The 72,089-nt window shown below is 40.7% G+C and overlaps 1 protein-coding gene across 1 annotated transcript; it reads left to right on the top strand.

The window, feature by feature from the left end:
* The first annotated feature begins 27,575 nt into the window (after nucleotides 1-27,575).
* On the top strand, nucleotides 27,576-63,810 carry LOC138901507 (uncharacterized). The gene is made up of 13 exons (XM_070189279.1): nucleotides 27,576-27,908; nucleotides 29,655-29,744; nucleotides 30,208-30,333; nucleotides 30,394-30,522; nucleotides 30,674-30,764; nucleotides 55,501-55,583; nucleotides 56,733-56,849; nucleotides 57,008-57,268; nucleotides 57,339-57,468; nucleotides 57,997-58,508; nucleotides 59,725-59,925; nucleotides 63,143-63,212; nucleotides 63,311-63,810. Exons 1-13 carry the CDS (start codon nucleotides 27,576-27,578, stop codon nucleotides 63,808-63,810), a joined length of 2,643 nt encoding a protein of 880 aa, XP_070045380.1.
* The last annotated feature ends 8,279 nt before the right edge of the window (nucleotides 63,811-72,089 follow it).

Below are 72,089 nucleotides of genomic sequence, written 5' to 3'. Positions count from 1 at the left end.
CAGGTAAATACCCATTTGAAATAATAAAAAGTGTGCACACATTCTTTATCCTTTTCACCACTCTACCCTACAAGAAATTACCATGAAAAAATAAAAAACCTGCACAAGTCTTTCACCTTTTTGCCACTTTGACCCACAAAAAGTTACCATAAAATTCCAAAAATATATCAATAAAGTTGTCTACCCATGTCTTGCCATAAAATTCCCAAAGTTCTATGCCATGCAAGAACTATTCAAGAGTCCCTCGTGTCATAAAAAAAAAAGCCACCCATGTCCAGCCATAAATTTACCCAAACCTAATACCATGCAAATACTATTCATGGGTCCCTTTTCCATAATCCATGTCTTATCCAAACCAATACCAAAACCCAAGGCCATGCAATTTGTTTTCTAGTTCATAATTATTATTTTATGCTTTGTCTATTAGCCAAATAAATGTCTTACACTATAAGACTTTATGTTTGTTGTACTTACTTTTTGCCACTTGTACTATGTGATTAAATAAGGATAGTACATGTACTAGCTTTCCATCGCCTACAAATAGGAGTCTTTTTAGTAGTTGGATATCATCCTATTCCCAACCTAGTTCTATTATAGAAACTCTTGTGTAATAAAATGTCTTCTTCTAGCTAAGTATCTTATAGTTTCTTCCTCCAAAATATGGGGATATGGCTGATTCATATTTGAGTGTAGTGTCTCAAAATACTTTAGTAGTTGAAGAATATTCCTTTAGTAGTTGAGAAAGATTATTTTAGCAATTGTTGCATTAAGAGTGCAAACGTTTTTCGAGTTCGCTGTTGACGGCTTAGTTGTGGCGAGGGATGCCTTTTGTGAGCCTCCAACACACCCCCCCTTGTAGGAAGACTTTCATGCGATTAATTCAACTACTGCTAAGGTGATCCAATCTCTGCTGAGGTAATCTAATCTCTACAAAAGTAATCCAATCTCTAGTCTAGTAATCCAATTTCTACACTAGTATTTTACTAATCACTACGATTCCCGGTACTACATTCACCCATATGGTATTAGAGCCAGACCCATCATTTTGGAGGAGGGAGCAACCTTCTCAAATTATGTCTAACGCATCTTCATATTCTAGCCTTGTACATTCCAGTGCAGCTGTCAGTATATCTCCTACCCTTTCAAAAACCGTCGCAAAATAAATATGATTACTTATATGAAGTAGAAGTCTTAGACGAAAATCAAAAAATCCATCTACCTATTTGCCACTCATAAATCCTTATTCCGCTTTTGCTAAAAAATAATTGTCTCCACGGTCTCAAATTCGCTCTTGGTCCAACAAAGGCCCAAAGGTGTTAGAGAATATGTTGCTGCTTCTAAACTTGACCAACATCCCATTTATGCAACACAAGGAGAACAATTCATTACTTTGCAGATCCTTGAAGAGTTTCCAATGCAATAGAAGAATCACGGTTTCACTCACATATACTTTGGAGTTGTCCGGATAGCATTGACTTATCATGGAAGAAAAGGGCAACCAGCTGTTGCAAAGATTTCCCTCCTTGATACCACGTATCTTGAATACTAACATGCTAATCTTTGCACAAATGAAGTTACTCTGAATGCAGGAACAATCTTTGTGGCTATGTTCCCGAATTTAAATATGTCTCTACATGATCCATATCTCATAGAGGCATTGAAGATTCAAGTCCAGATCTTAGGAACCCCGCTTGCCAAGGATTCTATTCAAGCAACTCTTCACTACCAGATTGCATGGAGAGTTCAGAATCATGCCATGGATCTCTCTCTTCCCGGTGACGCTGATGCTTTGCTCATTAATGTTGATGCCACAAAAGGTACTACCCAATGTACCCATATCCTTAGACATATCACAAAAGAAGAACTTGTAAAATTTCTTCCATATTCATGGGCAACAAATTATGAAAAATTGAGAGAGCCCCCAGAACCCCTCACATTCACTAAGTCAACCATTATGAGAAAAAAATGATAAAAGTGTCTTAATAAGGTTTGACCACTCTCACCTTAAGAAGCCAAAAAAGGCTACTTTTTCTTTCCATATGATACAGCCCATGCACCCCTCTCCCTATGGATATGATCCAGACTTTTTCTCGGAACGAATGGATGGAATCATGTCCGACCATGATTGGACTGTGCACTTTAACATCGAAGGTAAAAATTTATGGTGGTTCAACAATCCTTACATAGGTCACTACCCACCGGATATTGAATGTTCTTGCCAAGAATGCCTTGAGGATCCAGCAAAATACTACAGGGGTGCCCGGAAAGAAAAACAAGAAGGACAGAAAGAAAAAATATAGATCATCTGCAGAATGCCTTCGAGAAAAGTATGAAAGAGGTGACGCATCAGTTGGCTCGCTCAGATGTCCAGGTAAGTATGAATACCTTGTCAGCTATAACCCTGAAGAATGGCCAAATATCCTGAAATACTAATGTATAGCCCTGTTAGCACCGACTATACCCATAATTTTCCACCTCTTGAACATTTCGGTAAAGATGGTGTGGATCATGCCCCCAAGATCCCCAAAAGGAATGTTATTTTTCCCTCAGGAGAAAAACCACCATCGAGTGACATAGAATCAACAATCAACTGGCAGTCCAGATATTCTATTTCCCAAAATAGAATCTTGAACAATATTGATAACACTGTTAAACTTTTTGCACACACTCAGAATAAAATGCTTAGCAGGGTAGAACAGGTTGTAGAGAAGTCTTCTCAGCAAGCAGGACTCATCAAAGCCTTGGAGCACAGGTTAGCAAGCTTGCAGTACGATATTTGTCCGCAGGGTACATCTCTTTTCCATTTCTTCCAGCAGCAACAGAAAGAGATGGTGTCTCTAAGAGAACAAATACTCCTCTTGAAAAGTCATCACTTTGTGCCCCAGAAACCCAGAAGTCCCCAGGTCACTTCTCTTCCTCCCACAAGTACATTCTCATCCCAAAGATATTCCCCTCCTCGGCTAGATTATCCTTTTTCTAGCTTTTTCTCTCCCCCAAAGAAAAAGCCATATAGCTGCTCATAACCCATTTGCTCAAACTATTGAAGAACCTAAAATTGACATTGCAAAGTTAGTTTGGGAAAGAAAGGATGCACTTGCTACCCACAGACACTCGAAAAAGAAGAGAGAGGCAGGAGAAAGCTCAAAAAAATGCCAACCATGAGAACCTCAAGATCTCTACCCTCCAAACCCATATTGCCCAACCACAGAGTGATTCAGAGGAGGTAACATCTCAAGGGTCAGATACCCAACAAACTGAGGAGCTTACTAATGATTCTACCCAAGAAGTTCCGATAGAGAATAGTTCTGAGGTAAGTACTAATTACTCTCAAGATTCCTTTGAAGAAGAACTTTCCTCCCATTTTCATGAATCAGCCCTTGGACCCAGAGGTCTCTGAAGTTGACGACGATCAAGATAGGATGACTGATGAGCCCATTCCAGAAAGGAGATTTGATTCTTCCATGATCCACTAGTTATGACTGTGTTGATACTGCTTATTTATATATATATATATATATATATATATATATATATATATATAAAGTGTTTGAGTTTCTTCCGCTGATAGTTGTGAACATTTTAAATTTTGGTATTATACTTGGAGGCCTTGTTGGCCCAAATTTCATGTCGAAGGATCTAAGTATGGATGTTGGTTCGCATGGGCCTTCGGGCATCGTGTTTCGGTCGTACCTCCCGATGTTGGGGTGTGACAAACTTGGTATCAGAATAGGTTTGTTCTAGGGAGTCTGCAAGCGGTATCTAGTAGAATAATATTTATGGGTGTGTCGTGCACCATATTTATAAACATGAGGCTACATGATATTTAGGATGGATACTTTTCATTCTGATCTAGATCGTGCAATAGAGCTGAGTCGTAAGTATTCTCTTCTAATCTATACCTTATTTATGTTCGTACCGATGCTTACTACGAGACGTTAGACGATTGTTCATTGATTAGATGATGTGTCAGGGGAGGGTACCAGTTGGGTGCCACCTGCCAATATGGATCAACATGAGCCTTACGATAAGGCTGATACTCGGACTTTGGAGGAGGCACCACTACCCCTTAAAGGGCATAGAGGAACTAACATACCCCCAATTCCTCCCCTGGTTGCTCTTGATCAAGATATAGATATGCAGAGTGCTGTGCAGTTATTAACTCAATTAGTAGCTTCCTAGGCCTAGCGTCAACCAATGGCACCTTATATAGAATGGTCAGCGCAAGGGTTCGGGATTTTATTAACCTAGACTTTCTGGTATTCACAGGAACAGATCCAAATGTAGATTCTTAGAAATTTTAAGATCAGATGCAGCGGACTTTATGAGTTATGCATGCCACTGATACTGAGTTAGACGAGCTTGCTTCTTAAAGATTTGCGGGATATTGTTGTGGCTTGGTATGAGACTTGGGAACAGTCTAGGGGACCTCTTGCTCCACTAGCAGGATGGAGGGAGTTTTCTAAGTCATTTCTGTAGGAGTATTTTCCTGTTGAGCTTCGCTGATCCATGCAAGATATATATTATGGTTGGAGCAGGGTAATATGAGTGTCTGATAGTATACAATTTAACTCTTTGGCTAGGTACGCCCCTTTAGCTGTGGCTGAGATGAGTGATAGAGAACATCGATTTGTGGGTGGTCTGGGACCTTATTTGATCAATGAATGTACCACTGCTTCTTTGAATCTGAATATGGGCATTTCTCATATTCAAGACTATGCACAACTTGGAGGATCGAAAGAGGCAGTAGCAAGCCGCTCGAGAGCATGATCGGGGCTAGTATAATAGAGCCTGGTCCACAGGTGATATAGGAGAATCTCGAGGTGGATTTAGACCTCCGTTTCCTTATTATCCATCTTATTCGGCGATTAGTGCACCATTGCAGTTCCAGGGCCAGCATTATGATCGAACCATTTATTCTTGTCAGGGTCAACATTCCCGGGGACCAGGCCTACAATATGGTGGATATCCTAGTAAGATGAGATCCCTAGTGTCGTATTGTGGTCGATGTGGTAAGACCCATTTTGGGCAGTGTCGCCAAGGTTCAGACTTATATTATTCGTATGGGCAACTCAGCCACATTATGCACTTTGGCCCGGTGAGAGGTGGGAGCTGTATGATGCAGTCGATAGGATCGGTAACAGCTTCATCTTCATCAGTACGTTCTCATGAGCAAGGTCCGCAAGCATCAGTTGGAAGAGGTAGAGGTAGAGGTGGAGCTTCTAGCTTAGGTGGACAACAGAATCCCAGCTATGCATTGTCAGGTCGACAGGACCTAGAGTCATCACTGAATGTGATTATAGGTATACTATCTATATTCTCCACAAATGTGTATGCTTTGATAAACCTAGGTTCTACCTTGTCATATATTGCTCCATTTTTTGCTTGTAAATGTGGTAAGGAACCTGAATTGTTACGTCGGTCATTTGAAGTATCTACACCCGTAGGTGAGTCCGTGATAGTTCGACAAATATATCTAGGGTGTTATGTAATGATTTATGATCGCCACACCATAGATGATTTGAATGAATTAGGTATTGTGAAGTTTGATGTCATTATGGGAATGGATTTTTTGGCTTTGTGTTATGCTAATATGGATTGTTGAATGAAAGTTGTTCACTTTAATTTTCTAGAAGAACCCATCACTGAATAGAAGGGTGATATTGCAGCACCTAAGGGAAAGTTTATTTCTTACCTTAAAGCTTGGAAGATGATTTCAAAAGGATGTATCTATCATTTAGTGCGAGTGCAGAATGTCGAGGCAAAACCTCCAGCCCTTCGATCGGTCCTGGTTGTTAATGAATTTCTTGATATTTCTCCTGATGAGCTCTCGGCTATCCCTACCGAGAGGGAATCGAGTTTGCCATCGTCGTGCTTCCCGATACGCAACTTATATCTATTCTTCCGTATAGGATGGCCCCTACTAAGTTTAAGGAATTTAAATTTCAAATGAAAGATCTTCTAGATAAGGGATTCATCCGACCTAGCACTTCCTCGTGGGGTGCCTCGGTATTATTTGTTCATAAAAAAGATAATTCATTGAGGATGTGTGTTGATTACCGACAGATGAACAAGGTAACAATTAAGAACAAGTATCCGCTTCCTAGGATTGATGATTTGCTTGATCAATTAAACTCGGTGGCTTTTATTGGGAATATAGTATCCGATAAGGGAATACAAGTTGATAATCAAAAGATCGAGGCAGTTAAGAACTGACCAAGACCCACAACTCCTACGGAGGTGCGTAGTTTCCTAAGCTTAGCTAGTTACTACCGGAGGTTTGTAGAGAATTTCTCTTCTATCGTCGCTCTGTTAACAAAGTTGACACATAAGGCAACTAAATTCCAGTGGACCGATACTTGTGAAAGGAGTTTCCAAGAGTTAAAGAATAGATAAACTCACCCATTCTAGCTTTACCCGAAGGATCAGAAGATTACGTTATATATTGTGATGCTTCTAGAGTGGGGCTGGGCAATGTTCTAATGCAGCATGGAAGAGTTGTTGCTTATCCTTCAAGACAACTAAGGAACACGAGCAGAATTACCTAACTCGTGACTTGGAGTTAGAGGTGGTTATATTTTCTTTGAAAATATAGTGTCACTATTTGTATAGAGTTCATGTTGACATATTTACAGATCATACGAGTTTGCAATACATATTCAATAAAAAGAAGTGAACCTAAGACAATGAAGGTGGCTTGAGTTGTTAAGGGACTATGATGTCGATATTCTATACCACCCTAATAAGGCAAATATTGTGGCTGATGCATTAAGTCGAAAACCTATGGATAGCGTGAGACATGTGGAAGTCGATAAATTAGAATTACTAAAGACTTGTACTCGTTGGCCAATTTGAGTGTACGATTGCTTGACACAGGTAATGGAGAACTCATAGTTCGGAATACCGTTGAATCCTCGTTAATAGCAGAAGTAAAAGCACAGCAATTTGACGATTCAGCCTTGGTGAATATAAGGAAAATTATCTCCTTTTGAAAGAAACCAATATTCGAGTTATTCAAGGATGGAATCTCCATATATAATGACCGGTTATGTGTACCCGTGTCGGGGGACTCCGGGGGCAGATTATGGCGGAGATTCACCAGTACCGATATTCCATTCATCTGGGGACTACTAATATGTATCATGACCTTCGACAACTAAACTGGTGGAATGACATGAAGAGGAACATTGTTGAATACACCACTTAGTGTCCAAATTTCCAACAAGTTAAGGTTGAACACCAAAAGATAGGAGGATTACTTCAGAATTTAGAAATGGGAGGTAATCAACATGGATTTTGTTACCGAATTACCACATACTCGCCAAAAGTTTGATTCCATATGGGTTATTGTGGATAGACTCACAAAGTCAGCTTATTTCCTACCTGTCAAGACTACCTTCTCGGCTGAAGATTATGCTAAATCATATATTAAGGAAATAGTTTGACTTTATGGAGTTCCGATTTCTACTATATCGGACAGAGGTGCTTAGTTTGCAGCTAACTTCTAGAGATCCTTTCAAAAGGTTTTGGGTAAAAAGATCAATCTTAGCATGGCTTTCCACCCGCAGATAGATGGCCAGGCTGAATGTATCATTCAGACACTCGAGGACATGCTATGAGCCTGTGTACTAGACTTCAAAGGAAGTTGGGAAGACCATCTACCACTCATCGAGTTTTCCTAAAACAACAGCAACCATTCAAGCATTTGGATGGCACATATGAAGCTCTATACAGAAGGAAGTGCAGATCCCCTAACGGGTGGTTCGACATTGGTGAGACAAAGTTATTAGGTCTTGGTTTGGTGCAACAGGCTGTAGAGAAGGTTAAAATGATTTAAGATCGATTATTGACCTCTCAAAGCAGACAAAAATCCTACTCAGATAATCGGCATTGAGATTTAGAGTTCGCTATAGGAGACTGGGTATTCCTTAAAGTGTCGTCCTTGAAAGTCGTAATGAGGTTTGGAAAGAAAGGAAAATTTAGCCCCCGATACATCGGACCATATCATATTACCTAGAAAATCGGTCAAGTGGCCTACTAGCTTGAGTTGTCACTAGAAATATGAGCAGTGAACCCGGTGTTCCATGTGTCCATGCTTCATAAGTACTTGGGGTGATCCATATCGTATTACCCCCATTAAATATGTCCAAGTTATAGAGGACCTATCTTATGAGGAAATCCCGGTGTCTATCCTAGATCGTCAAGTTCGCAAGTCGCGAACCAAAGAGATAGCTTCAGTTAAAGTATGTTGGAGAAACAACAATAAAGAAGAAATGACATGGAAAGCAGAAGAGGATATGAAATCCAGATACACTCATTTATTTCATACTATAAGAGCCAATGTTGAAACTACTATAGCAAGCACAACTCAAAATACCACGGAGGATGATTGATGAATTCTGAAAGATTGACTGAAATTCAACATTCAAGGACGAATATTACGAAGGGGGGATGATGTTACACCCCCACACTCTTTATCCACCCATGAAGTTGGAGATTGATAAGTTTGGATTATAGCATAATCAATCGGCCGACAACACATTATGGGACCAAGGGTGTGATTATGCTTCATCAGATTTGCGCCAGCTGCCCTACTGGGTGCAATGGCTGGTGCGGGGCTGCCCATTTGACGTTTGACGTTTGAGGTGGTGGAGTTTCTAGCTGATATATAAACTAGTACAACTTTATTATTTTGATTCTACAAAATATTACCAGTGGTAGCTCATCTAAAAATGCTCTCAAACTATCTCTAAGAACTTTTAACGATTCAAGACTAAATCAAAGGCGAACCTCAAAAGATTTAACGTAAAGAATCTAGTGATCATCACGGTATCGTCTCTCTTCTTGTTATACTGATTTTTGATATTCCTTGGAAGTGAAGATAATAACCATAGAAGTGTAAAAACTCATAAAGCGTAGTTAGTCCTTCAAAAAGGTATGTAAGGTAGTTTTCTTTCTTGGCATGACTTGATGTGAATGTTGCTTTCTACATGATCCTTATGTTGTAAGACAGAACTGTTCTCAACCTTTCTTGGTAATTTTGTTCATGTTCTTGTACCTTCTGTACCAGTGGCATTTTCTTTCAAGTTTTAGATTTTCCCGGATAGTATCTTAAGGTCGGGGAATGTAATTCATTCTGAGTTTAATCTTGATATATCTTGAAATTGATCTAGCATTGAACTTACTTATATATATCTATTTTAATTTACCGAGTCACGCTATAGTCGGCCATGTAGGGAACCTATTGTGCAACCATTGACCAGTCGTGGATTTACCGAGTCTTCTTGTGATCGGTTACGCCGAGTTCTGTTGAGGTCGGGTACAACCGAGACCCCTTGAGGCCAGGTACGATATGATGAAGAGATGAGACTTTACCGAGTCCTCTCCGAGGCTGGGTACGATAGGATATGTTATGTTCCAAAGAGTGTTTGAACACGATATGATACGATACACCCCAAAGAATGGTTGAACATTATATGAGATGATATGCCCCAAAGAGCGGTTGAATAATATTATATAATATTTAATGCATAGCCCCAATGAGTGGCCTGACTTTTACAAAACTTGCATACACTTATAATTTATGGTTACAACAGTGTACGCCACCAGTGGCTTGTCTTCGGTATTTAGGTTAAAATTTTGTATTGGTATCTCTTATGTTATGCCTTTAGTTTACATACATTATCAGCCTTACATATTCAGTATTGAAGCCTCTTTTTTCTGGGCGTTGTGTTCATGCCCACATATACATATAGACCTGATGATGTTCCTCCCTAGTAGGATGCACGTTTCAGCTATTGGTTGTCGTACTCCACTTTTCCAAAGTAGCTATACATAAGTCAATAGGTACTAAAGTATATGTTTCGGTTATTTTGGGTATGGTGGGGCCCTGTCCCGACCAAGTTATGTGTTATGGCACTCTTAGAGGCTTACAGACCAGTGTTCGAGTGCATATAAATATTGGTTATGACTCCGTTGATAACAGTTGAGTGTGTGTGTGTATATATATATATATATATATGTATGTATGTATTATGGCACTCTTAGAGGCCTGCAGACTAGTGTTCAATGCCTATAAATGTTGGTTATGACTCTGTTGATAACAGTATATACATACATATATATATATATATATATATATATATATATATATATATATAAAGTGTTGAAGTTTCCTCCATTAATAGTTGTGGACATTTCTAATTTTGGTATTATACTTGGAGGCCTTGTTGACCCAAATTTCATGTCAAAGGATCTAACTATGGATGTTGGTTCGCACGGGCCTTTGGGCGTCGTGTGCCGGTTGCACCTCCCGAGGTTGGGGTGTGACATCATAAATGATCAAATAGAGCTATTTACGGTCTCAAATCACAAAATAGAAAGCTAGAACTCGAAAACATCTATCGGGGCGTTACACTGGTGTAGCATCTGGAAAAAGTAATTTGAATGAGTTTCAGGTTTGGAACTTGCGACTTGATCATATGAGTGACAAGGGATTATCTTTGTTGAGCCAGCAAAATTTGCTGGATTGACATAGAAATTAAGCTTTAAATTTTTGTGAGCATTGTATATCTGGTAAACAGACAAGGATAAAATTCAGCAAGACAGCAGAGCACAAGACCAGAGACAAGTTAGATTACATACATTCAGACTTGTGGGGCAAACAGGGTTCCATCCAAGAGTGTTGTCAGGTATTCTATTATCACAACCCAAAATCTCACCTTAAGGATCGTGATAGCACATAGTGTCTAAGACTAAGTAAGCCTATCGCACAACAACATCGGACAGAATATAACAACTTAATATTAAATAAAGTTGAGAAAATGGCCCAAATCATAGCCAAAGATGGTAATACAATAATCACAATCCCAAAACCCGATAATACGGAGTCATAAGCTCTACGAGAAGTACATAATGAGTCTCAAAATACAGCACTATTTGGGATACAATAAACAGTAGTAATGAAATAATAGAAGGTGACTCCGAGACCTGCGAGCGGAACATCAGGTATACCTTGAAGTCTCCACAACAACTCGGAATCAGCTCACTAACAACTGGCACGCTCAGAGGTACCTGTATCTGCACAAAACTGTGCAGAAGCGTAGTATGAGTACACCACAATCGGTACCCAGTAATTATCAAGACTAACCTCGGTGGAGTAGTAATGAGATTCAAGTCAAGACACTCACTAGACAATAGCCTGTGCAGAATATCAATACAAAACTAACAACGGAAAGCATAACCAACTAAATAGACAAAAGGTAAACATGTGATAGCACGACAAATCAATCAAAACTCATAAAATAGAACATGAAATCATTTAAGGAAAACAATGACATGTTCAAATCATCAACCCATTCCAACACAAGAATAACAATAAGAATCACCCTGACGTACCACATGGCATAATCACAAATCACCCTTATGATGCCGCGTGAGCTTCACATTGAAACATTTCCCCTATATAGCATCATGCGCATAAGCCCCCTTATCACGTTGTGTGTGCATCACAATGAAGTATTTTCCCTTACTTGCAACACGTGCATAAACCCTCTTTTGTCGCCGCATGTGCATCAATAACACAACCCTTATGTCGCCGTATGCGCATCTCATCCACAACAAAATAATCAATCCGCACCACACATGCACATATGCCACAATATCGCCAAACAACAATACCAAAGCCACAAAAATTTATAGTCCAAGACTCAACAACAATATGTAAAAGAATAATAATAATAGAACAAGGGTGTGTGGAGTGAACTACAATAAAACATGCTTTATATAACAAACAACTCCAAGTCTAGGCATATTAATAGCTTAAGGTCTAATCCGGTCAATTACCACATATATGGCCATGTACACACTCTTCACCTTATGTACACGTCATTTTACATGGTACAAATAATCAAAATTAGACCAAATCCTAAGGGATAATTCTCCCACACAAAGTTAGGCAAGATACTTACCTCAATTAGGCCAATTCAATACTCAAAAACTCGTTTTCCTTAAAAATTCACCTCCGCTCAACTCAAATCTAACCAAAACTGACGTAATAATATCAAACAATGCAAGAGAAACCAATTTCGATTAATAAAGTTCAGATCTTTACATAATTCTCAAAAATTCAACAAAAGTCAACCTAGGGCCCCCCGGTCAAAATCTGAGTCGAAGTGTAGATCTCGACTATCCATAACTCCACGAGTCCATATATATGTTTCTAGTTTTCAGATCCGAGTTCAATTCGACTCTCAAATATCAAATTTTCATTTTTCAAATCATAGAAAAATATCCACAAAATTTCTCTTCAAATCTCATGATTTAGACGTTAAAATTCATAAAATCATGTTATATAATCAAAATTGAGTCAAAATCACTTACCTAATATCTTTGTAAGAAAATCTCCTCCCACCGAGTCTATGGCTCCAAAATGTGAGAAAATGAGAGTAAATCTGAAATCGCATCTTTTTGTACAGATGCGGATGTCGCAAATGCGACATGGGGTTCGAAAATGCGAACCCTCGCAAATGCGGAAAAGGCATCACAAAAGCGAAGCTTGAGCATCCTTGAGAATCTCTCAAAAGTGACAAACTCTTTGCAAATGCGAAGACAGACCCTCCGCAAAAGTGACCTTTTGATCGCAATTGGGGTCACCCCTTGCCCAAATGCCCATCGCAAATGCGATCCTAAAGTTCGCAAAAGCGAACATTCCAGCCCCCAGCCCACTTCACTGATGTGACACCCTTCGCAAATGCGAGGTCCGAAAATGCGAACTGGATCTCGCATTTGCGAGACTTGCAGCACCAGCCCAACACCAGCAATCTGAAACTCACTCAAAACACTCTGAAACGCGTCCGAAACTCACCCGAGCCCCTGGGGTTCCACACCAAACATACACGTAAGTCTTAAAACATCATACGAACTAGCTCGCAATCTCAAAACACCAAAATAACATCCAGAACCACGAATTGGATGCCAAAATACCTAGAATTCACAATGAAACTTAAGAATCGCTAAAATCACAATCAAGCATCTGATTCCCACCAAACTAACTCAGGATGACACCAAACTTTGCGTACAAATTCCAGATGACAAAATGGGCCTAATCCAAGTCCCAAAACCAAAATACAAACCCGATAGCCAGAAATTCAACTTATGGCCAAACTTAGGATATTTCTAAACCTTTAAATTGTCAATTTCCGACAAAAAGAGCTAATTCAAACTAGGAACATCAAAATCCAATTTCGGGCATACGCCTAAGTCAAAAATCATCATACGAACCTATTGAAACCATCAAAATATAGTTTCAGGTTTGTTTTCACAAAAGTTAAATCTCGGTCAACATTTTCATCTAATGCTTCCAAACTAAAAACCAATTGTTCGAAATCAATCCAAAGCCTCCCCGAAATGAAACCAACCACCCCCACAAGTCATGAAACCACAAATGCACATACGGGAAGCTTCAAAAGGGGAAACATGGCTCAAATACATAAAATGACCAATCGGGTTGTTACATTATCCCCTTCTTAAACAAATGTTTGTCCTCGAACGAGTATAGTGACATACCTAAAGTGCCAAAAAGATGAGGATAACGGCTCCGCATATCATTCTTGATCTCCCAAATCACCTCCTTGACCGGTTGACCTCTCCACTGAACCTTCACTGATGCAATGTTCTTCGACCTCAACTTCCAAACCTGCCTGTCCAAAATAGCCACCGCTCCTCAACATAGGTCAAATCCGATAAGCTGGAACACCAAGTGAACTTCCGATAAGCTGGGTGGCAATTAGAGTTTGTAGGCCACTTCACCAACTCTGTCAAGAATCTCAAAAGGACTTTGAGTAGAACCCTCTCACCCACCATGAATGCCACTTCACGAGCCCTCCGTTCAGCATAACTCTTCTACCTGGACTGCGTGGTATGAAGCGAATCCTGAATCAACTTTACCTTCTCCAAAGAATCACAGACCAAATTAGTGCCCAACAACCTAGCCTCTCTAGGCTCAAACCAACCAACCAGAGAAAGACATCGCCACCCATATAGGCCTCGTACGGAGCCATCTGGATGCTTGACTGATGGGTTTTTATGTAGGAAAACTCTACTAGCATTAGAAACTGATCCCATGAACCACCAAAATCAATAACACATGCACGTAACATGTTCTCCATAACCTGAATAGTGCTCTCGGACTGCCCGTCCGTCTATGGATGAAATGCCGTACTCAGTTCGACATGTGTGCCCAACTCACACTGCAGGACCCTCCAAAAATGCGATGTAAAATGGCTTCCATGAAGGCGAACAATCTCACAAAAATAAATCTGAGCTAGCTGCTCTAAACAGTAGGTAGTCATGACTGGAATGAAGTGTGTCGGCTTGGTCAGTTTGTCCTCAATGACCCACACAATGTCGTATCTCCTCAAACTCTGTGGAAATCCAACTACAAAATCCATAGTGATGGACTCCGACTTCCACTCTGGAATGTCAAACCTCTAAAGCAAATCACTTGTTCTGTGATGCTCGCACTCAACCTGCTGATAGTTCAAACACTGAGCCACATACTCTACAATATCTTTCTTCATTCTTCTTCACCAGTAGTGATGCTTCAAATCATGGTACAGTTCGCGACACCTGGATGAATGGAATATCGCGAACTATGGGCCTCCTAAAGAATCAGCTCTCATAACCCATCAACATTGGGCAAACAAATCCGTCCCTAATGCCTCAATACCCCATAATCACCAATAGTCACCTCCTTGGCATCACTGTGCTGCCTTGTATCCTTAAAGACAAGTAAGTGGGGATCATCATACTGACTCACCTTGATGCGCTCCAACAAAGTCGACCGTGAAACCACGCAAGCAAAAACCTGGTTAGGCTCTGAAACATCCAACCTCACGAACCTGTTGGCCATAGCCTGAACATCCAAAGCTAAAGGTCTCTCCCCAACTGGAATAAAAGCAAGACTACCCATGCTCTCAGCTTTCCTACTCAAAGAGTCGGACACCACATTGGCCTTCCTAGGATGATAAAGAATGGTGATATCATAGTCCTTTAGTAGCTCTAACCACCTCCATTGCCTCCAGTTCAAATCCTTTTGCCTGAATAGGTGTTGTAGATTTCTGTGATCCGTGAACACCTCATAAGACACGCCATAAAGAAAGTGCCTCCAAATCTTAAGAGCAAGAACAATGGATTCCAACTCCAAAATCATGCTCTGGGTAGTTCTTCTCATGGGGCTTCAACTTACGCGAAGCATAAGCAATCACTCTACCCTCCCGCATCAACACACATCCAATGCCAATCCGTGAAGCATCACAATAAACAGTATAAGAATCAGATGCTGAAGGCAAAACAAGAACTGGAGATGTAGTCAAGGCAGTCTTGAGCTTCTGAAAGCTCTCCTCACACTCGTCAGATCACTTGAATAGGGCACCCTTCTGAGTCAATCTAGTCAAAGAAGTTGCGATGGATGAAAACGCTCCACAAAATGGCAGTAATACCCAGCTAAGCCTAGAAAACTCCAGATCTCAGTAGTAGTAGAAGGTCAAGGCCAACTCTGAACTGCCTCAATCTTCTTTGAATCAACCTTAATCCCCTTATTGGACACCACGTGGCCCAAGAATGCCACTGAATCAAGCCAAAACTCGCACTTGGAGAATTTAGCATATAGTTTCTTCTCCCTCAAAGTCTGGAGCACGAGCCTCAAGTGTTACTCGTGATCCTCTCGGCTGCGAGAATACACCATATATCATCAATGAACACGATGACAAAGGAATCCAGATATGGATGGAACACGTTCATCAAGTGCCTAAAGGCTGCTGGGGCATTGGTCAACCCAAAAGACATCACCAAACACTTATAGTGGACATATCAGGTCCTACTAGTCGTCTTCGGAATAACTTATGCCCGGATCTTCAGCTGATGGTACCCCGATCTCAAATCAACCTTTAAGAATTCCCTAGCACCCTGAAGCTGATTAAACAAATATCAATACGCAGTAGTGAGTACTTTTTCTTGATAGTAACCTTATTTAAATGCATGTAGTCAATGTACATCCTCATAGAATCATTTTTCTTCTTCACAAATAGAACTGAAGCACCCTAAGGTGAGACACTCGGTCTGATGAAACCCCTATCAAGCAACTCCTGGAGTTGTTCCTTTAACATCTTCAACTCCACTGGCGACGTGTGATATGGTGGAATAAAGATGGGCTGAGTGCCCGACACCAAGTCGATACCAAAATCGATATCCTCATCAGGTGGCATACTCGGTAGGTCTGCTGCAAACACATCTAGAAACTCTCTCACTATCGTAACTAACTCTACGGTAGGAGTATCAGCACTAACATCCCTCACAAAGGCTAAATATGCCTAGCACCCCTTCTCAACCATATGTTGTACCTTCAGGAAAGAAATCATCCTACTAGGAACATGACCCAACAAAACTCTCCACTCCAACCTTGGCAACCCCGGCATAGCCAACGTCACAATTTTAACGTGACAATCAAGAATAACGTGATATGGTGATAACCAATCCATGCCCAAAATCACATCAAAATCGACTATATTGAGTAACAGAAGTTCAACCCTAGTCTCATAAACCAAACAAGAACAATAGACATGGTCTACCACAACAGAGTCCCTAACAGGCATAGACACATAAACAAGAGTACTCAAAGAATCACGAGACAGATCTAAATATGAAGCAAAATAGGATGACACATACGAATAAGTTGAACCTGGATCAAATAAAACCGATGCATCACTATGACAGACCGGATAAATACATGTGATGACAACATCTGATGCAACAGCCTCATTCATACCCGAAAAAGTATAACAACGGGTCTAGCCTCCCCCTCTAGGACATCCTCTACCTGCATGTCCTCCACCCCTAGCTAGTTGTGCAGGTAGAGTAGCAACTGGAGCAGAAACTACAGCCTGAGTACCCTTCGGAGGTCCACTCATCTGAAACCTAGGACAATCTCTCACCATGTGCCTAGTATCACCATACTCAAAACAACCTCTATGCGGGCATAGCTGTTGGTATTGAGTCTGACCTAGACGGCTGGAATAACTGCTGTAGAAACCCCGTGCAGAAGGTGGACTGGAAGTTGGTTGTCCAAAATGAGTACTATGAGGTCCCTAAATAGCTGGAGCACTTCAAGTAACCTAAAGTGCAGACTGAACTGGTCGACTGATATAACCTCTGTCATGATGAGCTGAAACTGCAGAGCAGGAACCACTAAATCCTCCAGAATATCGAGGCATCTTGGCCTCCCTATCCTTCCTCTCCTGGCTATGATTACGCTCCAACCTCCTAGCGATCTCCACCACTTGTTGAAATGGAGTATCAGTCTCCAACTCCCATGCCATCCCAAATCTGAGATCGTAATTAAGTCTCTCAATAAATCTACGGACTCTCTTTCTAATAATGAAACTAAAGTGGGTACATGACGAGATAACTCACTAAACCTCATAGAATACTCGGAAACTGTCATAGTCCCCTGGCGCAATTGTTCGAACTCGGTGTGCAACGCATCCCTGAGGATTTATGGAACAAACTCCCTCAAGAAAGGGTCAGTGAGCTGAGCCAAAGTGAGTGGTGTTGTGCCAGTTGGCCTACTCTCCTCATATGCTTGCCACCATCTATATGCATGCCCCTTCAGCTGAAAAGTAGTAAGGTTGATCCCGTTCAACTCCACTACGCCCATAGTGTGCAGAATACGGTGACACTGGTCTAGAAAATCATGAGCATCCTCAGAAGTTGCACCACCGAAAGTACAAGGAAAATAACTCTTGAAACTCTCTAACCTCTTCTGCGCCTCCTCTAACGCCACTGGACTAACCTCGGGTTGAACCGCAATCACATGCCCCACCGGCATAACACTCAGATCTTGATAAACATGAGCTCACTACTCTGGATTACGGGTGGCGGGAGTCTGAGCTCCTCCCCCGGCCTGAGAAGTAGCTGGTGCAATTGGGATCAATCCAGCCTTAGCCAAGGCACCAAATATGCTCAGATAATGCTCCAAAGTCTCCTAAAGTTCAGGGGCAGCAACAGCCACCTCAGGTTCCTACTCCCCAACCAAAGCTACTGGTCGCTCCTCAACCACGGCCCTCGCTGCCGCACGTGGTCTCCCTCCGTATCGGCCTCTGCCCCGGCCTCTAGCAACACCGGCACCGGGGGCAGCATCATCAGTAACTAAAGCTCGTATCTTCACCATATGCGAGAGATATTAGAAAAACAAAGGCTCAAATTCAAAAATCAATAAATCCGCACGAAATGGAATGAAAGAAGCGACATTTCCTAATAGATTCGTAGCCTCTCGAAGACAAGTACAGATGTTTCCGTACCGATCTACAAGACTGTACTAAACCTGCTTATGACTTGTAGAACCTATGAACCTAAAGCCCTGATACCAACTCATCACAACCCAAAATCCTAGCTTAAAGATCGTGATGGCATCTAGTCTCTAAGACTAGGTAAGCCTATCACACAACAACATCAGACAGAATATAACAACTTAATGTTAAATAAAGCTGAGAAAATGGATCAAATCATAGCCAATATGGTAATACAACAATCACAATCCCAAAACCCGGTAATATAGAGTCCTAAGCTCTACAAGAAGTACATAATGCATCTCAAAGTACATCATTGTTTGGTATACAATAAACAATATTAAGGAAACAATAGAAGGTAACTCTGAGGCCTGCTAGCGCAATAGCAGGTATACCTTGAAATCTCCACATCAACTCGGAATCAACTCACTAATAACTGGCATGCTCTGAGGTACCTGGATCTGCACAAAAATGTGCAGAAGCATAGTATAAGTACACCTCAATCGGTACCCGGTAAGTATCAAGACTAACCTCAGTGGAGTAGTGATGAGATTCAAGTCGCTACTCAGCAGACAATAACCTGTGCAGAATATCAATACAAAACTAACAACGGAAAGCATAACCAAATAAATAGACAAAAGGTAGACATGTGATAACACGACAAATCAATCAAAACTCGTAAAATAGAACATGAAATCATTTAAGGAAAATAATGACATGTTCAAATCATCAACCCATTCCAACACAAGAATAACAATAAGAGTCATTCCGAAGTACCACTTGGCATAATCATAAATCACCCTTATGATGTCGTGTGAGCTTCACATTGAAACATTTTCCCTATATAGCTTCGCGCGCATAATCCCCCTTATCTCGCCGCATGTGCATCACAATGTATTATTTCTCCTTACTTGCAACACACGCATAAACCCCCTTATCTCATCACATGCGCATCAATAACACCACCTTTATATCGCCGCATGTGCATCTCATTCACAACACAACAATCAACTCGCACCAAATGTGCACATATACCACAACATCGCCCAAATAACAATACCAAAGCTACAACAATATATTTCCCACGGTTCAACAATAATATGTAAAAGAATAATAACAATAACACAAGGGTGCGGGGAGTGAACAACAATAAAATATGATTCATATAACAAACAACTCCAAGTCAAGGCATATTAATAGCCTAAGGTCTAATCCGGTCAATTACCACACATATGCCCGTATACACACGTGTCACCTTATGTAGACGTCATTTTACATAGTAAAAATAATGCAAATTAGACCAAACCTTAAGGGGTAATTCCCTCACACAAAGTTGGATGAGCTACTTACCTCAATTAGGCCAATTCAATACTTAAAAAAATATTTTTCCTTTAAAATTCACCTCCACTCGGCTCAAATCTAACTAAAAACACTTCATAATATCAAATAATGTAAGAGAAACCAATTTCGATTAGTAAAGTTAAGATCTTTACACAATTTTCAAAAGTCAACAAAAGTCAACCCCAAGCTTGCCCGATCAAAACTCGAGTTGAATGGTAGATCTCAACTACCCATAGCTCCAGGAGTCCATATATATGTTTTGTTTTCAAATCTGAATCCAGTTCGACTCTCAAAACCTAAATTTTCATTTTTCGAAACATATTAAGAAATTCCCAAAATTTCTCTTCAAGTCTCATGATATAGATGTTAAAATTCATAAACAATCATATGATATAATCAAAATTAAGTCAAAATCATTACCCAAAAGCTTTGTATGAAAATTTCCTCCTAATATCGCCTCCCACCGAGTCTAGGGCTCCAAAATATGATAAAATTCGACTAAGTCCTGAAATCCCATCCTTTTGTTCAGCTGCGGATGTCGCAAATGTGACATGGAGTTCACAAATGCAAAAATGTGATCACAAAAGTGACGCTTGAGCAGCCCTGAGAATGTCGCAAATGCGACAAACTCTTCGCAAATACGATGACATACCCTCCGGAATGCCCAGATGCCAATCGTAAATGCAATCCTAAAGTTTGCAAAAGCGAACATTCCAGCCCCTAGCCCACCTTGCAAATGTGAAACCCTCCTCACAAATGCAAGGTCTGCAAATGCGAATAGGTTCTCGCATTTGCAAGACCTGCAACACCAGCAATCTTAAACTCACTCAAAACACTTCGAAACGCGTCTAAAACTCACCCGAGCCCCCAGGGCTCCACTCCAAACATCCACACAATTATAAAAATATCATACGAACTCACTGGCGAGCTAAAAATACTAAAATAACATCCATAACCATGAATTGGATACCAAAACACCTAGAATTCACAATAAAACTCAAAAATCGCTAAAATCACAACCAAGCGTCTGATTCCCATCAAACCAATTCTGGATGACATCAAACTTTGCATACAAGTTTCAAATGATAAAACAGACCTGATCCAAGTCCTAAAACCAAAATCCAAACCCGATGGACAAAAAGTCAACCTCTATGGTCAAACATAGGAAATTTCAAAACCTTTAAATTGTCAATTTTCGGTAAATGAGCCAATTCAACCTAGGAACTTTGGAATTCAATTTCGGGCATACGCCTACGTACAAAATCACCATACGAACCTATTGAAACCATCAAAATACCGTTCTAGGGTCGTTTTCATAAAAGCCAAACCTCGGTCAACATTTTCAACTAAAGCTTCCAAACTAAGAACCAATTATTCCAAATTAATCCAAAATATTTTCGAAACAAAATAAACCATCCCCGCAAGACATGAAACCAAAAATACACATACAAGAAGCTTCAAAAGGTCAAACATGGCTCAAATAACAAAACAACCTATCGGGTCATTATATTTATGGCTTTGATTGATGATTACTCAAGAATGCTGTGGGTATATTTTTTGAAAAAAAAGGATGAGGCATTTCCGATATTTGTTAAATGGAAGATGAAGGTTGAGAGGCAGACGGAAAGAAAAGTTAAGCATCTTTGGACTGCCAATAGGTTAGAATGTTATAATTTAGAGTTCAATAATTTCTCAACAAAGAAGGCATAGAAAGACATCGCACTTGTGTCGGAATATCACAACATAATGGTGTTGCAGAATGTATAAACAAAACGCTTTGTAATAGGGCATGAAGCGTGCTTTCACACTCATGTGCTAGAAATGATTATTAGGCTAAAGTAATCAATACAGCTTGTTATTTGGTCAATAGATCTCCATCCACAGATATTGAGTTTAAAACTACTTTTGAGGTATAATCCAGTTCGCCTGTTGATTATTCAAATTTGAGAATATTTGGTTGTCTTGCTTATGCTCATGTGAGGGATAGAAAACTTGAGCTGGCAAAAAATAAATGCATATTTCTATGGTATGAAACTAGAGAGAAAGGTTATAGGTTGTGCTGAAAGAGTCCAGGGTTATTATCAGTAGGGTTGCGATATTCAATGAATCTACCTCACTTGACAGTTAGAGGGAGAAAGTATTAGCGAAACAGATTATGATGTCAGTGACCGTATAGATCTAGAAATTGAATCTCTACTAGCTCAACCTAATAGTTTAGAAGCAGAGGAAGTGGAGGTAGTACAAAATATTTATCAGATGATAAATTTGATGCATCTGTGCAACATCAGCTGTATAGCATTGCAACAGACAGAGAAAAGAGAGTGATCAATCGACCGCAAAGGTTTGCGAACGTAGTTGATGAAAATCTTCTTGGATATACAACTCTTGTGAGATTTGCTTTGTCATTTGCTGAGACTGTTGATGTACTTGAGTGTAATAGTTATCAAGAATCAATTTTGAGTACAAAAATAGATCGACAGATTGGTGCTATGGGTGAAGAGATTGAGTCTCTTAACAGGTTTAGGCATCACCTAGACTTGGTTGATGTGTGCGGCAATAGATAGAGACCTTTGCAAGGGACGAGGGCAAGGTAGAGAGATCTTATTCCTATTGATGAAGATAATTCAAGACAAGAGTAAGATTTATTATTTATGTCTTGAATTATTTTCTTGTATTTTTAGAAAACCAATAATCCCTATAGGTTTGAAAACCCATTGTGCCAATAGATTGGGAAAGAAAAACTTATTGTCCTTATCATATTGGAAGAAAAAAAATTCCTATAGGTTTGGATTTATTTGGGATCTATATATACGAGTTGTAGTTGGAAATTCTATGGATTTTACTGTATTTTTCTTCTCATTCATAAGGGAAAACTATCATTGCTTCTGACCCAAGGACTAGGCTTAATCGAACCTCATTAAATTCTTGTTATTTTTTTCTATTTGCTTTGTGTGTGATTGTGTGCTAGTTAACCCACGATCTTTTGTGATTGGTACAATATGCAGTAGTTGTGATCATAAACCTAATATTAGCATCCTAGTTCAAAGGAGATAATTTTACTTACACCTAGTATTTACACCAAACTATGTTATCTTTTACTATTATTATGTGATAAAATTGAGGTTAAATTACATATTAATCAGCACTACTTAAGTAATAAAAGTGTACATACAATTACATGCCATATCATTATTCCGCACAAGTAGTCGGGGTAAGACAAAATATACCAGAAATTAGTCACCTATTACAGCTGTTCAGAATCAAAATGGGTCCTTTTAAGTGAAAACATTATGTGTTAACTATTATTTTATAGATGCATAACTTCTTTGATGTGGTAACACATTTTTTTAGTTTTATCAGGAGGTTGAGCTAACTGAAATGACATACTACTTTGCTACTAATTGTATTACCCGCTCTTGTAAGTTGATCTAATGACTTTGACTAGGAAAATAAAATTAAAGTCAATATACTCAAGGAAAATCAAAAATTTTACCTAGAATTTTTATATAATAGGGATAATAAGAGCACATCCAAGTTTCTCTAATGAAATAAGCTATGTTCAGCTACAATGATAATAACCTTTCATTAATTTGAGTATGTACATCTTCAAAATTCATATAATAATTATTCGTTAACTTTATTTTCTTGTTCTTAAGTATTAATTACCTCCCATTAGGATTGTTACAACTATACGTGGCAATGACTGCAAAAAAGTAACAATCCGGTCGGTCGTTTTGCGTATTTGAGCCTTATTTCCCAATAGGATACTCCTTGTATGTGAATTTGTCGTTATTTGACTTGTGAGGATGGTTGGTTTGGTCTTAGAAAGGTTTTTGAGTGAATTAGAATACTTAGTTCTATGGTTGGAAGCTTGAGGTATAAGAATTGATCAAGGTGTGTTAACAATCTCGGATTCATGTTTGATTGTTCCAATAGATTTGTATAATGATTTTGGACTTAGGCATATGCCCAGAATTGGATTCGGGGGTTCCTAGGATGATTCGGATCTTTTTGCTGAAAGTTGACAATTTGAAGGTTTACTTGTGGCTATCGGGTTCATATCATTGTTCCGGGACTTGGAATATGTTCGCTTTGTAATTTAGAACTTGTATGCAAAGTTTAATCTCATTCCGAGTTGGTTTGATAGGAATCAGACGCTTGGTTGTCAATATTGATGTTCTTGAGTTTCAAAGCTTGCATGATGTATTTTGGTGCTCGATTCATGATTTGGTATGCTTTTTTATGTTCTGAGCTTGAGAGCGAGTTTGTAGGAGGTGTATTTACTTGTGTGGATATTTGGTGTTAGGCCCGAGGGGCTCAGGTGAGTTTCGGATGAGTTTGGGAAAAACTTCAGTTTGCTGGTGCTACAGACCTCGCATTTGCGAAGGTCTGCTTGAATTTGTAAAGTCTACATTTGCGGACAACTGATTGCATATATGATGTGTGGCTCAGAAGGCCAGCTTCGCATTTGCAAAGCTAGTATTGCAATTGTGATGCCCACATTTGCGAAGGGTGCTTCGCATTTGCGATAATTGGTCGCAATTGCAAGATTCATTGTCGCAATTATGATGTCTGCTGTCAGGGGCCAAGTTCGCTTTTACGATCCCTATTTCACAATTTCAAGGGTGGCATTTGCGAACCCCTGATCATAAATGCGACATCCGTAGCTGTTATAATTTATGCCATTTCGGGACTTAGACCCATTTTATCATATTTTGAGTCTCAGACTTGGAGAGGGGCGATTTTTGAAGAGGACTTTTACTTGGGTAAGTGATTTTCACTTGATTTTGGATTATATCTTGCTTTCTCATGAATTCTTACACCTAAATTATGGGATTTGAAAGGATATTTCTGGGGGGCTATGACTATATTTATAAAAAAAATGAAAATTGGGGATTTGAGAGTCGATTTGGAGTCGGTTTTAGAAACTAATTACATATTTGTACTCGTGGGATTTTGGGTAGTCTGGATTTACTCCTCGACTCAGGTTTTGACCGTGTGGACCTGGGATTGACTTTTTTTGACTTTTTGGGAATTGGGTAAAGATTGAGACTTTATTGTTTGAAATTAATTCCTTTAGCATTGTTTGATGTTATTAAGTTATTTTTTAATATATTTGAGGCGAACGAAGGTAATTTTTAAAGGAAAGGCATTTTTGAGTATTGATTTAGCTTTTGAGGTAAGTATCTTGCCTGAGCTTGTGTGGGGGAATACCCATTAGGATTTGGCCCTATTTGCCTATTTGTGCTATATGAAATGAAACGTGACGCGAAGTGACGAGCGTGTGTGCGGATGCTATGTGTGGTTTATGACCGGATGAGACCTTAGGTTATTAATATGCCTTAATTTGATGATAAGCCTTATTGAAACATGCTTAATCACTCCGTGACTACATGAACTAGATTGTTATAAATTGATTTAGTCGTAGTAATGCTTTATATATTGTACCCCCATTTGCATATTATGATCATTATGTCCTTGTACCCCTTGTTGAAGAATTATGAGCGTATATCTTTGTTGATGACTCTTATTACATTGTTGTGATTCTGGCATATGTGGACATGTTGGGCGGATTGTTTGGGTGTTGGCATGAGTTTTTTGCCGTGCGATTGTAATTGATTTTTGTATTATTGTCCGAGTACGGAGTGATAAGGGTAGATATTGACATTCCGGAGCAATAAGAGGGAATGATGTCATTCTAGAGCGATAAGGGTGGATATTGACATTGTGTCGGGGTACGACGCAATAAGGGTGGATATTGCTATTGCATTGGGGTACGGATTAATAAGGATGGATATTGATATTCTGGAACGATAAGTGTGGATATTGCTATTGTGGTAGGTCACGGAGTGATAAGGGTAAATATTGTTATTGTGACAAAATTTGGGTACGAGGTGTCATATGTTTATATTTCAATATGATGTTCATTGTCAAACTGGACTTTTCTTATGTTGAGTTGTTATCACATGTTCTAAAGAGATTGTCGATCTTATTTTCCATTACATAATTTGTTGTTAGTTATTGATATATTGTACAGGTTATTTGACTAGTGAGTATCATATGACTTGAAACTCGTCACTACTTCACTGAGGTTAGTCTTGCTACTTAAGGGGTACCGATTATGGTGTACTCATACTACACTTTTGTACATTGTTTTTCAAATCCAGGTATTAGAGGCAATAGACCTAGGGAGTGAGAGCATACATTGATCGCGAGGATTCAAGGTAAAGCTACATGACCGTCGCAGTCCCTTGGAGTCTCATCCTTTATGTTGATGCTGTTAATTTTACATTCGAATAGTATTGTATTCTAAGAAATACTTATGTATTCAGTTAGAGTTCATGACTCTGTACTACCTAGTTCCGGGGATGTTGTTTTGCGTTTTGCTATTTTTGGCTTATGTTAATGCTATTTTCATTGTTATATTAAATCTAATCTTATTATATCATGTTTTAGGTGTTTAAATGTTGTTAAGTGATTGGCTTACCTAGTCTTAGAGATTAGGTGTCATCACGACTCCTATGGTGGGATTCAAGTCATGACAAGTTGGTATCAAAGCTCTAGGTTCATAGGTGACGAGTCATGAGCAACTCTAGTAGAGTCTTACTGATCGGTATGGAGACGTCTATACTTATCTACGAGAGGTTGTCGGGCTATTAGGAAACTTCACTTTCTTTCATTCTTTATCGTGCGAATTTTGTATCCCAAGTTTGAACCTTACTCTTCCATTCTCTCACAGATGATGAAGATACGTTCTGCGGTACTGGCTGGGTAGGCACCAGCAGCCCCTATTAGAGCTGCGAGAGGCCGGGACAGCAGTAGAGGTGGAGATAGGGCACGCACTGCAGCTAGAGCCCTTACTAGAGCAGCAATTGTGGAGCCACCAGTAGCTCCAATTGAGGAGCAGGAGATTGATCATGTTGAGCAGATAGGACCCGTTTGGGCACTTGAGGGACCTATGACTACACCATGTCTTCAGGAGACTCTGGCTCACTTCGTGAGTATGTTTGGACATTTGGCCCAGGCAGGGTTGATTCCGGTCGCACCAGCTACTTCACATACTAGGGGAGGATCTCAGACTCCATCTTGTACACCAGAGCAACTAGCTCTTGCTTATCAGACACCGGGTGTTATGCTGGTGCAACCAGTAGTTGCAGTTCAGCCCAAGGTAGGGCCATTCATGCCTGCAGAGGAGCAGAAGACTTTGGAGAGGTTTCAAAAACTTCGTCCTCCCTAGTTAGTGGAGAGGCTTCTTAGGATGCACACGTTTTCTTGGATCAGTGTCATTATATTTTGTGTACTCTAGGTTTGGTGGAGTTGACTTTATTACTTTTCAGTTGATAGGGCCGCCATATAGATGGTGGAAGACTTATGAAGCGAGTAGGCCAGCTGGCGCAGCACCACTAACATGGTCCTAGTTTTCAGATCTTTTCTTGGGGGAGTTTATCCCACAGACCCGTCGAGACAAGTTACGCAGCAAGTTCGAGCACTTACACCAGGATGGTATGACGATGAGTCGGTATGTTATGATACAGAGTTATCTTGCCATGCAGCTCCTTCGGATGGGTGGACCTCATCAGGGTACTCAAGCTATGGTTCCCACTCCAGATGCTACTCCACCTGCACAGGCAACTAGAGGTGGAGGACATGCGGGTAGAGGTCGTCCTAGAGGGGGACCAGGCCCGTTGTTATGCTTTCCCTAGTAGGTCTGAGGCAGTCGCATCAGAAGTAGTCATTACAGGTATTGTTCCGGTCTATCATAAAGATGATTTAGTTTTATTTGATATGAGTTCTACTTATTTGTATATGTCATCCTACTTTCCTTCATATATGTATCGTGATTCTATGGATACTCTTATTTATGTGTCTACACCCGTTGGGCATTCTATTATGATGGATCGTGTCTATCGCTCTTATTTGGTCACTGTTGGGGTTTACGAGACTAGGGTTGACCTTCTGTTACTTAATATGGTGGATTTTGATGTGATCTTGGGTATGGATTGGTTATATCTGTACCATGCTATTCTTGATTTTCACACTAAGACTGTGACATTGGTTATGACGGGGTTCCCAAGGTTGGAATGGAGAGGTTCTTTGGGTGATATTTCTAATAGAGTGATTTCCTTTTTGAAGGCTCAACGGATGGTTGAGAAGGGGATTTTGGTGTACTTAGCCTTTGTCAGAGATGCCAGTGCTGATACTCCCACAGTTGACTCAGTCCCCATGGTGGAGAGTTTCCAAATGTGTTCCCTGCAGACCTACTAGGCATGCCGCCCAATAGGGATATTGATTTTGGTATTGATTTGGCACCAGGCGTTCATCCTATTTCTATTCCATTGTATCGTATGGCTCCAACAGAGTTGAAGGAATTAATGGAATAATTGCAGGAATTTCTAGATAAAGTTTTCATCATGCCTAGTTTTAGCCTTGGGGTGCGTCTATGTTGTTTGTTAAGAAGAATGACGCGTCTATGAGATTGTGTATTGACTATTGGTATTTGAACAAGGTGACAATCAAGAACGAGTATCCACTGTCGTGCATTGATAATTTATTCGGTCAGCTTCAAGGTGACAGGGTGTTCTCGAAGATTGACTTGAGGTCACGGTATCATTAGTTGAAGATCATGGCTTCAGACATCCCTAAGACTGCTTTCCGGACTCGTTATGGGCATGATGAGTTTTTGGTGATGTCGTTTGGGTTGACTAATGCCCCGGCAACTTTCATTAACTTGATGAACAGTGTGTTCCAGCCTTATTTAGATTCATTTGTTATTGTGTTCATTGATGATATATTGGTGTATTCCCTTAGTAGGGAGGAGCATGAGACACATTTGAGGATCGTAGTCCATGTTTTGAGGGAGAAGAAGCTATATGCCAAGTTCTTTAAGTGTAAGTTTTGTTTAGACTCGTTGGCATTCTTGGGTCATGTGGTGTCCAGTGAGGGTTGGTTGGGTATAGAAAATTGAAGCAGTTTAGAGTTAGCCCAGACCTTCTACTGCTACGGAGATCCAGAGTTCTCTAGGGTTGGTTGGGTATTGTCACCACTTTGTGGAGGGGTTTTCGTCCATTGCAGTCCCTTGACTAAGTTGACTCAAAAAGGTTCCCCATTTAGGTGGTTTGATGGGTGTGAGGAGAGCTTTCATAAGCTCAAGACTGCTCTGACTACAACTCAAGTTCTAGTTTTGCCTTCGGCATCGGGTTCATATACAGTCTATTGTGATGCTTCACGTGTTGGGGTGATTTCCTATGCCTTGCCTTAGTTGAAGACCCATGAGAAGAACTATTCGGTGCATGATTTGGGGTTAGCAGGTATTGTACACACGCTTAAGATTTGGAGGCATTATTTATATGGTGTGCCTTATAAGGTGTATACGGATCACGAGAGTATACAACATCTGTTTAAATAGAAAGATTTGAATTTGAGGTAGCGGAGGTGGTTGGAGCTGTAAAAGGATTATGACATCACTATAATCTATCATTCGATGAAGGCTAATGTGGTAGGAGACCCCTTGAGTAGAAAGGCGGAAAGCATAGGAAGTTTAGCATTTATTCTAGCTGGGGAGAGGTTGTTAGTTATGGATGTTCAGGCATTGGCCAATAGGTTGGTGAGGTTGGATATTTCAGAGCCGAGTAGAGTCTTTGCTTGTGTTATGTCTCGGCCGTCATTGTTTGAGCGCATTAAGGATCGCCCGTATGATGAACCCCATCTGCTTGTCCTTAAGGCCACATGCAGAACGGTGATGCTTAAGAGGTGGCTATTAGTGATGATGGGTTATTGCAAATTCAGGGTCGAGTTTGTGTTCCTAACGTCGATGGCTTAAGAGAGTTGATTCTTGATGAGGCTTATAGTTTGTGTTATTCTTTTCATCTATGTGTTGCGAAGATGTACCGTGATTTGAAGCAGCATTATTGGTGGCGAAGGATGAAGAAACACATTGTTGGATTTTTTTCTCGGTGTTTGAATTTTCAGCAGGTCAAGTATGAGCATCAGAGACCTAGTTGGTTACTACGGAAGATTAAGATAATGGAGTGGAAGTGGGAGCACATCACTATGGACTTTGTGGTAGGTTTGCCATGAACATTGAGGAGATTTGATGTTGTTTGGGTCATTGTTGACAGACTGACCAAGTGTGCATATTTTATTCAAGTCATGACTTCTCACACTTCGGGGCAGTTGGCTAAGATCTACAGTCGAGAGATTTGTTCGCTTGCATGGTGTACCTGTTTCCATCATCTCGAATCATGGCACTCAGTTTACTTTGCATTTCTAGAGAGTGGTTCAGTGTGAGTTGGGCATGCAATTTGAGTTGAGTATCACATTTCACCCTCAGACGGATGGACAGTCCGGACAGACCATTCAGATCTTGGAGGATATGTTGAGGGCATGCACTATTGATTTTGGAGGTCATTGGAAGCAATTTCTACATCTAGCGTAGTTTGCCTACAATAATAGCTACACGTCGAGTATCCAGACCGCTCTATATAAGGCCTTATATGGGATGCATTCTCGTTCTCCGGTGGGTTAGCTTGAGCCTGGCGAGGCTACGTTATTGGGCACAGACTTGGTTTGTGATGCTTTGGAGAAGGTAAAGTTGATCCAAGAGAGGCTTCGCACAGCTCAGTCCAGACAAAAGATTTATGTTGATCAGAAGGTTCGTGATGTGGAATTCATGGAGGGTTAGAAGGTTCTTCTTCGAGTTTCTCCTATGAAGGGCATGATAAGGTTTGGGAAGAGGGGCAAGTTGAGCCCTCTATATATTGGTCCTTTTGAGGTGTTGGAGAGGGATGGTAAGGTGGCTTATAGACTTGCTTTGCCTCCTAGTCCTTTGGAAGTTCATCCGGTATTTCATGTTTCTATGCTTGGAAGTATCATGAAGATAACTCTCATATTTTGGACTTCAGCACAGTGTAGATGGATGGAAATATGGTTTATGAGGAGGAGCCGGTGGCCATTTTGGATTGATAGGTTCAAAAGATATTGCATTGGGAAAGGTGCAGTGGAAAGGTCAACCAGTCAATGAGGCAACTTGGGAGGCTGAGCATGATATGCAGAGCAGATATCCTCATCTTATTGGCACTTCAGGTATGACTCTAAACTCGTTCGAGCACGAATGTTTGTTTAAGAGGGGGAGAATGTAATGACCCGACCGGTTGTTTTGTATATTTGAGCCCTATTTCCCCATTGGATACTCCTTGTATGTGTATTTGTTGTTATGTTACTTGCATGGATGGTTGGTTTGGTCTCATAATATTTTGGAGTTAATTGGAACACTAGTTCTATGGTTGGAAGCTTAAGTTATAAGAGTTAACCAAGGTTTGACTTTTGTGTTAACGGCCTCGGATTTGTGTTTTGATGGTTCCAATAGGTTCGTATAGTGATTTTGGACTTAGGCATATGCCTGAAAATTGATTTGGAGGTTCTTGGATGATTTGGGTCTTTTGCCGAAAGTTAAAAATTTGAAGGTTAAGAAATTTCAAAAGTTTGACCAGGAGCTAACGTTGTGGCTATCGGGTTCGGATCGTTGTTCTGGGAATTGGAATTTGTCCGATTTGTCTTTTGAAACTTGTGTGCAAAGTTGGTCTCATTCCGAGTTGGTTTTATTGGAATCAGATGCTTGGTTGTGAATATTGAAGTTCTTAAGTTTCAAAGCTTGCATGATGCATTTTGGTGCTCAATTCGTGGTTTTGTATGTTATTTTGATGTTCCGAGCTTGTGAGAGAGCTCGTATGAGGTTTATGTACTTGTGTAGACTTTTGGTATGGTTCTTGAGGGGCTTGGGTGAGTTTTTGATTATTTTCAGATGAGTTTGGTAAACACTTTAGTTTTCTGGTGCTACAGACCTCGTATTTGAGAAGATCTGCTCGCATTTGTGAAGTCCATGTTTGCAGACAGTTGATCGCATTTGTGATGTGTGGCTCAAAGGACCAGCTTCCCATTTGAGAAGCTGGTATCACAATTGTGATGCCTACATTTGCGAAGGGTGCTTCGCATTTGCAACTGTTGGTCGCAATTGCGATGTCTGCTGCACATGGGCCAAGTTCGCTTTTGCAAGCCCTGTTTTGCAATTTCAAGGGTCGCATTTGCGAACCCCTAGTTGAAAATGTGACATCTGTAGCTATTATAATTTATGTCATTTCGGGACTTAGACCCATTTTATCATATTTTGAGCCCTAGACTTGGAGAGGGGCGATTTTTGAAGAGGACTTTCACACAAAGCTATTAGGTAAGTGATTTTTACATGGTTTCTATATTATATCTTGATTTCTCATGGAATTTATACCTAAATCAGGGAATTTGGAAGGGAAATTTTGGGGTTATTTTTACTATGTTTTGAAAAAAAAAAATTGGGGATTAGAGAGTCGATTTGGACTCGGTTTTAGAAACTAATCACATATTTGGACTCGTGGGGTTTTTGATAGTCAAGATCTACTCCTTGACTCGAGTTTTAACCATGTGGGCTAGGGGTTGACTTTCGTTGACCTTTTTAGAATTGGGTAAAGATTGGGACTTTATTGTATGGAATTGATTCCTTTAGTATTGTTTGATGTTATTGAATCGTCTTTGGATAGATTTGAGCCAGGCAGAGGTAATTTTTAAAGAAAAGGCATTTTTGGTGTATTGATTTGGCTTGTTGAGGTAAATATCTTGCCTAACCTTGTGTAGGGAATACCCTTTAGGAGTTGGCCCTATATGCCTATTTGTGTTATATGAAAAGTGATGTGTACGCGAGGTGACGAGCGTGCACGGGTGCTATGTGTGGTTTATAACCGGATGAGACCTTAGGTTATTAATATGCCTTAATTTGATGATATGTCTTATATGAAACATGCTTAATCACTTTGTGACCACATGAATTTGATTGTTACAAATTGATTTAGTCGTAGTCATGCTTTATATATTGTACTTCATATTTTATTATCATCATGTCCTTGTGCCCTTTGTTGACGAATTATGTGTATGTCTTTCTTGATGATTTTACTTATTGCATTGTTGTGATTCTAGCACATGTGGACATGTTGGACAGATTGTTGGGTGTTGGAACGAAGTTTTTGCCATGAGATTATGATTGATATTGTTATTATTATCGGGGTATAGAGCGATAAGGGTGGATATTGACATTTCAGAGCGATAAGAGTAATTAATGTCATTCCCGAGCAATAAGGGTAGATATTGCTTTTGTGTTGAGGTGTAGAACGATAAGGGTGGATATTGCAATTGTGTTGGTTACAGAGCAATAAGGGTAGATATTGATATTCCGGAGTAATAAGGGTGGATATTGATATTGTGTCGGGGTACGAGTGATAAGGGTGAATATTGTTATTGTGACAAAAATATGGGTAAGAGGTGTAATATGTTTGTGTTTCTATATGATGATTTGTTGTCAAGTTAGTCCTTTCTTTTGTTGAGTTGTTATCACATGTTCTAAAGAGATTGTCGATCTTGTTGTCGTTATTGATATATTGCACAGGTTATTTGACTAGTAAGTATCATATGACTTGAAACTCGTCACTACTTCACTGAGGTTAGTCTTGCTACTTAGTGGGTACTGATTATGGTGTACTCATACTATACTTTTGTACATTGTTTTGTAGATCCAGGTGTTGGAGGCAGCGGACCTAGGGAGTGAGAGCATATTGATCGCGAGGATTCATGGTAAAGCTGCATGATTGTCGCAGTCACTTGGAGTCTCATATTTTATGTTGATGTTGTTAATTTTACATTCGAACAGTTTTGTATTCTGAGATATCCTTATGTATTCAATTAGAGCTCATGATTCTGTATTACCTAGTTCTAGGTTTTTGGTTATGTTAACGTTATTTCTGTTGTTATGTTAAATCTAATCTTATTATATCATGTCTTGGGTGTTTTAATGTTGTTAAGTGATTGGCTTACCTAGTTTAAGAGATAAGGTGCCATCACGACTCCTATGGTGGGATTCGGGTCATGACAAAAAAATATAATCATTATTTGCTACTTTGAATTAGCTAGCAACTTTATTGAAGAAATATAAAAAAAATTCTCAAGCTAAGATCAATAGTCTGAATTTCCAAATGGAAGGGGTATAATTTATTCAAATTAGCCAGTCACCATCTTTATTTGTGCCGCTTGCATGCTCTTAGTTTCCAGAGAAAGTTTTCCTTATAAAGCAACATTGCCTAAATTGCAGCCACTCATGTCATTAAACTTTGAGATAAGATAATTCTAGGCACTCTTAATCAGAGGCACGACCAAAATATTTAGAGCCATGTTGCTTGTTTTATTTTTAGGTATACTAGATTTCCCTCTTGGTTAAAACGAAAAACTAAGATCCAATCGAGGCCATGTTGTGAAGTTCCAATCATTCTGTACGTCACATACCTCAGTGTCAAGTTGTTTATTTGGTGTTCCAAAAGCCTCAAAAAATACAAAAATATATGGAGAATATCCCATTTAAACAACTTGCGTGGAGTTCTTTCTGCTCTGATATACTACCCGACAATATGGAGGAAGTGAAGGGTGCTAATTCTTAAATATCATAGGTAATATTCTATTAAGGGTTACACTGAGGATCTTTGTTGATATACAACACAAACGTTGATACAAGAGAATCCCTTTAATCAGAATTTCTCCAAAATTAAAGGAGTACTATTTTTAGGTACAAGTTCCTCCTTTACTCTGATCAGTAATCATGGAGCAGTAATTTTTATATCAAGCACTTTATGATACCATAGAGTCTAATACTTTCAGGTTCTGGAAAACCAAAAAAACCAACAAAAAGATTGAGTCACTTAGATTTAAGCCATCTTTTCTAAGGAAATCTCTTGACTAGACGTACATGTAAATCATCAGGTGAGCAATCTCATATTCTTAAACTAATACACTAAAAGACCTAGCAAGCACATAGGCTCCATCGGACCTTGACCTTACTCACTGAATAAGAGTATATATTTAACTTACTCAGGAAAATATTTGAAATCTGCTGTCACGACCTAGAATCCCACCGGAGCCGTGATGAAGCCTAATACTGTTTGCTAGGCAAGCTAATAACCAATGTGCATAAATAATCTTCAATAACCATATGAAACAGTCTCAAATGAGGAATAATATAAATAACTGAAGTCAAAAAAGAGAAACAACTAAAACTCATCCCAAAATCCGGTGTCATCAAGTACATGAGCTCGATAGAGTATTAAGTACAAAATTTGAACAGAATACAATATTGTCTGGATGACTAAACAGTAATAACATGAAATAAGAAAAGGGAATTCAAGGCATGCAAATGGAACAACAGTGCTACCTCGAAATCTCCATGTCAACACGAATAACAACTCTATAGCAAATCGCCGCTATCAGCAATATCTGGATCTGCACATAAAGTATAGACTATAGTATGAGTACAACCGACCCAATGTACTCACTATGTAACAAGCCTAACCTCGGTCTAAAAGCAATGACGAGATTTGGCAAGGCCCATTACTCTCTTTCAACAGTCAACAACAATAATAATGACATAATAATGGTAAAAGGAAAGGTGGCTCAATTATATCAGTTTTGTCTTTATCACAATAAGAGTAAAATAAGCATCCTTTCCAAATATATCAGTCAAGGCATCAACTTTAAAGACATCAAATATAAAATAGCATAAGAAATACAACTCTATGCCTGCATGATAAGTATTTCAGCCAAATCATCATCATCAAAGTTTAAATTTTCAAGTAAACATAATCTCAACATATACGTAGTACCTAGCACAAATAGCCCTTGATCATCAGACATACACTTAGCCCAATATGGGACCTAGCACATGTGTCACCTCACTATCGATATCACTCATCCCAAAATAGGTCCTGGCATATGCGTCACCTCACTATCAATATCAACACGGTTGTATAGCCCAAGTTTAGTCATTAATTAGCTCAAATCTCAATATGCCAACATCTCACAGTATCAAAATCAATATATCACGCGTATTTAGCCAACGGGCCACAAATTCGCACAAACCTGTATCACACAAGTAAGTACATTAACAACATGTGAGATAACATAAAATAAGTGTACAAAGATGGTGATATAACATGCGGATATAATATCGTGACTAAAAAATATGACTACAATCAAGTCAAATAGCTCAACATAGCAAAATAGCTCTATCATTTCTCAAACGAATAAGCTCATAGCCTAGACATGATTTTTAGCATGAACAATAGCTCAAGTACAAGTAGAGAAAACACGGTAACAAGGAGGCATGATATCAAAACAAGGCACATAATAGCCTAAAGTCTACCTGGATCATGTAGCCACGGTGTACGCATATACGCTTGTCACCTTGCACGTATGTTATCCCAACATATCGAATACCATAACCAATAGGGAAATTACCGTCAAACCAAGCATAGGCAAGATAGTTACCTCAAACGCACAAGAATAAATATTCTAAAAATCCCTTGCCTCTCAAATCGGCCTCCGAACGGGTCAAATCTAGACAAAAATAACTAAATAACGAGGGTCATAGGAATCAATTCCAAACAATAAAGGTTCAATCTTTATTCAATCTCCAAAAAGTCAACCCTGGCCCACATGGTCAAAACATGAGCCAAGGAGTAGATCTCGACTACCCATAACCCCCACGAGTCCAAATATGAGATTAGATTTCAAAATCGAGTCCAAATTGACACCCAAATTCCCAATTTCCACTCTCTTAAGTTGATGGAAAAACCCACAAATTTTCCTCAAAATTCCATATTCTAGGTGTTAATAATACATGTATATTCTTGAAATAATACAAAAAAAAATGAGTAGAAATCACTTACCCCAAAGTCTTGTATGAAAGTCTCCTTCAAAAATCACCCTTCTCCAAGTGTAGGGTTCTAAATATGAGAGAATGGGCTAGATTCCCGTAATTAAAACTTAAATGTGTCTGCCCAGCATTACCCTTCGCGAATGTGGCCCACGCCTCACATTTGCAAAGCACAACGTGATGCTACCTCAAAAGGACCGTATACGAGCATGGTGAAACCATCGCGAGTGCGATGCAAAGGCGGCCACAAGCCTACAAGGAACACGTTACCCTTCACGCGATAGCAAAAACCTGTCACGCCTCGACCTTAGGGAGCGCGGCTGTCACAACCGAATTTCATAATAGGCCATGATGGCGCCTAACGCCGCCGCTAGGCAAGCCAACTGTGAATAGTCACGTGATTTTCTCTTTTTACCAAATTCTTTTCCAAGTAATTAAACTTTCTTTAAATTAAAAGGGATTTGAGAAATAACAGATCTAAAATAAATAACACGAAAGAAACTATGTGCAATCATAACCACAGAATAAAACCAAAACCGCAAGTCTACTACTTTGTGCCAAGACCTGGGGTCACAAGTGTATGAGCATCTAGTAGAAGGTACAAAAGAATACTAGTCTACTGTCCCAAGTGAAATAGACAAAAAAATACAATCTGAAGAAAGACTCTGGCTGCTGCAGAACGACTTAGAAGGCAGCTCACCATGAAGCCTCAAAGTGGTAATCAAGTGTGCGCGTCGGACTGATATCCAGATGCATCTGCCTCAGATCTTGCACATTTAAGTGCAGAAGTGTAGCGTGAGTACATAAACACCATGTACTCAGTAAGTATCCGGTCTAACCTCGAAATAATAGTGACGAGGGATCGACTTTGACACTTACTATGGACTAACAATAATATGTCAAAATTTTAATTAAGCATGGATTACATGAAGAGTACTGAAAAACCCAATAACAGGAAACAGTAAATAATCATTGCACCAATATTAAGTCCCAAATTTATTTTTCATCATTTAACAATTTATATCTCAAGCCAAAACCTACGAACTTCCAAATCCACTTCCTGACGCGCCCCTAAGTCCAGAATCACCATATGGAGCTATTCCCAGGCTCGGAATCCCAAATTGACGTCTATAATGTAAAGATCCACTTCAATCTAAACTTGTGAAATTCACCTAAAATGCCAACTTTCACTATTAGGCACTGAAACGCTCCTGGATCATCCAAAACCCGACCCGAGCATACACCCAAGTCCGAAATCAACATACGAACCTATTGGAACCGTCAAATCCCGATTCCAAGGTCGTTTACTCAAAACATTGACCGAAGTCAAACTTACCCTTTTAAGCCAACCTTACAGAACCAAGTGTTCCGATTTCAATCTGAACCCTTCCAAATCCCGAGCTAACCATCCCCGCAAGTCATAAAATAGTAAAAGCATGTACGGCAAGTCTTATTTAGGGGAACGGGGTTCTAGAAAGCAAAATGACCGGTTTGGTCGTTACATTCTCCACCTCTTAAACAAACATTCATCCTCGAACGGGTTTAGAATCATACCTGGAGTACTGAATAAGTGTGGATATCGGCTCCGCATGTCTTCCTCGGACTCCCGAGTCGCCTCCTCGACTGGTTGGCCCCTCCACTGAACCTTAACCGCAGAAATCCCCTTGGACATCAACTGGCAAATCTGTCTATCAACAATGGCAACTGGTTCCTCTTCATAACCCAAGCTCTTATCTAGCTGAACTGTGCTGAAGTCTAACACATATGACAAGTCGGCATGATACCTTCGGAGCATAGACACGTGAAAAACCGGATGAACTCCCGATAGACTGGGAGGCAAGGAAAGCTCGTAAGCAACCTCCTCAACTCGTCTCAACACCTCAAATGGGCCTATAAACCTTGGGCTCAACTTTCCCTTCTTCCTGAATCTCATGATTCCCTTCATTGGCGAAACCTTCAAGAGAACTTTCTCACCCACCATAAATGAAAAATCACGCGCTTTCTGATCCGCGTAACTCTTTTGTCTGGACTGTGCTGTACGAAGTCGCTCCTAAGTCAACTTTACTTTTTCTAAGGCATACTTCACCAATTCAGTACCATATAACTTAGCCTCACCGGGCTCAAACCATCTGACGGGCGAACGACATCGCCGACCATACAAAGCCTCAAATGGATCCATCTCAATGCTGGATTGGTAACTATTGTTATAAACAAATTCGGCCAAAGGCAAGAAATGATTCCACTGACCTCCGAAGTCAATCACACATGCCCTGAGCATATCCTCCAAAATCTGAACTGTCCGCTCATACTGCCCGTCGGTATGCGGATGAAAGGTTGTGTTGAGCTCTACACGGGTCCCCAATTCACTCTGTACTGCTCTCTATAAATGTGAAGTAAACTGAGGGCCTCTATCTGATATGATGGAAATTGGCACACCGTGCAACCTAACTATCTCTTGAATATAAATCTGGGCCAACCTCTCTAAAGTATACGTAGCCACAATCGGAATGAAGTTTGCCGACTTGGTCAATCTGTCAATAATGACCCACACTGCATCGAACTTCTGCAAGGTCCGCGGCAACCCAACTACGAAATCCATAGTAATGCGCTCCCACTTCCACTCAGGTATAGTCATCTGTTGGAGTAGGCCACCTGGCCTTTGGTGCTCATACTTAACCTGCTGGCAATTTGGGCACCTAGCTACATACTCAACAATGTCTTTCTTCATCCGCCGCCACCAATAATGCTGCCTCAGGTTGCGATACATCGTCGTAGCACCTGGGTGAATCGAATATCGAGAACTGTGTTCCTCCTCTAAAATCTTCTCCCTCAAGCCATCGACATTAGGAACACATAGACAACCCTGGAGTCGCAGAACACCATCCTCGCCGATAGTAACCTCTTTGGCACCACCCTGTAGTACCGTCTCTCTGAGGACTAACAAGTGCGGATCATCAAGATGTCGAGCCTTGATCTGCTCCAATAGTGAAGACTAGACAACGACGCATGCAAGAACTCGGCTGGGCTCTGAAATATCCAACCTCACAAGTTTGTTAGCCAAGGACTAAATGTCCAAAGCTAGTGGTCGCTCCTCTGCTAAAATGAAGGCCAAGCTACCCATACTCTCTGCCTTTCTGCTCAAGGCATCCGCGACTACATTCGCCTTGCCTGGATGATAAAGAATGGTGATGTCATAGTCCTTCAGTAACTCAAACCATATGCGCTTCCTCAAATTGAGATCCCTTTGTTTGAACAAATGCTGCAAGCTGCGATGATCAGTGTAAACCTCACAGGACACCCCATAAAGATAATGCCTCCAAATCTTAAGAGCATGAACAATCGTGGCCAACTCCAAATAGTGCACATCATAATTCTTCTCATAGGGCTTCAGCTGACGTGAAGCATATGCAATAAATCGCCCCTCCTACATCAATACACAACCCAAACTAACACGTGAAGCATCGTAATAGACAGTATACATCCCTGAGCCGGAAGGTAATACTAGAACTGGTGTTGTAGTCAAAGTTGTCTTGAGCTTCTGGAAGCTCACCTCACAATCATCGAACCAATGGAACAGAGCCCCCTTCTGGGTCAATCTAGTCAAAGGTGCTGCAATAGATGAGAATCCCTCCACAAATCGATGATAATAACCTGCTAACCCCAAGAAGCTCCTGATCTCAGTCACCGTAGTAGGACGAGGCCAAATCTGAACTACCTCAATCTTCTTGGGATCCACCTTAATAACCTCGCCTGATACAACATGCCCCAAGAATGCTACAGAATCTAGCCAAAACTCATACTTGGAGAACTTAGTATATAGCTTCTGTTCCCGCAAGGTCTGAAGCACAACTCTCAAATGTTGTCCGTAATCCTCCATGCTACGCGAGTATATCAAAATGTCATCGATGGAGACAATGATAAACGAATCAATATATGGCCTGAACACCCTGTTCAGCAAATCCATAAACGCCGCTGGGGGGTTAGTCAAGTCGAAGGACATCACTAGAAACACATAATGGCCATATCTAGTACGAAAAGCTGTCTTCGGAACATCTGAGTCCCGAATCGTCAACTAACGGTACCCTAATCTCAAGTCGATCTTATAGAACACCCTAGCACCCTGCAACTGGTCAAACAAATCATCAATACACGGAAACGGGTACTTGTTCTTGATGGTGACCTTGTTCAACTGGCGGTAATCAATGCACATCCGCATAGTTCCATCTTTCTTCTTCACAAATAAAACTGGTGCACCCCAAGAAGATACACTGGGTCTGACGAACCCCTTTGCTAGCAACTCATCAAGTTGTTCCTTCAATTCTTTTGGAGCTATATGGTACGGTAGGATAGATATAGGTTGGGTACCTGAAGCCAAGTCAAAACAAAAATCGATATCACAATCTGGTGGCATGCCTGGAAGATCAGAAGGAAACACATCTGAGAACTCCCAGACTATTGGCACCGAATCAATCGCTGGAGTCTCTGCGGTAGTATCTCAAACGTAAGCTAGATAAGCCAAAACATTTATTATACAAAGGAGTTGAAACTTATTTCATAATCTTTCACACATCCTTTCATTTCATTGGCACTTTGACCACAAGTGTAGTTTTCATTGTTGGCACGATGGCCAAATTTTTTTATCTCATGCTCACTTCTTTCATTTTCAAGCATCATCATAGGTTATCAACAATAAAAGCATTTGGGATCAAGACTTTAAATATGTATATGAGCAATAGGAGTCTTAAGCACATTGAGTTTTCTTTAGAAAATTAAGCATAATAAACTTGCATTGAAAACATGAGTTGAAGTCATAATATTTTGATACATAAACCATACTTGAATACATTTCCGAATGAGAGTATAATGTGATAGGAGAAATTGAAACACATTTTGAGCATATAATTTCTGACACAATGCTTATTTGGACTAACAGAATATATTAGGAATGGCCCGAATCATAAGGAAATAAGAACTTGGGCCATCCACGCTTGAAAATACGAGGAAATCATGGAATTCGATTCTATGAGAGAAGTTTAGCCAACATACCTCGCTTGTGCTTTCCTTAAACTACAACAACATTTTGAAAATCCTAGTGACTTCAATCTATTAGAGACATGACATAATTGAACCATAATTAGGAAGAGATTCATGGGTTCATCTCACCTAGGCATTTTATCAATCACTAGGTGTGCAATTCGACTACAAGGTTCCTATGGAGAATTTCCTTCATCCCACAACCCATCGTTCACATATTTTAGTTCAACAACCTCCCCAGAACCCTTGTTGGTACATACATTCACAGGGAATAACTCCCACGCCCAAGAATCATACATCACATTACCTACTTTTAGTCCAATCCCGAAATTGAGGTTTAGGGAGTAGAATATTACCTCTTAGATGAAAACCTTGTGAGTTCCTCCCTTGAATTTCCAAAGCTTGAGCAAGAATTTGAAGAATAGAGATGTTAGTGCCCTTCCTTCTCTCTCTATATCCCTTCCCCTCTCTCTAAAATACCAGATTTTTGCCTTATAAACGAGAATGGCTATTAATCAAAATGTGGTCGGGTTATAAAAATAGAAAATGGACCCTCCGAAGACAACTCTATTGTTGCATAGTAGACCGCAGAACAGGTATGTGGTCCGCATAAGGGACCGCGAATTCATCCTTCAAAACTGGCTGATCGGGTCAAGTCTGCGGCAAGTTTGTGGTCCGCAGACCAGTTATGTGGTCGCATAATGCACTGCAAAGGTCTCCCTCCGGAATTCTTCATGCTGAATCTGCGATGGATGTGCGGCTGGCAAAATGATTATGCGGTCGCATAGTTGACCGCAAAATAACCTCCAAAAATTGGCTTTTGCTTCTGCTCCACTCCGCAGCGGATCTGCGGTCCACGGATAGTTATGTGGTCACATAATGGATCGCAGAAATGCCATGTTCTGCAACAATTTTCCTTCCAACTCCTCAACGCATTGCACAACCAAAAAAGTCCATACCACGGCAAGCTTATTATCTACGACCTTCGAACAAGTTAGCCTACCTCGGCACCATGAAACCCCGGGTTCTTGGTAAAATTTTATGGGGCCTTACAAAGCCAACCTCCAGTCCACCCCCAGCCTGACTCACCTCTATGCGAACGTGACACATCGAGTGTGAATGCGAAGGCACTAACGACAACCCATCACAAATGCGACATCCTATACACAAACGCGAATATCAACAGCTACAAACCATCACGAACATGACCTGCTGTCCACAAACGTAAAGAGCAAAAATAGCCCGCCTCCAAATAAGCTCCCGTAATCACGGTACCTGCTCCGCGATCTTGAAGCACACAAGACACTAGCAGAAAATCATCAACATCACTCAAGCTCCAGGTGATCCGAAACTCACCCTAGCTACTCGGGACCCCATCCAATCACACCAACAAGTCCATAAACACTACCCGAACCTATCCAAGCCTCCAAATACATACGTTACCCTTCATGCTATCGCAAAAACATGTCACGCCCCAACCTTGGGGAGCGCGACTGGCGCTCAATCGAGATATCCCAGTCAAGCAAGCCTATTTGATGACCCAACCTTACCCATGAATAAAGTGAAGATGCATACCTTTCGATAGACAATGAGAGGGTTTCATGAACAATACCAATTTCATTACCATTAGTTACTTCACTTACATTTCCCAAAAATACAGTACACATTCATAGTTTAGAAGTGGAAACATATGATGCATATACAACATTTCTAGTTTGACTCTCCAAAGTCAAAATCTGACCCACACTATATCTACGGAGCCTCTAATGGGTACAAAAGAGTAATATGATGGTGCCGACAATAAGGTCCCAGCTATACCTAAAAATACTATACATAAGGAACAAAAGATACAAGACCCTGATATGAAGTGGGGCTCACCAAGTCAGCTGAGAAGAGGGTGTACCGCTATACTGATCGATGCCGCCTGATGTGGAACCACCTACATCCATTAAAGATACAGCGGCTCCGGAAAAAGGGACGTTAGTACATATGGAATAGTACAAGTATATAAGACTAAACACCCTCTCAATGAAACAAGTAACAGTACAAGGAGAAAGAAATATGGAATCAATGAGTGCCTCAAACAATATTAAAGTGTCAAGTTAAGAGCAAGATAGGTTTTCAAGTAAATATCAATATTTTTAGGTTGAGAGATCTTTACTACCGATACACCACCGTACCTTTAGCATGGAGTCCGATCTCGGCCCGATCGTCTAAGCCGTCTCACCTAAAGACATCCAATCACAACACCACCATGTGCGCGGCATGGCATCCGATCAGCTAAGCCGTCTCACCATAATGTCTTGTGGGTCGACATCACCTTCCGCTAGAAATCATCTCATCCCAACTAGGGGGAATAATCTCAACACATCAATCTCATCCCATTTAAGGGGAATAATCTCAACACATCAATACGAGAATTTACCCCCCAATCACTCCTACACCGGCACGTGTAGTTTTGGGGCTAGGTTATTTCAACCTACCCTTCCTCGATGACTAATGGTACTCCCAAAACATTTATTATACAAAGGAGTTAAAACTTATTTCATAATCTTTCACACATCCTTTCATTTCATTGGCACTATTGACCACAAGTGTAGTTTTCATTCTTGGCATGATGGCCACATTTTTATATGTCATACTCGCTTCTTTCACTTTCAAGCATCATCATAGGCTATCAACAATAAGAGCATCTGGGATCAAGACCTTAAATATGTATATTTACAATAGGAGTCTTAAGCACATTGAGTTTTCTTTCTATAATTAAGCATAATTAACTTGCATTGAAAACATGAATTGAAGTCATAACATTTTGATACATAAACCATACTTGAATACATTACCGAAGGAGAGCATAATGTGATAGGAGCAATTGAAACACATTTTGAACATATAATTTTCGACACAATGCTTATTTGGAATAACTGAATATATTAGGAATGGCCCGGATCTTGAGGAAATAAGAACTTGGGCCAACCATATTTGAAACATACGAGGACATCATGGAATTCGATTATATGAGAGAAGTTTAGCCAACATACGTCGCTTGAGCTTTTCTTAAACTATTACAATGTTCCGAAAATCCTAGCAACTAAACCATAATTAGGATGAGATTCATGGGTTCAGCTCACCTGGGAATTTTATCAAGCACTAGGTGTGCAATTTGACTACAAGGTTCCTATGGCGGATTTCCTTCATCCCACAACACTCGTTCACCCCTTTATTTCAACAACCTCCCCACAACCCTAGTTGGCGAACAACTCCTACACCCAAGAATCATGCTTCTCATTACCTACTTTCAATCCAATCCCGAAATTGAGGGCTAGGGAGTAGAATCTTACCTCTTATATGAAGACCTTGTGAGTTTCTCCCTTGAATTCCCAAAGCTTGAGCAAGAATTTAAAGTATGGAGATGTTAGTGCCTTCCTTCTCTCTCTAGCTCCCTTCCTCTCTCTCTAAAATACCATATTTTTGCCTTCTAAACAAGAATGGCTTTTAATAAAAATGGGGTCGGGTTAAAAAAATAGAAAATGAACCCTCCGAACTCAACTCTGTTGTCGCAGAGTAGACCGCAGAACAGGTATGCGGTCCGTATAAGGGACCACGAATTCATCCTTCAAAACTGGGATGCTCATTTCAGGTCTGCGGTTCGCAGACCAGTTATGCGATCGTATAACGCACCGCAAACGTCTCCGTCCGGAATTCTTCATGTTGAATCTGCGATGGATGTGCGGCCTGCGAAATGATTATGCGGTCGCATAGTTGACCGAAAAACAAGCTCCAAATATTGGCTTTTACTCCTGCTACACTCCACGGCGGATCTACGGTCCGCAGAGTAGTTCTATGGTCGCATAATAGACCGTAAAAATGCCATGTTCTGCAACAGTTTTCCTTCTAACTCCCCAACGCATTGCACAACCTAAAAGGTCTGTACCGCAGCGAGCTTATTATCTACGACCTTCGAACAAGTTAGCCTACCTCGGCACCATGAAACCCCGGGTTCTTGGTAAAATTTTATGGGGCCTCACAAAACCAACCTCCAGTTGACCCCCAGCTTGACTCACCTCTATGCGAACGCGACACATCGAGTGTGAACGCTAAGGCACTAACCACAACCCATCGCAAATGCGACGTTCTATACACAAACGCGAATATCAACAGCTACAAACCATCGCGAACATGACCTGCTATCCACGAACGTGAAGAGAAAAAATAGCCCGCCTCCAAATAAGCCCGCGCGTTCATGGTACCTGCTCCATGATCGTGAATCACACCAGACACTAGCATAAAATCATCAGCATCACTCAAGCTCCAGGTGATCCAAAACTCACCCTAGCTCATCGGGACCCCATCCAATCACACCAACAAGTCGAAAAATACTACCCGAACCTATCCAAGCCTCCAAATACATACGTTACCCTTCACACGATCGCAAAAACATATCATGCGCCGACTTTGGGGAGCGCGACCGGCGCTCAATCAAGATATCCCAGTCAAGCAAGCCTACTTGATGCCTTCTACCCGACCTTACCCATGAATAAAGTGAAGATGCATACCATTCGTTAGACAATGAGAAGTTTTCATGAAAAATACCAATTCATTAGCATTAGTTACTTTATTTACATTTCCCAAAAATACATTACACATTCATAGTTTAGAAGTGGAAAATATGATCCATATACAACATTTCTAGTTTGACTTTCCAAAGTTAAGATCTGACCCGCACTATGTCTACGGAGCCTCTAATGGGTACAAAAGAGTAATATGATGGTGCCGATAACAAGGCCCCAGCTATACCTAAAAGTACTATGCATAAGGAACAAAAGATACAAGACCTGATATGAAGTGGGGCTCACTAAGTCAGCTGAGAAGAGGGTGTACTGCAATCACTAATTGATGTTGCATGATGTGGAACCACCTACATCCATTAAAGATACAGCGCCCCCGGAAAAAGGGACATTAGTACATATGGAATAGTACTAGTATGTAGGCTTAAACACAATCTTATTGAAATGAGTAATAGTACAAGGAGAAAGAAACATGGAATCAATGAGAGCCTCAAATAATATTAAAGTTTCAAGTTAAGAGCAAGATAGGCTTTCAAGTAAATATCAATATTTTTAGGTTGGGAGATCTTTAGTACCGATACAGCCCCGTACGTTTACCACAGAGTCCATTCTCGGCCCGATCATCTAAGTCGTCTCACCCAAAGACATCCAATTATAACACCACCATGTGCGCGGCATGGCATCCGATCTCGACCCGATCGGCTAAGCCGTCTCACCATAATGTCTTGTGGGTCGACATCACCTTCCGCTAAAAATCATCTCATCCCAATTAGGAGGAATAATCTCAACACATCAATCTCATCCCATTTAAGGGGAATAACCTCAACATATCAATACGGGGATTTACCTCTCAATCACTCCTACAGCGGCACGTGTAGTTTCGGGGCTACGTTATTTCAACATACCCTTCCTCGATGACTAATGGTACTCCCAAAACACTTATTATACAAAGGAGTTAAAACTTATTTCATAATCTTTCACACATTCTTTCATTTCATTGGCACTATTGACCACAAATGTAGTTTTCATTATTGGCACGATGGCCACATTTTTATATGTCATACTCGCTTCTTTCACTTTCAAGCATCATCATAGGTTATCAACAATAAGAGAATCTGGGATCAAGACCTTAAATATGTATATGAGCAATAAGAGTCATAAGCACATTGAGTTTTCTTTCTAAAATTAAGCATAATAAACTTTCATTGAAAACATGAATTGAAGTCATAATATTTTGATACATAAACCATACTTGAATACATTCCCGAAGGAGAGCATAATGTGATATGAGCAATTGAAACACATTTTGAGCATATAATTTCCGACACAATGCTTATTTGGAATAACTGAATATAATAGGAATGGCTTGGATCATGAGGAAATAAGAAGTTGGGCCAACCACGCTTGAAACATACGAGGACATCATGGAATTCGATTCTATGAGAGAAGTTTAGCCAACATACGTCGCTTGAGCTTTCCTTAAACTACTATAATGATCCAAAAATCCTAGCAACTTCAATCTATTAGAGACATGAAAAATTGAACCATAATTAGAAAGAGATTCATGGGTTCAGCTCACCTAGGAATTTTAGCAAGCACTAGGTGTGCAATTCGACTACAAGATTCCTATGGAGGATTTCCTTCATCCCACTACAATCATTCACCCATTGTAGTTCAACAACCTCCCCACAACCCTTGTTGGTACATGCATGCACAAGGAACAACTCCTACACCCAAGAGTCATGCTTCTCATTACCTACTTTCAGTCCAATCCCGAAATTGAGGGCTAGGGGGTGGAATCTTACCTCTTAGATGAAGACCTTGTGAGTTCCTCCCTTGAATTCCCAAAGCTTGAGCAAGAATTTGAAGTATGGAGATGTTAGTGCCCTTCCTTCTCTCTCTAGCACCCTTCCCCTCTCTCTAAAATACCATATTTTTGCCTTCTAAACGAGAATGGCTTTTGACCAAAATGGGGTCAAGTTATAAAAATAAAAATTGGACCCTCCGAACCAAACTCTGCGGTCGCAGAGTAGACCGCAGAATAGGTATGTGGTCCGCATAAGGGACCGAGAATTCATCCTTCAAAATTGGGCTGATCGGGTCAGGTCTGCGGCAGGTCTGCGGTCCGCAGACCAGTTATGTGGTCGCATAACGCACCGCAAAAGTCTCCCTCCAGAATTCTTCATGTTAAATATGCGATGGATGTGCGCTCGGCGAAATGATTATGCGGTCGCATAAATTGGATTTTGCTTCTGCTCCACTCCCGGCGGATCTGCGATCCGTGGAGTAGTTCTGTGGTCGCATAATGGACCACAGAAATGCCATGTTCTGCAATAATTTTCCTTCTAACTCCCCAATGTATTGCACAACCCAAAAAGTCCGTACCGCGGCGAGCTTAATATCTACAACCTTCGAACACGTTAGCCTACGTCGGCACCATGAAACCTCATGTACTTGGTAAAATTGTAGGGGGGCTTACAAAACCAACCTTCGGTCGACCCCCAGCCTCACTCACCTCTATGCGAACGCGACACATCGAGTGTGAACGTGAAGGCACTGATCACAACCCATCGCAAATGCAACGTCCTATCCACGAACGCGAATATCAGCGAGTACAAACCATCACGAACATGACCTGATGTTCACGAACGTTAAGAGAAAAAATAGCCCACCTCCAAATAAGCCCCCGCGATCATGATACATGCTCCGCCATTGCGAAGCACACCAGACACTAGCAGAAAATCATCAACATCACTCAAGCTCCAGGTGATCCGAAACTCACCCTAGCTACTCATGACCCCATCCAATCACACCAACAAGTCCATAAACACTACCCAAACCTATTCAAAGCCTCCAAATACATACGATAACATCATATCTACGAATCAATGATCAAACCACAAATTGAACTTCTCTTAAGTTCATAAGCTTCTAAGCTTCTAACCAAGCGCCTGATTCATGCCTAACCAATCCGTTCTACATCCAAACACTGCACACTAATCGAAAATGACATAACGAATCTTATCTAAGTCCCAGATTGAAAATTTTAACCCGATATCATCAAAACCAACTCCCGATCAAACCTATGAACCTTCTAAACCTTCGACTTTAGACAGAGCCAAAGCACCCTAGGAACCTCCAAATCTGAACATACTCCTATGTCCAATATCACCATAGAAACATATTGCAACCATCAAATCACCAATCCCAGGTCATCCACTTGAAAGTCAAACCCTGGTCAACTCTTACAACTTAAGCTTCCAACAATGGAACTAAGTGCCAATTCACTCCAAAACTTTTTCGAAACCTAACAAACCATCCCGGCAAGTCAAAAAACAATACACAAACATTAGTAAGCATCAAATAGGAGAACGGGCCTCAAATACATAAAATGACTGATCGGGTCGTTACATTATCCTCCTCTAGAATGAATGTTCATCCTCGAATGGGTATAGAATCATACCTGAGACATCAAAAAGATGAGGATATATGTTCCGCATATCATGCTTGATCTCCCAAGTTGCCTCCTCGATCGGTTGACCTCTCCACTAAACCTTCACTGGTGCAATATCCTTAGACCTCAGCTTCTGAACCTACCTATCCAAAATGGCCACCGGCTTTTCCTCGTAAGCTAGATTCTCATCCAACTGCATTGAACTAAAATCCAACATATGTGGCTGAACCTCATAATACTTCCGAAGCATGGAAACATGAAATACCGGGTGAACTCTAGAAAAGCTCGGTGGCAAGGGAAGTCTGTAGGCCACCTCATCCACGCTCTCTAACACCTCAAATGGACTAATATAACGAGGGATCAACTTGCCCTTCTTCCCAAATCTCATCACGCCTTTCCCAGGTGATACTCGAACATGCCTCCCATATTAGGCCTCATACGGAGCCATCTGGATGCTCGACTGATAGCAAATTTTGTATGCAAACTCCTCTAATGGAAGAAATTGATCCCATTAGCCACCAAAATCTATGACATAGGCCCTCAACATATCCTCTAAACTCTAAATGGCCAGCTCGAACTGCCCGTCCATCTGAGGGTGAAATGCAGTACTCAACTCAAACTGCGTGCCCAACTCACGATAAACGTCTCTCCAAAAGTGCGAAATAAATTGATTGCCTCGATCCGATATGATAGACACAAGCACACCATGCAAGAGGACAATCTCTCTAATGTAGATCTTAGCCAACTGCTCTGAAGTGTAGGAAGTTATGATTAGAAAGAAATGCATAAACTTGGTCAGGTTGTCCACAATGACCCAAACAGCATCAATCTCCTCAATATCCGTGGCAATCCTACCAAAAAGTCCATAGTGATGCACTCCCACTTCCACTCCGATACCTCAATCTTCTAAAGCAAACCACTCGGTCTCTAATGCTCATACTTGACCTGCTGACATTTCAAACAACGCTTAACATATCCAACGATGTCCTTCTTCATCCTCTGCCACTAATAATGTTGCTTCAAATCACGGTACATCTTTGTAGCACCTGGGTGAATGAATTACCATGAACATGAGCCTCCTCAAGGATCAACTCTCTCAAGCCATCGACATTGGGAAAACAAACTCAACCCTAAAATCGCATTACACCATCATCACCAATAGTCACCTCATTAGCAACACCTCGCTACACCATGTCCTTAAGGACAATCAAATAGGGATCATCATACTGGCGAGCCTTAATGCGCTCAAACAAGGATGACTATGAAACAACACATACAAGGACTCTGCTCGACTCAGAAATATCCAATCTCACCAATCTATTGGCCAACGCCTAAACATCCATGCTAAAGGCCTCTTCTCGGTTTGAATGAATGCTAAACTCTCCATACTCTGCACATTTCTTCTCAAGGAGTCTGGTACCATATTAGCCTTCCCCGGAATGATAAAAGATAGTGATATCATAATCCTTCAACAACTCCAACCATCTCTACTTCCTCAAGTTCAAATCTTCCTATTGAAACAGATGATGGAAACTGTGATGACTCGTATACACCTCACAAGACACGCCATATAGGTAATGCCTCCAAATTTTTAGCGCGTGCACAATAGCTGCTAACTCCAAATCATGCACCGGATAGTTCTTCTCACAGGGCCTCAACTGGCGTGATGCATAGGCAATCACCCTATAGTCCTGCATCAACACACACTTAATGCCAACCTACAAAACATTATAATAAACCATATACGACCCCAACCCTGAAGGCAAAACCAAAATGGAGCCATAGTCAAAGATGTTTTGAGCTTTTGAAAGCTCTCATCACACTCATCCAACCACCTGAACTGAGTGCCCTTCTGAGTCAACTTAGTCAATGGGGATGGAATAGATGAAAATCCCTTTACGAAGTGACGGTAGTAACCAGCCAAACCTAAAAAAACTCCTAATCTTTGTAGTGGTAGAAGGTCTGGGCCAACTCTTAACTGCCTCAATCTTCTTTAGGTCCACCTTGATCCCCTCACTAGATGCCACATGAACCAAGAATGCCACCGAGTCCAACCAAAACTCGCACTTGGAGAGCTTAGATACAGCTTCTTCACCCTCAAAGTCTGAAGCACAATGCTTGAATGTTGCTCGTGCTCCTCAACGCTACGAGAATACGCCAAGATATCATCAATGAACACAATGACAAAAGAATCCAAATAAGGTTGGAACACATTGTTCATCAAATGCATGAAAGTTGTTGGAGCATTAGTCAAACCAAAATACATCACCAAAAACTCATAATACTCGTAACGAGTCCTGAAAGTCATCTTAGGAATGTCTGCAGTCCTAATCTCCAACTAGTAATACCCCGATCTCAAGTCAATATTCAAGAACACTCTGCGCTTTGAAGCTGATCAAATAAATCACCAATGTGCAGCAACGGATACTTCTTCTTGATGGTAACCTTGTTCAATTGTCGGTAGTCAATACACATCCTCATAGACCCATCCTTCTTCTTTACAAATAACACTGGCGCATCCCACGGTGATACACTAAGCATGATAAATCCCTTATCTAGCAACTTTTGTGACTCTTTCTTCAATTCCTTCAACTCCGATGGAACCATGCGATATAGAGGAATTGATATGGGTTGTGTGCCCAGCACCATATCAATACCAAAATGAATATCCCTATCAAGTGGCATGCCTGGTAGGTTTGCAATGAACACATCTGAAAACTCTCTCATTATCAAGACCGAATCAACAGTAGGATTATCAACACTAAAATCTCGAACAAAAGCCAGATACGCCAACCACCCCTTCCTAATCATCCATTGAGCCTTCAGAAATGAGATCACTCTATTAGGAGTGCAACCAATAGAACCTTTCTAATCCAACCACGGCAACCTAGGCATCGCCAGTGTCATGGTCTTAGCGTGACTATAAAGAATATCATGATATGGAGATAGCCAATGCATACCCAAGATCATATCAAAATCTGTCATATCTAATAATTGAAATTCCATGTAATGACACGGCCAGTTATTTTGTGTATTTAAACCTCATTCCCCTGTTTGATGCTTCCTGTATGCTTGTTTGTTGTTTTATGACTTGCGGAGATTGTTAGTTTTATTGCGGGAAGGTTTTGGAATGAATTGAAATATTTAGAGCCCGTTTGGCCAAGCTGCCAAAAACTGCTTATTTTTGAAAAGTGTCTTTGTTCAAAAATGCTTTTTGAAAAAGTACTTTTGCAAAATAGGAGTTTGTGTTTGGCCAATTTGTTTGAGTAGTGATTTTTGCAAGTTCATTGTGTTTGGCCAATAGTTTAAAAAAGCACTTTTAAGTATCAAATTGCGAAAAAGGACAATAAAGGTTCAATTTACGATTACTATTATTTAGAAAAGAAAAATAAATTAAAATATTTATCAGAAAAGAATTCAATTAAAATATAAACGTAAAGTAAAAATATAAATTAAAAATTTCAATAAATATAAAATATAGTTATTTCAAAGCAATAACATTGAGTGTTTGGTATTGCTTATTGTCTACATAATAATTTAAATATATCAAAATACACTATCCAATATAGATTTAAAATATACTCTTAGTAATAGGAGAAAGAGAATAAAAATATGATTGAAATAAAAAAGATAAGAAATATATAGTAGAAATAAAAAGATAAAAAAAAGTATTAAATTAATGAGAGATAATTTGAAAAATATAAATTTATTGTAAGGTTATTTTTGTCTTGAACAAATTAATTTTTTTGAGCTCCTCCCCAAAAGCAGAAAAATTGTTGTTGATGCTGCACATATTTTTTATTTTGGCCAAACACCTTAAATTTTTCAAAAATTATTTTTTTGATAAAAAAAATTACTTTTGACCTCCTAGAAGCTTGGCCAAACAGGCTCTTAGTTCCATTGTTAGAAGCTTAAGTTATAAGAGTTGACTGAGGTTTTACTTCTGTGTAAATGACCTCGGATTCGTATTTTGATGGTTCCAATAGGTTTGTATGATAATTTTGGACTTATGTGTATGTCCGTATTTGGATTTGAAGGTTCCAAATATGTTTTGACTCTAATTATCGAAAGTTAGAAATTTAAAGGTTTGGAGAATAGATAAGTTTGACTCATTGTTGACTTTGTGGTTATCAAGGCCTGTTTGGGATTTCGAGCCTTGGAATAGTTTCGTGGGGTGATTTATGACTTGTGTAAAAAATTTGAGTTCATTCCGAGTTGGTTAGACGTGGTTCGACATGAACTTGGAAGTTGGAAGCTTGATTAGTTTATTAAGCTTGAATTGAGATGCAATTTGTAGTTTTGATGTTACTTTGTATGATCTGAGACCTCGAGTAGGTCCGTGTTATATTTTGAAACTGGTTGGTACGATTAGATGGGGTCCCGAGGGGCTCGAGAGTATTCTGGATAGATTTCGGATCATTGGAGCTTAGAATGACAGTTCTGGTTTTGGAGTTTTGCACCTGCAAGGTATGGTGCGCAAGTGAGAGTCCGCAGATGTCGAAGGATGGCAGAGGGTAGCGGTGTCCTCAAATGCAGATCTTTGGGTGCAGGTACGATCGCAAGTTGCAGGGGCACTCCCGCAAAAGCGAACTCTTTGTCGCATGTGCGCTTAGTCATATGCTTTAGTCAGGTGTGCATCTGCGAATATTTTTTCATACATGCGATGTCACAGAAGCGACAGTCAGGCCACAAAAGTGAGAATCAATAGGTAGAACATTTTTATTCGAGGGTTTGGCTTCATTTATTATATTTTGAGATTGGGAGCTCGGATTGGGCGATTGTTTTAGGTGATTTTAACCCACTTGGATTGGATAAGTGTTTTTAACTCGAATTTGATTATTATTCATGATTTTATCATTTATTTTGGATTTTGGTTGATGGAAGCTAATTGAAAAAATTGGGGTGTTTGTATGAAATTTTTAAAAAGGAATGTTTAAGATTTGAACCTCGAGTCGGAGTCGGATTTGGATGAGACTTACATATTTGGACTCGTGCTGGAATGGATGATCCAGATTTGTGAGTTTGGTCAAGTTCCGGGTTGACGTTTTGGTTGACTTTTGTTTTTTATTAAATATCAAGCCTTTATGCTCCGATATTATTTTATTTAGCATTATATGACATTGTGGTGTGTTATTTGACTAGATTAAAGTAGTTCGGAGATCGATTCATGAGGGAAGGCGTTCTTGGAGTACTGACTTGGCTCGTTGAGGTAAGTAACTTATCTAAACTTGGTTTGAGGATAATTTTCCATTAGCTATGATATTTGATACATCTTGGGGTGACGCACATGCTAGGTGACAGGCGTATGTGCGTACACCGTGGTTATTCATGATCCGAGTAGACCTTAGTCTATTATGTGCTTTGTTTTGCTATCATTCCTTGTTGTTTCTGTGTTTCCTTCACTTGTACGACTACTTGAGCTATTATTCATATTAGAAATCATGTTTAGGCTATGTGCTTATTTGTTTGAGATATGACAGGGCTATTCTTGCGATATTGAGTTGATTACCTTAATTGTAGTCATGATTCTTAGTCATGTAGTTAATCCGCGTATTATATTTCTTTTTTATGCATTCTTTATATGTTATATCGCATGCTGTTAATGCTCTTATATGTGTGACACAGTTTGAGCTAAGTACTGTGAGAATTGAGGATTTGAAACCTAAGCAGTTGATGACTGATCTTGGACCATAGAGCCGATTTGATACTGATAGTGAGTTGATATGTACGCCATGCCCCACATTGGGCTAAGTGGTATTGATTATGAGGTGACGCGTGCTCCAAGCCCCATATTGGGTTAGGTGATATTGATTGTTGACTTAGATCTAATCAGTGCCTAGGCTAGGACCCGCCCCTCCAGAGTCAGGTAATAACCTGTAGGTGCAGGCACACGGGTCATTTATGTGCTTGGTGAGGGACTTGTGTTAGGAACCCGTATAGTGCTGAGTATCATTGTCTGTGATGATTAAAGGGCAATTGTGCCAGGCACTATACATGTGTTGGGATCTTATATGCTTGATGATTTAGTTGCGCTACTTTTGATTATGGCATGTATACTTGTCATGCAGGTATAGGGTTGTGTTTCTTTCCTAATAACTTTGGTACTTAATGTCTGCCTTGAACTTGGAATCACAGTTAAATTGATAAAACCATGTTAACCATTAATCTTGAAAAGCATGCTTATTTCTCTTCTTATTTTTAAAAGGGTTGAACTTGTTATAACTTGAGCTACTTTTCTTTTTGTCGTTATTGTTGTTATTGGCTATTGGAATTGAACATTGAACCTTGCTGAGCTCATCACTACTTTCAGCTGAGGTTACGCTTGCTACCTATTGAGTACATGGGGTCGGTTGTACTCATACTACACTCTATACTTTATGTGCAAATCCAGGTGTTGCTAAGAGGGGTAATTGCTAGAGAGTGGCACCGATACCGGTCTTGGAGATTTCGAGGTAGCTGCTATTTGCATTCACAAGCCTTGAAGCCCGTTTTCTCTTAGTTCATATTATTATTTTTTTATCTTTCAGACAGTGCTATATTTTTTGTGACATCAAACTCTGCATTTAAATTTCGTAGCGCTCATGTGCTCGATGACACCGGGTCGTAGGATGGTTTTCAGTTGCATTGTTATTATTGACTTCAGCTATTCATGTTATTTCACTATTGAGATTATTTAATATTGTTATTTAAGTTTGTTTCTACTTATTGATTGTTGACTTGCATAGAAAGCAGTGTTAGGCACCATCACGGCTTCGGAGGGATTTTGGATTACAAGTTGGTATCACAGCAATAGGTTGTTTAGGACTCACGAGTCATGAGAAAGTCTAGTGAAGTCTTGAGGATTAGTACAAAGACGTCTATACTTATCATCGAGAGGCTATAGGGCTGTTAGGAAAACTTCTCTTTCTTTCTTTCTTTCTTTGTCCTGCAGATTTGTTTATCCCTAAGCCTGAATCTTGATTTTTTAATCTCTCACAGATGGTGAGGACACAATCATCAAGTGTAGCTAAGCAAGCGCAGATACCCCAGGCCAGGGCCGTGAGAGGCCTGGGTCGAGGCCGAAGTAGGGTGGAGCACGCGTCCTAGATAGAGCCCCTACTCATACAATTGTTGTGGATCCACCAATAGCTCCTATTGAGGAGCAGGTTCATGATTATGTTGAGCCGGACGTACCAGCTCAGGTTCCTGAGGGTTTATTTGTTTTTCCAACTGTTCAGGATGCTTTGATCCACATGGTTGGTTTGTTCAAGGGTTTGGCTCAGGCTGGGGCATTTCCTACTGTACCAGCTGCATCCCAGGCAGGGGGCAAAGCGCAGACTCCAACTAATCGTACCGTAAAGTAGGTGGCCCATTGGTATCAGACTCCCGTAGTGTTACCAGTTTGGGGAGTTTAGTCTACTACTGCCGCACAGCCTGAGGATAGGCCCACGATGTCAGTCGATGAGCTGAAGAGACCGAATAAGTTCACAAAGTTGCATCCTCCTCACTTCAGATGTACCCCTTCATAGGATTCTCAGTCAATTATCGTTGCCATGAGATTCTGCATAATTTGGGACTAGTTGAGGCCAATGGAGTTGACTTCACCACCTTCCAAATGCAGGGTCCAACCAAGAGGTGGTGGCAGGTTTATGAGTTGGGTTGGCCAGCAGGATCACCTCCTTTGCTCAGTTCTCTAGGGTCTTTTGGTGTTTGTGCCATACACCGAGAGGGAGAAGCTGAGGAGGCAGTTTTAGTACCTTCAGCTGGGTCAGATGTTAGTTACTGAGTATGAGATAAGGTTTACAAAGTTGTCTTGTCATGCTACTGCTTTGATTCCCACATAGGAGGAGAGAGTAAGGAGATTCATTGAGGGTCTTAACTACATTATTCGCCTTGCTATGTCTAGAGAGATCGAGACAGGGACTTCATTTTACCAGGTAGTAGGGATAGTGTGTCGTGTTGAGAGCATTCAAAGTGAGACTAGAGAGATGATGCAGGGTTGGGACAAGAGGTCCTAATATTCAGGTAGCATCGGTGGTGCCTCGTCTAGAGGCCGAGGATGAGGCCATTCTAGCAGGCCAGTTTATCATCCACCACCACCAGTAGGGGAGCTTTTGTGCAGTCTTCATTCAGTGCACTTCCCGCACAGAGTTCATATCACGCTCTATCAGTTCAAGGTTCGTCGGTACCGGGTTCTTATAATGGGTATTCTAGTTTACGGGGTCCGACTCAAGCCCCGCAGTCATTTCCGATCAGAGGTTGCTATGTGCGTGGAGAGTTGGGGCATGTTAGGAAATACTTCCCCCATCTTACCAAAGGTCAAGTGCAGTAGGGAGTTCAGACTATGATTCCCACAGCGATTGCTACACCACCCAAGCTCGCGTGGGGGTCATCCAGGACGAGGACGTCCTAGAGGGGGAGCTTAGTCTAGTGGAGGTCATCACAGATGTTATACGTTCCAAGGGAGGACTGAGGTCATTTTTTCTGATGTATTGATTATAGGTATTGTCTCAGGGTGCCACAAGGATGCTTCAGTATTGTTTGATCCTGGTTCTACTTATTCATATGTTCCATTATACTTTACTTCTTTTTTGGATATGCCTCGTGGTGATGCTCTTGTGCATGTGTCTACACCTATTGTTGATTCTATTATGGTGGATCGGGTTTATCTGTTATGTGTGATCACTATTTGTGGTTTTGAGACGAGGGTGGGCTTTCTATTATTAGATATGGTGGATTTTGATGTGATCTTGGGGATGGATTGGTTATCTCTGTACTATGTTATTCTTGATTGTCATGCTAAGACCGTGACGTTGGCGATGCCGGGGTTTCCGAGGTTGGAGTGGAAGGGTTCTCTTAGTTGCATTCCTAGCAGAATGATTTCATTCCTAAAGGCTCAACGGATGGTTGAGAAGGGATGTTCGGTGTATCTAGATTTTGTCTGTGATGTTAGTTCTAATACTCTTATTGTTGAGTCAGTTCGAGTAGTAAGGGAGTTTCCATATGTGTTTCATGTAGATCTACCGGGTATGCCACCTGATAGGGAAATTGATTTGGCACCGGGCTCACAAACTATTATATTCCTCTGTATCGTATGGCTCCAGCGGAGTTGAAAGAATTGAAGGAAAGGTTGCAAGGTTTCTAGATAAGGGGTTCATCAGCCTAGTGTGTCATCTTGGGATGCACCAGTGTTTTTTGTTAAGAAGAAGGATGGTTCTACAAGAATGTATATTAACTATCGGTAGTTGAACAAGGTAACCATTAAGAACAAGTATCCACTGCCATGCATTGATGATTTATTTGACCAGGTTTAGGGTGCCATGGTGTTCTCGAAGATTCACTTGAGTTCGGGGTATCACCAATTGAAGATCAAGGCTTCAGACATTCCTAAGACTGCTTTCAGGACTTGTTATGGTCATTATGAGTTTTTGGTGATGTCTTTTCGTTTGACTAATGCCCCAGCAGCATTCATCTATTTGATGAATAGTGTGTTCTAGATCTATTTGGATTCTTTTGTCATTGTGTTCATTGATAATATATTGGTGTATTCCCATAGCAGGGAGGAGCATGAGCAGCATTTGAGGATCGCTCTCCAGACTTTGAGGGAGAAGAAGTTGCATGCTAAGTTCTCCAAGTGCGAGTTTTGGTTGGACTCGGTGTCATTCATGGTTCATATGGTATCTAGTGGTGGGATCAAGGTGGACCCGAAGAAGATTGAGGTAGTTCAGATTTTGTCCAAACCTTCTACCACTATAGAGATCAGGAGCTTTTTAGGTTTGGCATGTTATTATCGTGGCTTTGTAGAGGGAATTTCATCTATTGTAGCCCCATTGACTAAATTGACTGGAATTTCATCTATTGTAGCCCCATTGACTAAATTGACTCAAAAGGGTGCTCAGTGCAGGTGGTCGGATGAGTGTAAGGAGAGCTTTCAAAAGCTCAAGATAGCTTTGACTACAACTCTAGTGTTGGTTTTGCCTTTGGGATCGAAGTCATGCACAGTTTATTGTGATTCTTCGCGGGTTGGCATTGGGTGTATGTTGATGTAGGATAGTAGGGTGATAGACTACGCGTCGCACCAGTTAAATCCCATATGAGAAGAACTTTCCAGTGCATGATTTGAAGTTAGTAGCTATTGTACACACGCTCAAGATTTAGAGGCATTACTTATATGGAGTGTCTTATGAGGTGTATACGGATCATCTGAGTCTCCAGCATCTATTTAAACAGAAAGATTTGAATTTGAGGCAACGAAGAAGGTTGAAGCTGTTGAAGGATTATGATATCACCATGCTTTATCATCCGGGGAAGGCCATTGTAGTAGCAGATGCCTTGAGTAGAAAGCCAGAATATGGGGAGTTTAGCATTTATTCCAACTGGGGAAAGGCCTTTGGCTATGGATTTTCAGGCTTTGGCCAACACATTTGTGAGGTTGGATATTTTGGAGCCTATCAGAGTCCTAGTATCCCAAGCATCTTTGTTTGAGCACATTAAGGCTCGCCAGTATGATGATTCCCATGTCACGACCCAAACCGATGGGCCGCGACGGGCACCTGGTGCCTTACCTAACTGAGTACCAACGTAACGTATTTTTTTCTTATCATACCATCATGGGTAAATGGGCCAGAAGGGTCATCATGAGATAACCAGAAAAAAAAACATAAGGGAATACTAGACATAGGATGACCCAACATGATAGAGAAACTTATACTTGTAATATACGGGCCTATAAGGCCTACATGATCATTTGTATACTCAAAACGTAGGCCGACAAGGCCATACAATCTTTCATATACATGACATCTGTCTACAAGCCTCTAAGAGTATATAAACGTCATAAAGGTCGGGACAGGGCCCTGCCATACCAATAAATACATGTCCAAAGCATACTGACCAAATAAGTAACTTCGGAGCAAATGGAGTGTACCAACACCTTCCGCTAAGTTGATAGCCTACTAGGACGACTGTCAACCTGTCTATCAGGACCTTCGGGCATGAAACGTAGTGTCCCCAGGCAAAAGGGACGTTTGTACAAATAAAGTACCGAGTATGTAAGGCATGAAAAGCAGTATATAAAAGACATGAAAGAAATATGGAGTAAAGAACTCAACCTGTAAGTCTGAATAGCTCTGTGAATCATGAAACATTTATAATGTCATGCATATGTGTGTAAATGTCATACCATGCATAGGTATATGCATGCATAACATCATCAAGCCTCTAAAGGCATCCCATCATATCATCTCGGCCTCTGTGGGCGAAATCATCAACGTATACTAGTTGATTAGGTGGTGGTGCATATATAACGCCATAACCTTTCCTCATACCCCATATACATATAATATACGCGTATATAACGCCATCTGGTCATGGGTCAATGTACATATATAGATGAATGCAATGCATAATTTAGTAAGTCAATACGATCTCTCGTAATGTCATGAGACCCATGAACAGACGATATGATAGTAGGACATATGGGAAATCAAGAACATAGGCAACCCTAGTACTTCTAAGAATAGAATCATTTGTGAAAGTTGCATGCTTGCTCGTTTCGTTGTATCATATGGATCATGCCAAAAGGAAAGAAGGGATAGCCTTAACATACCTCAAGTCGTCAATGCAACTCAACAACAAGCTTATGACAACTAGTGCGCCAACCCTATAACAAAGAAATACATGTACAACTTAGATGGTGCTAGTATATCACGTATCTCAAACGATAACTCGATTCTAAAATAAAACGGGCAGCATTTCCCCTGATTTTACGGCTCCCTCAAGCCTACTATAGGCTAGATATAAACACAGTACAATCAGCAACTCAAAACAACCCAACTACAATTCGGGACCTTCAATACAACAAAATCCCCAAATATAGCATAACACACCCAATCAATAAGTTATCAATTAGCCTAAAATTGCAATGACGAGCAACCAGCCTACTACCCTACCACATGTGAATTTCTCCATGTACTTCATCCTTCCAAACTCCATAAATCAGCAGCACAATAGGCCAACATGAGTGGACTACAAAACAGTCCACTAAAAGTGAAATAAATCAAACTCACAGCTTCTGATCACCGTCCCGTGAGTTCTAACTATTTGGAAATGAATTTATCAGCCTTCCTTGATATTTAAAAGCTTAAATATGGAAAGTAGACATTTTCTTAACTATAAAGTACTTTCCAAAACTCAAACTACAAAGAAAAAGAGAGGTGATATAGCGATACTTACGTCGTAGGGATCATTCAAATGTTATCGCTTCTTGATTTCGTACCCGGGATGTTAATCTTCTTTGAAACCCTATAAGAGAGCTTAAGGATATGTTTATAGGTATTCTCTGGTCGTGTACTGTGGGAAAATTAAGATAAAGACGACCCAAGACCTATATATATCAACTTTTGAAAAGTCAAATAGGTACTAGCTTGGCACCCTAGCATTGGCCCATCTTCCAATGCTTATATCTTTTTATCCAGATGTTGTATGAATGAACAGTTATGAGAGTTGGAAACTATATTCCAAGACCTTAAATTTGGTATATAATATGTCCCAAAAATACCACATATAACACACGAAATGTATTGCTCAAAAAGCTTCAGTGACACACCTACTTGTCACCTATGCAGTCTGCGCAGTCTCTCAAAACTATAATATCTCTCTACTCTGATATCGTATTGACAAACGGTTTAATGAATTAGAATATAGACTCATAGATATTCAATTTGATATGTGGATCATCCCGTAATTCCAAGTATATTGGGAGAAAAGCTCTGCTACATTTGACCTAATGTTCAGCATATTTATGAATGTAACTTGTGATGACCTTTGCCAACTTTTGTTCCACAACTCGCTTGACTTCAAAACATAATACACAACTATCATAAGACTAAAATAACTCATAACATAACCTCTTTATCATGTTAAGAACCCTAGTCTCACCCCAAAGTGCATGTTATAGCATTCCAAACTTATCGACTTTCGACGAAACTTATTTTTCGTTTAGCTTCTAAGACTTCCAACCCTCTTGGTACTTGGTATTCATGATCTTAAAGATTTGTAACCTCCAAGGTAACATAATTAAATTATTGTATGTACTTTCAAAGACGATCTCATTTTTGAGCTTACATCAATTGACTTACGAATACTCTCACATACGAAAATATGAGGTGTAACATCCCATTTGCTTATCCTTAAGGACACAGTGCAGTAAGGTGGTGCTAAGGAAGTGACTATTGGTGATGATAGTGTGTTGCGGCTTCAGGACTGGATTTGTGTTCCTAATGTGGATGGTTTGAGGGAGTTGATCCTTGAGGAGGCTCATAGTTCGCGGTATTCTATTCTTCCGGGAGCTACAAAGATGTACCGTGATTTGAAGTAGCACTATTGGTGGTGGAGAATGAAGAAAGATATTATTAATTATGTTGCTCGGTGTTTAAATTGTCAGCAGGACAAGTATGAGCATCAGAGACCTGGTGGTTTGTTTAAGAAGATCGAGATGCTGGAGTAGAAGTAGGAGTGCATCACTATGGAATTTGTGGTAGGTTTGCCACGGACATTGAGGAGATTTGATGTTGTTTGGGTTATTGTGAGAGGACTAACCAAGTCTATACATTTCATCCCAATCATGACTTCCTATACTTTGGAGCAGTTGGCTAAGATCTACATCCGTGAAATTGTTCGCTTGCATGGTGTACCTGTTTCTATCATGTCGAATTGCGGTACTCAGTTTACTTCACATTTTCGGAGAGCTGTTCAATGTGATTTGGGCATATAGGTCGAATTGAGCATCGCATTTAACCCTCAAACATATGGACAGTTCAAGCAGACCATTCAGATTTTGGAGGATATGTTGAGGACTATGTCATAGATTTCGTAGGCCAGTGGAACCAGGTTCTTCCATTAGTGGATTTTGCATACAACAATAGCTACCAGTTTAGCATCCATATGGCTCCGTATGAGGCATTATATAGGAGGCAATGTTGTTCTCCGGTTGGTCGGTTTGAGCCTGGGGAGGCTAGAATATTAAGCACATATTTGGTTCGTGATGCATTAGAGAAGGTGAAATTGATTCATGAGTGGCTTCGTTCAACACAATCTACACAAAATAGTTATGTTGATAGGAAAGTTCGGAATGTAGCTTTCATGGAGGGTGAGAAAGTTTTTCTTGGAGTTTCACCTATGAAGGGCGTGATGAATATTGGTCCTTTTGAGGTGTTGGAGAGAGTTGGTGAGGTAGCCTACAGACTTGATTTTCCACCCAGCTTATCGGGAGTTCATTCTGATATTTCATGTTTCCATGTTTCGGAAGTACTATGAGGATCTGTCACACCGGCCGAGTCGTTACACCTCCGCAATATAATCATTCATGTAAATTATCTTGCCATGGTTAACCTAAGCATGGAGATTAAAATGCTTTATGCACTCTAGTCAACTTGGCAAGTTCTTATTATTAGAAGACACCAGGCATTTTAACAATATTTGTCCAGGATGTGCTACTAGAAGCTTGAGAAGCACTAAAGATGGTATTTTTGAATAAATCCAAAAGGAAAACTCATCTTGTTTAAAGATCTCTAGTTGTTGACTCAACTTGGAAAGAGGAAGATCATATTCTTCTTTTATTTATTTATGTGGGTGTTGAAATGGTCCAAAAGATAATATAGACGCATGGAGCCCATGACGACATATAAGACATGCTTTACCAAATAGTATACTCTTGTAGAAGCTAAATATTCAACAATCACGAAATATGACACTAGGATTGAATGAAAATTACAAATAAACCTCTCCGAAGATCACCTTCCTTGAGCCATCAACATTAGGATCACTGATTCGATTCAGGACCATAGCACACTGCGACCTCTGACAGCCGCTTTCCCGGCACCATTCACAATACCCTTCCCCAAAGGCGATTGGAAGAGGACCATAACATCGGCGAACTTAACGCATTCACCAAGGACAATGACACCACATCACAGATGAAAACTCTACCATGCTCGAAGATATCAAGTCTCGTTACCCCATTGACCCAAACCTGAGCATACGCAGCCCATTGCTTTTCCTCCGCCGGAAATAAAATACTGAATCACTGAATCATGTACTGAGTAAAACCTCGACAATGGATACTTGTTCTTGATGGTGACTTTGTTCAACTGCCGATAATCTATGCACATCCTCATCGATCCATCCTTCTTCCTTACAAACAACACAGCTGCACCCCATGGTGAGACACTAGATCTAATGAAGCCCTTATCAAGCAAGTGTTGCAACTGTTCCTTCAATTCTTTCAACTCTGGTGGGGCCATACGGTATGGCAGAATAGAAATGGGCTGAGTGCCCGGAGCCAAGTCAATCCAAAAATCAATATCCCTGTCGGGTGGCATCCCCGGCAGGTCTGCAGGAAACACCTCTGGAAACTCACGAACAACTGTCACTGAATCCATGGAAGGAACCTCCGCACTAGAATCGCAGACATAAGCCAAATAAGCTAGACACCCCTTCTCGGCCATATGTCGAGCCTTCACATAAGAGATAACCATGTTGGTAGAATGGCTAGAAGTCCCTCTCCACTCTAATCGAGGTAACCCCGGCAAGGCCAAGGTCACCGTCTTGGCGTGACAATCCAATATAGCATGATAAGGTGACAGTCAATCCATACCCAAAATGACATCAAAATCAACTATATCGAGAAGTAGAAGGTCTACACTAGTCTCAAGACTACCAATGGTGACTACACATGAACGATAAACATGATCTACAATAATAGCATCTCCCACAAGTATGGACACATACACAGGAGCACCCAAAGAATCACGAGGCACAACCAAATATGAAGCAAAATAGGATGACACATAAGAGTAAGTAGATCCCGAATTAAATAGAACTGAAGCATCTCTACTGCAAACTGAAACAGTACCTGTAATAACAGCATTGGATGACTCAGCCTCAGGCCTGGCTGGAAAAGCATAACATCGGGGCTGGGCCCCACCACCCTAAACTACATCCCTGGGACGGCCTCTAGCTGGCTGGCCTCCACCTCTAATGGCCTGACCTCCACCTCTAATAGTCTGGCCTCTACCTCTGGCTGCCTGACCCCTGCCTCTGGCTGGCTGAGCAGGTGGTGCATCAACTGGTGCCGGAACCACGGCACGAGAACCCTGATGCTGTGAGCTGCCCGATGCCCGAGGGCAAAATCTAGCAATGTGCCTCGGATCACCACAAGTATAACAAGAACTCGGCTGATGTGACTGCTCACCCTGAAACTGACCGTGTCGACCTGGGTAACCACCGTGAAAACTCTGGAGCGGAGGTGCACTAACAGGAGCCGGTGGTGCACTATAGGCTAGCTGGTCGGAATAAGGCATATGAGGGCCACAACCACTTGAGGCACCATGAGATGCCTAGAGTGCTGAATGAAACGGCCTGGGAGGATGGCCTCTACCAAAAGTACCCCTGCCTCCAGATGAGGAACCGCTGAACCCCCCGGAATGACGTGGTCTCTTGTCAGACCCCTGACCTCCCTGAGCAAGAACCATCTCGACTTGCCTGGCGACATTGGCAGCCGCTTGAAAAGAAATTTCACTCCCGGTCTCCTTTGCCATCTGCAATCTGATAGGTTGAGCAAGTCTGTCAATAAACCTCCTCACCCTCTCTCTCTCTCTCTCTCTCTCTCTCTCTCTCTCTCTCGGTAGGAAGCAGAAGAAGAACATGACGAGCCAAATCCACAAAACGGGTCTCATACTGAGTAACAGTCATACTGCCCTACTGGAGACGCTCGAACTGATGACGGTGCTCCTCTCTCAATGTGATAGGGAGAAACTTCCCTAGAAAGAGCTGAGAGAACTGGTCCAAAGTAAGAGCAGGCGACCCCTGTGGTCTGGTCAACAAATAATCTCTCCACCATTTCTTGGCGGAACCAGTCATCTGAAATGCAGCAAAATCGACCCCATTGGTCTCCACTATACCCATGTTCCGTAGCACCTCATGACAGCTGTCAAGATACTCCTAGGGATCCTCTGAAGGAGCACTACTGAAGTGAACTGGAAAGGGCTTGGTAAACTTGTCCAATCTCCATAAAGTCTCAGAAGACATAATTGACCCATCACCGGTCTGTGCCACAACAAACGGCTGAACTACTCCGACTGGATGAGCGGCTGGAGTCTGATACTGTGGAGCCACCTACTCCGGAGTGTGAGTAGCAGGGGTCTGGGCTCCTCCTCTAGCCTGAGAGATGGCTGGTGCCATGGGAAATGTGCCAGTCTGGGCCATACTCTCCATAAGGCCCACCAAACGAACCAAAGCGTCTTGAAGCACTGGGGTGGCAATGAACCCCTCCGGAACCTGAGCTGGTCCGATAGGCACAACCTGGGTTGGAACCTCCTCATCAAACTCTACCTGAGGCTCCACCGCTGGTGCCGATGCTCGAGCTCTGGGCTGAGCCCTGCCCTTGCCTCGGTCTCTGGCACGGCCTCGACCTCGACCTCTGCCCCTCGTAAGAGGTGCCACTGGAGGCTCTGGCTGCTGCTCGGCTGAATATGCGTACATGTTCTCGCCATCTGCGAGAGACTAAGAGTAGAAGAGTTCAATTAGCATTGTGAGAACAAAATCGCACGACAGAGAAGAATAGAAGTGAAATTTGTTCCTAAACTTCATAGCCTCTGGAAGATAAGTACAGACGTCTCTTTACCGATCCTCCAGACTCTACTAAGCCTACTCGTGAATTGTCAGACCTAGGCAACCTAGTGCTCTGATACAAACATGTCACGACCCAGAATTCCCACTGTCGGGACCGTGATGGCGCCTAACATTCACTTGCTAGGCAAGCCGATATTTATTAAGCCAATCCTTATTCAATTCAGAAAATAATAACAAATAAGCTAAAATGGAATACAACGAGTGCGAAATAATATAAAAACTTCATTAATTACTACCCACCCGGATCTGGAGTCACAACTCACGAGCTACTGTGATTTACTACAAACAGAGTCTGAAAAGGAAATATACATTATTTTGAAGTAAGGAAACAGTAAATGATAAAACTAGGGAGAGACTCCAGGGTCTGTGGACGCCTGCAGATCTACCTTGGGTCTTCTGACAGTGAATCCAAGCTGCTAAGCCTCACGATCGGATAGGGACCGGTACCAAAATCTGCACAAGAAGTGCAGAGTGCCGTATCAGTACAACCGATCCCATGTACTGGTAAGTGTCGAGCCTAACCTCGATGAAGTAGTGACGAGGCTATGACAAGACACTCACATAATAAACCTGTGCAGATAACAGTATATGTACAAGAAAACAACAATAACAACTAAACATGTACTATTGGGAGGGGAAACATGCTGAGGGAAATACGAGATAGAGAACTGCAGCAGAATGGTAACTTGAACAGTCAATGTACTATGAACCAACAAGAACCATTAAACACAGTAAAAGAAACAATGCACAGCATCACTCATAACATAGCACGACATCACCCTTCGTGCATTAACACTCACAATACGGCACGGCATCACCCTTCGTGCATTAACACTCACAATATGGTACCGCATCACCCTTTGTGCATTAACACTCATAATATGGCACGGCATCACCCTTCGTGCATTAACACTCACAATATGGCACCGCATCACCCTTCGCGCATTAACACTCTCCCTTACCATAATGCAATGAACAAATAACAACAGGGAGATAAAATAACAAGTACAAGATTTATTTCAATATTTGGTTCCACAATATCAACCTCAACTTCGAAATCAATATTCAGTTATCACCAGAAGATCCGTAAACATGACAAGAACGATCAATTTAACAATACTAGTCTAAACATGGATAACATGAACAAGGAAGATATAATTTCAAGAAACCAAGCCCCCCACCCGCATGCTTTAACCCGACTATAACGCATAAGTACTTGTCACCTCATATATATGCTGTTCCCCAACATCTAAACATGTAGCAAATAGACAATCAAGTCTTATTCCCTCAAGTCAAAGTTAGACACAACACTTACCTCGCTCCAAAGGCCACTTAGTGCTCAATTACCGCTTTTCCTCTAGAATCCACCTCCAAACTAATCGTATCTATTCACAAACAACTCAATAATATTAAATATTGCTAAAGAAATCAATTACATTGCATAAATTTAGATTCCGCAAACTTTCTCCCAAAAAGTCAAAAATTGACCTCGGGCCCGCTTGGTCAAAACCCGAGGTTCGGACCAAAATCTATTTACCCGTTCACCCCCGAGCCCGATTATATAATTAGTTTCGGAATTCGACCCCAAATTGAGGTCTAAATCCCCAATTTGCAAAAAACCCCCAATTCTTCCTAAATCCCTAGTTTTCTACGATGAAAGAACAAAGATTAGGGCTAGAAATTTAATGGGTGATGTTAGAAATGGAAGAAAATGAGTTAAAGAGTACAAACCTATGAATTGATGTTGAGTTTTCCCTTCAAAATCGCTTCTAGGCCGAGTTCTAATGGAAGGGTTATGGAATTTTGGGAAAAATCCCGCTACTGTTCTGTTTTAAGTCACAGGCGTCAGGCCTTCTTCGCGTTCGCGAAGGGCCTGCCGTGTTCGCGATGAGCAGCAGACCGAGTGGCTTTCGCGTTCGCGAAGGCTGCTCCCCCCTGGCCTTCGCGTTCGCGTAGAAGAATGACTGACCCCTCCCCTTGGTCCTTAAAGCTTCGCGTTCGCGAAGGGTAAGGCCCCCATTGCTTCGCGTTCGCGACCTTGCTACCGCGTTCACGGTTAAGAAAATCACCCTGCCCTAGTTTACTCTTCGTGTTCGCGAGAGTACCTTCGCGAACGCGAAGAAGAACACACCAGATATCAGCTGAAGCACAAAAACCAGATTTTCTAAGTTCAAATCATCCTGTAGCCTATCTAAAACTCACCCGAGCCCTCGGAGCTCCAAACCAAACATGCACACAAATCCTAGAACATCATACGAACTTGCTCGCGTGATCAAATCGCCAAAATAACACCTAGAACTACGAATTGAATATCAAATCAAATGAAATTTTGAAGAAAGCTTTAAAACTTCTATTTTCACAACCGGACGTCCGAATCACGTCAAACCAACTATGTTTTTCACCAAATTTCACACACAAGTCATAAATATAATAATGAACATGTACCGGGCTGCAGAACCAAAACACGGACCCGGTATTAACAAAACCAAATATCAGTAAATTCTTAAAATCATTAAACTTTCAACTTTTAATTTTCCATCAAAATTCCATATCTCGAGCTAGGGACCTCGGAATTCGATTCCGGACATACGCCGAGGTCCCAAATTATGATACGGACCTACCGGGACCGTCAAAACATAGATCCGGGTCTGTTTACTCTAAACCTTGATCAAAGTCAACTCAAATCATTTTCAAAGCAAAATTTCATAATTTGTTTTACAGTTTTTAACATAAAAGCTTTTCGAAAATACGCCCGGACTTTTCACGCTACTCGAGGAGGGTAAAAATGAGATTTTAAGGTTTCAGATCAGAGAATTAGGTTTTAAATCATAAGATGACTTACACGACCCAATTTCACCTATAGATCATGATGGCGCCCAACACTACAGCTAGGCAAGCCAACAAATAAATTAAACATATATCAATTATTTTCAGAATAATTTTCTAAGTAATTTTATTATTTTTCTAGAAATATTAAAGAAATTTGAAAAGATACTGATTAACTTAAATCCAAAAAAATAATACAATTTCAAATTCTACCAATGTGTATGCCAAGACCTGGTGTCACAAGTATATGAGCATCTAGTAGATTATACAAAACTCCAAATAATGTCTGAAATAAAAATAGACAGAATAAAATGCAAGAAGAGGCACTGGCAGCTGCAGAACGGCTCAGAAAGGCAGCTCACCACTACGCCTCTAGATAACGTGGATGTGCGATGATAGGTCCTTCACTAGTGCATGTCTCAGATCTTGCACAAAAAGTGCAGCAAGTATAGTATGAGTACGTAAATATCTGTACCCAGTAAGTATCAAGCCTAATCTCGAAGTGGTACAGACGAGATGGTCGACTTTGACACTCACTAAGGGTCAACAATATTAAATAGAATAAAACAGAATTTATTTAACTCAGCATGATTCACAAAGTCAACAATAATTTTATTTAATCAGCAGAAATAATTAAATTCCCTCGAATGCAACAATTCTCAACATATTAATTGAATTCCTTCAATTCCAATAAAATTTCAATTTATCAATTAGCTTTACAAGCTGCAATAAACTATCCAAGTATCGTGTAATTATTATTATTAGGCACGATTTCTGCCGAGGTCGTACGTCCCGATCCAGAGTATCGTGTACATTGTCGAGGGACGTCCGGCGCGATCCATAGATGCATCTATCTGCCGAGGCATTCGGCCCGCTCTACAAGAAAGGAGGACATTTTCTTATGTACCTCCGGAAGGAGAGTATATTTATTATAAGATAAATTCGGGAGGAAGAACAATTTCTCTTAACAATTAATTAATTTAAACAGAAAATCAAGCATATGAGATTTTCATCCTTTAATATTTTTATCTAACAATTCACAATATATACCAGTTTATGAGTCCAATGATTTCCATTCACAAGAATTACCCTTTTCATTCAATTACGAGTCCAACCATACCAGTTTCACTCAAATCCGACTCCGAATCGATACCGAAATCTCAAAAATTTGTTTCTATGAGATTTCAAAAATTTCCCAAATTTCAATCTCAAAACACTAATTAAATGGTGAAAACAATGATATATTCGTGTATAATGACCAAATCCGAGTTAGAATCACTTGCCCCAATGTCTTTCCTTGAAAATCTATCAAAACTCGCCTCTCCTCAAGCTCCAATTTGTCAAAAATGGTGAATGGGACAAATGCTCTCCTTTATAATTCTGCCCAGGCAGCTCTCGATCATGACCTCGATCCTCGGCCTCGATCGTGGTTCGATCATGGCCCTCGATCATGGCCTCGATCCTCAGCCTTGATCGTGGCTTCGATCATGGCCCTCGAGCCTTTGCCTTCGATCATGACCCTCGAGCCCTTCCTTCGATCATGACTCTCGATCATGGCCTCGATCTTGGGTCTCGATCATGGGCCTCGATCTTAGGCCTCGATCTTGGGCTCGATCACAGCCCAGAATTTCTAGCAGAAGAGAAAAAATGCAGCAGCTGTTTTAAGTCCAACTTTTGATCCGTTAACCATCCGAAACTCACCCTCGGCCCTCGGAACCTCAACCAAATATACCAACAAGTCCTTAAACATCATACGAACTTATTTGAAACCTCAAATCACATAAAACGACGCTAAAACCATGAATCATGCTCCAATTCAAGCTTAAGGAAACTTAAAATTTCTAACTTCTACCTTCGATGTCGAAACCTATCAAATCAAGTCCGATTGACCTCAAATTTTGCACACAAGTCATAAATGACATAACGAAACTATAAAAATTTTCAGAACTGGATTCCGACTCCGATATCAAAAAGTCAATTCCCCGGTCAAACTTCCAAAACTTAAATTCTTATTTTAGCCATTTCAAGCCTAATTTAACTACGGGCTTTCAAATAAAATTTCGAACACGCTCCTAAGT

The sequence above is a fragment of the Nicotiana tomentosiformis genome, chromosome 11 (genome assembly GCF_000390325.3).
Source record: "Nicotiana tomentosiformis chromosome 11, ASM39032v3, whole genome shotgun sequence".
Lineage (NCBI taxonomy): Eukaryota > Viridiplantae > Streptophyta > Magnoliopsida > Solanales > Solanaceae > Nicotiana > Nicotiana tomentosiformis.
Note: the sequence above shows the minus strand (reverse complement) of the source record. Positions and strands in the feature narration are given on the sequence as shown.

What these genes read in the sequence shown, in the direction of transcription:
- LOC138901507 (XM_070189279.1), top strand. Translation starts at nt 27,576, where the DNA reads ATGGATCGTGTCTATCGCTCTTATTTGGTCACTGTTGGGGTTTACGAG. An exon ending in GTCCTTTGGAAGTTCATCCG is followed by an intron (nt 30,523 to 30,673) that starts GTATTTCATGTT and finishes GCATTGGGAAAG; the next exon opens with GTGCAGTGGAAAGGTCAACC. An exon ending in TACCTTCAGCTGGGTCAGAT is followed by an intron (nt 57,269 to 57,338) that starts GTTAGTTACTGA and finishes ATTCCCACATAG; the next exon opens with GAGGAGAGAGTAAGGAGATT.